Source organism: Symphalangus syndactylus, chromosome 8 (assembly GCF_028878055.3).
Source record: "Symphalangus syndactylus isolate Jambi chromosome 8, NHGRI_mSymSyn1-v2.1_pri, whole genome shotgun sequence".
Lineage (NCBI taxonomy): Eukaryota > Metazoa > Chordata > Mammalia > Primates > Hylobatidae > Symphalangus > Symphalangus syndactylus.
The window spans coordinates 21,284,166-21,356,254 of NC_072430.2; the positions used below are offsets into that span (position 1 = coordinate 21,284,166).

Sequence of the window (72,089 nt, forward strand, 5' to 3'; positions counted from 1 at the left end):
CCAGCTACTCAGGAGACTGAGGCAGGAGAATGGCGTGAACCCGGGAGGCAGAGCTTGCAAGTGAGCCAAGATAGCGCCACTGCACTCCAGCCTGGGCGACAGAGCGAGACTCCATCTCAAAACAAAACAAAACAAAAAACCTTGGGCCTGGAAGTGGTTATTTGTATGTGTATGTTGATTTTAAAAACTTATAAAGGTATATGCAGTTTGATACTATGTATGTGCATTTAAAAATATATAAGACAGTGCTGTAAATTGTTTAGGTATTTATCCTTAAATCACGAAAGTCTGGGCAGGAAGACGGTATGCCAATTTCGATATAGAGGCAACCTCTGGGGAGAGGGAGGCAAAGGTTTTACAATATCTGCAACATTTTTCTACAAAGAGAATATGCTATCGAATTACTTTTCTATGTGTGTTTTAAGTGTTTCATAATTGGGGATTAACATATAAAAATGGAAATCACTGCCAGCAATAATAAAACTAGAGCTCTTTTCTGGAATCCATTCATTCAGGTGCTGGTTCATCAGGGCTCTGCCTTCTGCAGGCCCTACTCTCCAGTCTGCCTCTCCCTGACCCAGACCTGCTCTCTTTCACCCAGACCAGGTGGCACCTTAGAATCGAGTTGCTTTCTCCAGACCCCTGACCCATCACAGCCGTGGGCCTTCCTGAGTCTGATGGGTGCTGCAGAGTTGGGATCTGAGGCCTGCATTGCCACTGGGTTCACTCTGCCACCTCCTACCCCATCCTGGCCCAGACCCTAATGTGGCCTTCTATCTGATTGCTGTTCCAGAAGTGGAGGAGGAGAAGCTGCCCCTCCCTGGTGTAGGATCACCTACCCACCGTGGGCTCAGGTCAGTCCTCCATGCCTCTCAGCCCTGCCTGCTTGGTCACCATCCCCAGTGGAAACCCCTCCAGGCACCCAGTTTTTTCTACCACATCATGTTGCTCCCTGACCCAAATTTCCTCTGCTCTCCTACCTGCCCCCTTCCCCACTGTACATTCCAGAATCCCAGGTGTAGAGCAGGAATGCCCCTTGTATTAGTCTGCTCTCACGCTGCTAATAAAGACATATCTGAAACTGGGTAATTTATAAAGAAAAAGAGGTTTAATGGACTCACAGTTCCACGTGCCTGAGGAGGCCTCACAATCCCGGTGGAAGATGAAAGTCACAGCTTACAAGGTGGCAGACAAGAGAGAGTGAGAGCCAAACAAAAGTGGAAACCCCTTATAAACCCATCGGATCTTGTGAGCCTTATTCACTACCATGAGAACAGTATGGGCGAAACTGTCCCCATGATTCAATGATCTCCCACCAGGTCCCTCCCACAACACATGGGAATTGTGGGAGCTACAATTCAAGATGAGATCTGGGTGGGGACACAGCCAAACCATATCACCTCTCTATCCTGAACCTCTCATTCAGCTCTCTTCATCCTCCCTGCTGAAGCTCGGCTGTACCCCGAGGGTGCCACTTCCTGACAGGCTTCTTCTCACATGAGCGGCAGACACAGGCTGAAATTCTTCTTAATCCCCACTGCTCCTCCTAGACCATTATTTCTTCAACTTCACATACAAAGCCCGTTCTTTCAGGATCACATCCTCAGGCCAGATGGTCCTATGCTGTTCCTTCCTGCTGTTGTCTCCAAAACCCTAGACATTCCTCTTTATTTACAGAGCACTCTGGCACCTGAACGCTGCACCAGGAATGCCTTTGAGTATTACAGGCTGCAAACCTGCCACTGGCTGAATCAGCCCCTCACACATTATTTATTTGTTTGTAAATAGGAATGTGTATTAGCCAGCTTAGGCTGCCATAACAAAATAGTCCAGATTGAGTGGCTTAAGCAAGAGATTTATTTTCTCATAGTCCTGGAGGCTGGAAGTCTGAGGCCAGGCTGATGGTAGGATTGGTTTCTGCTGAGGGTGCTCTCTCTAGCTTGCAGATAGCCATCTTATTGCTGTGTCCTCACATGGCCTTTTCTCTGTGTGCATGCAGGGGATGAAGGAATAGGAGAAGGAGAGGGAGAGGGAGGGAGAGAGAGAGGGAGGGATGGAGGGAGGGAAAGAGAGAGGGAGAGGGAGAGAGGGAGAGGGAGAGGGAGAGAGAGAGAGGGAGAGGGAGAGGGGGAGAGAGGGAGAGGGAGAGGGAGAGGGGAAGAGGGGGGAGAGGGAGAGGGGGAGAGGGGGAGAGGGGGAGGGGGAGGGGGAGGGGGAGGGGGAGGGGGAGGGAGAGGGAGAGGGAGAGGGAGAGGGAGAGGGAGAGGGAGAGGGAGAGGGAGAGGGAGAATAAATGAGCTGTCTCTTCTTATAAAGACACTAATCCTTTTAGATTAGGGCCCCCAACCCATGACTTGTTTAACCTTAATTACTTCCTTAGAGGATCTATTTCCAAATAGGGACACACTGGGGGCCAGGGCTTTGCCCTGTGAATTTTGGGGGGATGCAAGCTGATATGGTTTGGCTCTGCATCCACACCCAAATTTCATCTCGAATTGTAATCCCCACACTTCCCACGTGTCAAGGGAGGGACCTGGTGGGAGGTGATTGGATCACGGGGGCAGTTTCCCCATGATATTCTCACGATAGTGAGTGAGTTCTCATGAGATCTGACAGTTTTACTAGGGGCTCTTCCCCCTTCACTCCTTCTGTCTTTCCTGCTGCCTTGTGAAGGAGATACTTGCTTCTCCTTCGCCTGCCTCTGTGATTGTAAGTTTCCTGAGGCCTCCCCAGTCATGCGGAACTGTGAGTCAATTAAACCTCCTTTCTTTATAAATTACCAGTCTCGGAGAAGTTTTTTATTGCAGTATAAAAACAGACTAATACACAAGCATTCATTCCGTAAAATAAGGTGGATGTTGTTGGGAGCAAGCTCCCCAAAGTCTGGCCATAAACTGGCCCCAAAACTGACCATAAATAAAATCTCTGCAGCAATGTAACATGCCCATAATGGCCATAACGCTCAAGCTGGAAGGTTGTGGGTTTACGGGAATGATGGCAAGGAACACCTGGCCCGCCCAGGGTGGAAAACCACTTAAAGGCATTCTTAAGCCACAAACAAAAGCCTGAGTGATCTGTCTTAAGGACATGTTCCTGCTGCAATTAATTCGGCCCATCCCTTCGTTTCCCTTAAGGGATACTTTTAGTTAATTTAATATCTATAGACACAATGCTAATGACTGGTTTGCTGTTAATAAATATGTGGGTAAATCTCTGTTCACGGCTCTCAGCTCTGAAGGCTGTGAGACCCCTGATTTCCCACTTCCCACCTCTATATTTCTGTGTGTGTGTCTTTAATTCCTCTAGCGCCGCTGGGTTAGGGTCTCTCTGACTAAGCTGGTCTTGGCAGGATGTCTTTGAGCACGCATGCCCTCTTGTTTACTACCATCCCTACCATTCCCTATTTCTTTCTCCCTTCCTACTGCAGTCTCTTGCATGTCTACCACGCTGAATGATCTTCACTCTCCTCTAGCTCAGCAGCCAAGTTCAGCCGCATCCTGAGCCATGTTGTGACCCAGGACCTTTGCATCCCTGAAGCCAGTCCACAACCTTCTGGTTAGAGTTTCCTAACTTTCTATCCTGCTGAACTGCGTCCATTGGATCAGGTACAAAACCAGACTTCTACATCTTGGCACAGTTTTTGAACCAGGAGCCTTGATGTGGCTGTGTTCCCCAGAGGCTCTGCCACACCTGAGGAAGACAACGAATCCAGCTCACACCCCATGAGAGAGCACAGAAAGAACTGGAGTTAGAAAATGGATGCAGTCAGGGGCAAGTAACTTAGCTTTCTGGGCCTCAATGTCCCCATCTGTAAATGTGAGAATACCAGTTCCTTCTTCCTAAGGTTTTTGTGTAACTTAAACTTCATGTCTGGCCGGGCATGGTGGCTCATGCCTGTAATCCTAGCACTTTGGGAGGCCAATGTGGGCGGATCACGAGGTCAGGAGTTCGAGACCAGCCTGACCAACACGGTGAAACCCCATCTCTACTAAAAATACAAAAATTAGCTGGGCGTGGTGGTGTGTGCCTGTAATCTCAGCTACTTGGGAGGCTGAGCTGGGAGCATTGCTTGAACCCAGGAGGCGGAGGTTGTGGTGAGCTGAGATCATGCCATTGCACTCCAGCCTGGACAATAAGAGCGAGACTCCATCTCAAAAAAAAAATAAAAAATAAAAAACTTCATGTCCATGGAAACACTTTGTAAACCTCAATCATGGAGCACAGGGAGTCAGGTGTCACCTGAGAAGCACATGTTCCCCTAATTGATACTGGAGACACCATCTCCTTATATGGATGTATTAGTCAGGGTTCTCCATAGAAACAGAACAGGATATATGTGTGTGTAAATATTATGAGGAATCAGTTCACATGCTTCCAGAGGCTGAGAAGTCCCAAGATCTACAGTTGGTAAGCTGGAGAATCAAGAGAACTGATGGTGTCAATCCAGGCTGAAGACAGGCAGGTGCAAGACCCAGGAAGAGCTGAGTTTCAGTTCAAGTCAGAAAGACAAAAAAGACCAGAGTCCCAGTCCAAGCACTCAGGCAGGAGGAGTTTCCTCCTACTCAGACTTTTTATCTTTTCAGGTCATCAGTTGATTGGATGAGGACCCCCTATCTGCTTTACCAAGTCTACTCATTCAAATGTTATCCAGAAACATCCTCCAGGATGCACCCAGGATAATATTTGACCAAAGGTCTGGGCACCCTGTGGCCCAGTCAAGTTGACACATAAAATTAATTATGTGGACACAGATTTTTCAAGGTCAGGAATTTCCTCTCCTTTTGTACACGCAGTTGCAGTTGCGAATCTAGTGATTTAAACAGCCCTGCAGGGTACTTGGCTGATATCCTTGGGCTTTATCTATGTCCAAGGATGACAGAATGAATGGATCCAAGACAGTAAAAACAAGAATGTTTTGGAAGAGTGGAAAGTTTCATAGACACACTAGTAGGTGTTGGTATCATGGTTCAAATCAGTGCAACTTAATCATTATTTTCTGAGAACCAATCACAGGCAAGACCATGGGCCTGGCCCACTAGAAGCCCAGCAGGAGAGAGATGAGGGTTTTGGGATCCCTGAAGCATCCCAGTTCCATGTGCAGCATGCGTCTGCCTAACAGCATGTTGACAGTGTGACTTTGTGCCTCTCCCTGGGCCTCAATGTCCTCAACTGAACAAGCAGGTTCTGAATAATGTGAGGATGTGCAGAATCATCATAAACTAAAGCCCTGAGAAATGGCAGGCAAGTTCCTTATATCTCTGCGCCTCGGTTTCCTGGTGGGTAAATGCAGTAGTCATCAGTGCCCTCCTAGTCGGTGTGAGTGTTCATGAGACAGTGTCAGATGATGCTTACCATGCATGATGGGTGGCCGGGGGATGTCACAATTGCCACTAATTCATGAGTTTGGACATGGATTAGACATGTATTTACTGAGGGCCTGCTATGAGCAAGGGCTGTGCTAGGGGCTGGAGAAACAATAGCAAATCAACAAGAAGTCAAGGTCCCTTCCCTGAGGGGGACAAAGCAGAATCAGCCAAGTCGATACTAAGTGGCCATCCCATGTGGTTACTCATAGGCAGGTAAGACAGAACGCTGTGGGGCCAAAAGGGCGGGTATCAAACCTAGACTGGGGCTGCATCACAAGAAAGGCTTCCCAGGAGAAATGGCCCTGGATCTGAATTTCAATAATGAGTAAAAGTTTAGGACCTAAAGACAACATAGTTAACTCCTCATCTTGTTTCTTCTTCCACTTGTGCTGAGATGACTAAGACTTCCTTTCCTGGGGCCGTATAATGTTAGACACTTTCAACCAACATACTTGAGAAAAAACCTCAGGATGCACTCAGGCTCACAGCAACATCTAACTGTGTTCAGCTTTAACCTGCACTTGTGTAGAACTCTGTGGTCACGTGGAGAATGAAGAAGTAGGGAACCAAGAGAAAAGCTTCTTACATCACATATCAAAATACATTCCAGGTAGATCACAGAGGTTAGGTAAGTGTGAGAAAATCCATACACTACCAGAAGAACTAGACTTGAATATCTATCAAACATCTGGAGGGAGAAAAGACTTGCTAAGCAAAGCATCACGGGAAACAAGCCCAAGGGAAAACAATGGGCAGAAGGGACGTCAGCAAATTTTAAAGTCTCTGCACTTGGAGGTGGGATGGGGAGAGGAGAAAAACAGTAGGAAAAATATTTGCAGCAAAGAGTTAATATTTTTATTATATAAAAAATTCATGGCCGGGCACAGTGGCTCACACCTGTAATCTCAGGATTTTGGGAGGCTGAGGTGGGAGGATCACCTGAGGTCAGGAGTTCTAGACCAGCATGGCCAGCATGGCGAAACCCTGTGTCTATTAAAAACACAAAAATTACTGGGCATGGTGGCACATGCCTGTAATCCCAGCTACTTGGGAAGCTGAGGCAGGAGAATTGCTTGAACCTGGGAGGTGGAGGTTGCAGTGAGCCGAGATCGTGCTACTGCACTCCAGCCTGGACGACAGAGTGAGACTCTGTCTCAAAAAAAAAAAAAAAATACACATAAATAAGAAAAACTGAGTTTTCTGTAACTAAATGAGTAAAGGATACAATTTCCAAAAAGGAGCGTAATTAGTAGGGAGACATATAGGAAAATGCACCTCCCCTCCTCTGTAGTAACAAACCACATGTAAGCTGAAATAAAGATGAACTACCATTTATCCCTAGCAAAGCTGTGACCACAGGAGAGTCCCAGGGCTGGCAAGGGATGGAGCAGAAAGCTTTCTGCTCTTTGCCTTTGGGTTTGGAGAGGGCACTGTCTAGTGGTACAACTTGTCTCTATTTAAAGGCTTTTGATAAAGATGATATATTGAGGGCTTTATGTTATAGGCAAGAGGGAACAACTAAATATTTTTCTCTAGAGTCCTGAGGGTTAGTTAAGAGGGATGCAGGGACTCCTCAAGGTTATTCACGTATTCTTCGCCCATTCGACATTTAGTTATTGAGTACCTACTATGTGCAGGATGCAGAGCTATCAGCGTTACTGGAACAGCAGTGAAAGGCAGCCAGGGTCTTTTAGTCGGCTGGTCCTCTGGCCAAGTAGAGTGTGGTGCAGAAAACTTCCAGCAGCTTTGCAGTGTGCTAGAGTCATCCCCCTAGCATCTGAAAGACTCAGAGAGGCATCCAATCTTGCGGAGCCAAGAGCCGCAGTCATTAGAGTCTCTCATTAATTTGGGATAACACACGCTCCTTGGGGACATTCGCCTGAGGAGGAGGCAGTGTCGGTGGCAGGATGTGGAGGCCACACACCTGGATGCTGGCCTTGCCTTGGCTCCTTTCCGGCTGTGGTCTCTTGAGCAAGTCACTGGATCTGCAGCTCCCACCGTCAGACCTACACAAGGGGTTAGCAGAGGAGGGTTCAGGTCCTCCTAGGTGCAAAAGCATCTGTCAAACTGTGACATGTTGGACAGACGAGAGGTACATTCATTACGTAGGACACCAGGGCTTCTCTGAAAGCAGCTTATTTATTTCAATTAGCACCTCAGAACCTTCCAACCCCTCCTGTTTGGGCTGCAGCATTCCAGGGGAGGGATGGGTTTCTCCTCGCAGTCTCGTGCTTAGAGAAGGACTGCCCCACGTGGTGATGACTCCACGCTCCTTTCAGCAGTTACAGAAGTCTAATGACCTGATGGCTAATTTTGTTCTGATTCATATATTGCTTAATTAGGATTTTTACCCTGTAACAGATGGCTGTCTTCATTAAATCATGATCCATTCCCTCTGACTGGAAGCAGCTGGTTTAGGGGGTAGATGGCAATTTATTTTCTCCGTGTCAAAATGAGCCAGGAGGAAAGGAATTCAGATGAAAATAATGCAGTTTGTTCCATTTAGTTTTATCCGTAAAATTAGAAGTTTTTTTTGTTTTGGTTTTTGTTTTCCCTTGAGTCTTTTAGAGGTCTGCACTATGATCTTTATACACCTTAAGCAGCAGGGGAGTTAAGCAGGAAACTGAGTCACCCCCTGAGAAACCCCTACAGGCAGCGGACCTTGCAGCTGCCTTTCTGGCTCCCAGGGTGGACCAGTCGTATCACACCAAGAAGCAAATCTATGCTCTTGGAAAATAAATAGTTCTTGTTTTTATTTTGCATCTCTTTGTTTTGTTTTACAGGTGGGAGAGTAAGCCTCAGCGAGGGAAGGTCGCTTGCCCAAGAGCACCACGTGGTTTTGGTCAGCGCGAGCTCCACAGACGAGGTCCTCCCTACTCAGCAGGGGCCCTGGTCCAGCAGTGTCGCTGCGCATCGCTATCGCCCGGAAACCTGTGAGAGATGTGGCATCTACCCCCAACCCCCAACCTGTTGAATCAGACTCGGGTGGATCACGAGGTCAGGAAATCGAAACCATTCTGGCTAACACGGTGAAACCCCGTCTCTACTAAAAATATGAAAAATTAGCCAGGTGTGGGGAAAAGAAAGAGAGATCAGCCTGTTACTGTGTCTATATAGAAGGAAGTAGACATAAGAGACTCCATTTAGTTCTGTATTTGAGATGCTGTTAATCTGTGACCCTACCCCCAACCTTGTCCTTGCAAGAGACATGTGCTGTGATGACTTAAGGTTAAAAGGATTTTGGGCGGTGCAGAATGTGCTTTGTTAAACAAGTGCCTAAAGGCTGCTTATGGTTAAAGGTCATCACCATTCTCTTAAATCTAGAGAAAAAGAAAAACATTTGTCTTCTGCCCGTCCCTGGGCGATAAAACATCTCCAGGTAAAACCCTTTGTGTGCTTTATTTACTGAGTAAGGAGATAACCGCCTTTAGGAATAAGGTGGGGCTTGCTGGAGCAATACTGCTAAAAGATTTATGGAGATGTTCGCATCTACATCTCAAAGCACAGCACCGGTGATGGTAAAGATAATTGTGAATAAATACTAAGGGAACTCAGAGGCCGGTGCCGGTGTGGGTCCTCTGTAAGCACAGCACCGGTCCCCTGGGCCCCGCTTTTCCTTCTCTACACTTTGTCTCTGTGTCTTATTCCTTTTCTCAAGTCTTTCGTCCCACCTAACAAGAAGCACCCACAGGTGTGGAGGGGCAGGCCACCCCTTCATCTGGCGACCAACGTGGAGGCGCTTTTCTCTAAGGTGAAGGTACGCTAGAGCGTGGTCATTGAGGACAAGTCGACGAGAGACTCCCAAGTACGTCTACAGTCAGCCTTGCGGTAAGCTTGTGCGCTCGGAAGAACCTAGGGTAACAATGGGGCAAACTAAAAGTAAATATGCCTCTTATCGCAGCTTTATAAAAATTCTCTTAAAAAGAGGGGGAGTTAAAGTGTCTACCAAAAATCTAAATACACTCTTTCAAACAATAGAACAGTTTTGTCCATGGTTTCCAGAACAGGGAACTTTAGATCTAAAAGATTGGGAAAAAATTGGCAAAGAATTAAAACAAGCAAGTAGGGAAGGTAAAATCATTCCACTTACAGTATGGAATGATTGGGTCATTATTAAAGTAGCTTTAGAACCGCTGCAAACAGAAGAAGATAGCGTTACAGTTTCCGATGTCCCTAAAAGCTGTGCAGTAGATTGTGAAAAAGAGGCAGGGATAGAGTCCCAGAAAAGAAAAGAAAGTTCACACTGTAAATGTGTAGCAGAGCCGGTAATGGCTCGGTCAACGCAAAATGTTGACAATAATCAATTACAGGAGGTAATATATCCTGAAACGTTAAAATTAGAGGAAAAAGATCCAGAATTGACAGAGCCATCAGAGTCTAAACCACGAGGGCCAACTCCTCTTACAACAGCTCAGATGCCTGCAACCTTAGAACCTCAAATGCAGGTTAAACAAGTACAGACTCCAAAAAAAGATCAAGTAGGAAAAGATAGAGTCTCTGTCACGGCAATGCCAATCCAAATACAGTGTCCACAATATCAGCAGGTAGAAAGTAAGATCCAGCCGCCTGTAGCCTATCAATACTGGCCGCCAGCTGAACTGCAGTATCGGCAGCCTCCAGAAAATCTATATGGACAGCCAGGAGCATTTCCAGTGCCACAGGGCAGGGTGCCATATCCTCAGCCGCCCACCATGAGACTTAATCCTACAGCACCGCCTAGTACACAGGGTAGTGCAATACATAAAATTATTGATGAGGCAAGAAAACAGGGAGATATTGAGGCGTGGCAATTCCCAGTAATATTAGAAGCAAGACCACCTGGAGAAGGGGCCCAAGAGGGAGAGCCTCCCGTAGCTGAAGCCAGATATCAGTCCTTTTCTATAAAAATGCTAAAAGAGATGAAAGAAGGAGTAAAACAATATGGACCCAACTCTCCTTACATGAGAACATTGTTAGATTCCATTGCTCATGGACATAGACTCATTCCTTATGATTGGGAGATTCTGGCAAAATCATCACTCTCACCCTCTCAATTTTTACAATTTAAGACTTGGTGGATTGATGGGGCACAAGTACAGGTCCGAAGAAATAGGACTGCCAATCCTCCAATTAACATAGATGCAGATCAACTATTAGGAATAGGTCAAAATTGGAGCACTGTTGACCAACAAGCAATAATGCCAAATGAGGCCATTGAGCAAATCAGGGCTATCTGTCTTAGGGCCTGGGAGAAAATCCAAGACCCAGGAACCGCCTGCCCTTCCTTTAATACAATAAGACAAGGCTCTAAAGAGCCATACCCTGATTTTGTAGCAAGACTTCAAGATGCTGCTCAAAAGTCAATTACCGATGAGAATGCCCGTAAAGTCATAGTGGAGTTGATGGCATATGAAAACGCCAATCCGGATTGTCAATCAGCCATTAAGCCATTAAAAGGAAGGGTTCCCGCAGAATCAGATGTAATCTCAGAGTATGTTAAAGCATGCGATGGAATTGGAGGAGCTATGCATAAAGCTATGCTTATGGCTCAGGCAATCACAGGAGTTGCTTTAGGAGGACAAGTGAAAACATTTGGGGGAAAATGTTATAATTGTGGTCAAATTGGTCATCTAAAAAAGAATTGCCTAGTCACAAATAAGCCAAATGTAACTACTCAAGCTACTACAACAACAGATAAAGGGCCACCTGGCCTATGTCCAAGATGTAAAAAGGGAAAACATTGGGGTAATCAATGTCATTCTAAATTTGATAAAAATGGGCAACCACTGTCGGGAAACGAGAGGAGGGGCCAGCCTCAGGCCCCGCAACAAACTGGGGCGTTCCAAATTCAACCCTTTGTTCCTCAGGGTTTTCAGGAACAACAACCCCCACTGTCGCAAGTGTCTCAGGGATTAAGCCAGTTATCACAATACAGCAATTATCCCCCGCCACAAGTGGCAGTGCAGCAGTAGATTTGTGTACTTTACAAGCAGTCTCTCTGCTTCCAGGGGAGCCTCCACAAAAAATCCCCACAGGGGTATACGGCCCATTGCCTGAGGGGACTGTAGGACTAATCTTAGGAAGATCAAGTTTAAATCTAAAAGGAGTTCAAATTCATACTGGTGTGGTTAATTCAGACTATGAAGGCGAAATTCAATTGGTTATTAGTTCCTCGATTCCTTGGAGTGCCAGTCCAGGAGACAGGATCGCTCAATTATTACTCCTACCTTATATTAAAATTGCAAACAGTGAGATAAAAAGAACAGGAGGGTTCGGAAGCACTGATCTGGCAGGAAAGCCTGCATACTGGGCAAGTCTGGTCTCTGAGAGCAGACCTGTGTGTAAGGTCATTATTCAAGGAAAACAGTTTGAAGGGTTGGTAGACACAGGAGCAGATATCTCTGTAATTGCTTTAAATCAGTGGCCAAAAAATTGGCCTAAACAAAAGGCTGTAACAAGACTTGTCGGCGTAGGCACAGCTTCAGAAGTGTATGAAAGTACAATGATTTTACATTGTTTAGCGCCAGATAATCAAGAAAGTACTGTTCAGCCAATGATTACTTCAATTCCTGTTAATCTATGGGGTCGAGATTTGTTACAACAATGGGGTGCAGAAATCATTATGCCCGCTCCATTATACAGCCCCATGAGTCAAAAAATCATGACTAAGATGGGATATATACCAGGGAAGGGATTAGGAAAAAATGAAAATGGCATTAAAGTCCCAATTGAGACTAAGAAAAATCTACAAAGAAAAGGAATAGGGTATCCTTTTTAGGGGCGGCCACTGTAGAGCCTCCTAAACCCATTCCATTAACTTGGAAAGCAGAAAAACCGGTATGGGTAAATCAGTGGCCGCTACCAAAGCAAAAACTGGAGGCTTTACACTTATTAGCAAAGGAACAATTAGAAAAGGGACACATTGAGCCTTCATTCTCACCCTGGAATTCTCCTGTATTTGTAATTCAGAAAAAGTCAGGCAAATGGCGTATGTTAATGGACTTAAGAGCCATAAACGCTGTAATTCAACCCATGGGGCCTCTCCAACCTGGATTGCCCTCTCCGGCCATGATCCCAAAAGACTGGCCTTTAATTATAATTGATCTTAAGGATTGCTTTTTTACCATTCCTCTGGCAGAGCAAGATTGTGAAAAATTTGCCTTTACTATACCAGCCATAAATAATAAAGAACCAGCCACCAGGTTTCAGTGGAAAGTATTACCTCAGGGAATGCTTAATAGTCCAACTATTTGTCAAACTTTCGTAGGCCAAGTCCTTCAACCAGTTAGAGACAAATTTTCAGATTGTTATATCATTCACTATATTGATGATATTTTATGTGCTGCAGAAACAAGAGACAAATTAATTGACTGTTACACATTTCTGCAAGCAGAGGTTGCCAACGCAGGATTAACAATAGCATCTGATAAGATCCAAACCTCTGATCCTTTTCATTATTTGGGGATGCAAATAGAAAATAGAAAAATTAAGCCACAAAAAATAGAAATAAGAAAAGACACGTTAAAAACACTAAATGATTTTCAAAAATTGTTAGGCGATATTAATTGGATTCGGCCAACTCTAGGCATTCCTACCTATGCCATGTCAAATTTGTTCTCTATCCTAAGAGGAGATCCAGACTTAAATAGTAAAAGAATATTAACCCCAGAGGCAACAAAAGAAATTAAATTAGTGGAAGAAAAAATTCAGTCAGCGCAAATAAATAGAATAGATTCTTTAGCTCCACTCCAACTTTTAATTTTTGCCACTGCACATTCTCCAACAGGCATCATTGTTCAAAATACTGATCTTGTGGAGTGGTCATTCCTTCCTCACAGTACAATTAAGACTTTTACATTGTACTTGGACCAAATAGCTACATTAATTAGTCAGACAAGATTACGAATAATAAAATTGTGTGGTAACGACCCAGACAAAATAGTTGTTCCTTTAACCAAGGAACAAGTTAAACAAGCCTTTATCAATTCTGGTGCATGGCAAATTGGCCTTGCTGATTTTGTGGGAATTATTGATAATCATTACCCAAAAACAAAAATCTTCCAGTTTTTAAAATTGACTACTTGGATCTTAACCTAAAAGTACCAGACATGAACCTTTAGAAAATGCTCTGACAGTATTTACTGACGGTTCCAGCAATGGAAAAGTGGCTTACACAAGGCCAAAGGAGCAAGTAATCAAAACTCAATATCAATCAGCTCAGAGGGCAGAGTTGATTGCAGTCATTACAGTGTTAGAAGATTTTAATCAACCTGTTAATATTATATCAGATTCTGCATATGTAGTACAGGCTACAAAGGATGTTGAGACAGCTCTAATTAAATATAGCATGGATGATCAGTTAAACCAGCTGTTCAATTTGTTACAACAAACTGTAAGAAAAAGGAATTTCCCATTTTATATTACTCATATTCGAGCACATACTAATGTACCAGGACCTTTAACTGAAGCAAATAAAAAAGCTGACTTACTGGTATCCTCTGCATTCATAAAAGCACAAGAACTTCATGCTTTGACTCATGTAAATGCAGCAGGGTTAAAAAACAAATTTGATGTCATGTGGAAACAGGCAAAAAATATTGTACAACATTGTACCCAGTGTCAAGTACTACACCTGCCCACCCAAGAGGCAGGAGTTAATCCCAGAGGTCTGTGTCCTAACGCCTTATGGCAAATGGATGTTACCTATGTACCTTCATTTGGAAAATTATCATATGTTCATGTAACAGTTGATACTTATTCACATTTCATATGGGCAACATGCCAGACAGGAGAAAGTACTTCCCATGTTAAAAAACATTTATTATCTTGTTTTGCTGTGATGGGAGTTCCAGAAAAAATTAAAACTGACAATGGACCAGGTTATTGTAGTAAAGCTTTCCAAAAATTCTTAAATCAGTGGAATATTACACATACAACAGGAATTCCTTATAATTCCCAAGGACAGGCCATAGTTGAAAGAACTAATAGAACACTCAAAACTCAGTTAGTTAAACAAAAAAAAGGGGGAGACAGTAAGGAGTGTACCTCTCCTCAGATGCAGCTTAATCTAGCACTCTATACTTTAAATTTTTTAAACATTTATAGAGATCAGACTACTACTTCTGCAGAACAACATCTTACGGGTAAAAAGAACAGTCCACATGAAGGAAAACTGATTTGGTGGAAAGACAACAAAAATAGGACATGGGAGATAGGGAAGGTGATAACCTGGGGAAGAGGTTTTGCTTGTGTTTCACCAGGAGAAAATCAGCTTCCTGTTTGGATACCCACTAGACATTTGAAGTTCTACAATGAACCCATCGGAGATGCAAAGGAAAGCGCCTCCACGGAGACGGAAACACCGCAATCAGGCACCATTGACTCGCAGGATGAATCAAGTGGTGATATTAGAAAAACAGATGAAGTCACCACGCACCAAGAAGGCGGAGCTGCCAACCTGGGCACAGTTAAAGAAGCTGACACTGTTAGCTAGAAAAAGCCTAGCTAGCACAAAGGTGACACAAACCTCAGAAAAAATGCTGTTTGCAGCTTTAATGGTTGTATCAACGGTGGTAAGTCTCCCCATGCCTGCAGGAGCAGCTGCAGCTAATTATACCTACTGGGCCTATGTGCCTTTCCCGCCCTTAATTCGGGCAGTCACTTGGATGGATAATCCCATTGAAGTATATGTTAATAATAGTGTGTGGGTAGCTGGTCCCACAGATGATCGTTGCCCTGCAAAACCGGAGGAAGAAGGAATGATGATAAATATTTCCATTGGGTATCGTTATCCTCCTATATGTCTCGAGAGAGCACCAGGATGTTTAATGCCTGCTATCCAAAATTGGTTGGTAGAAGTACCTACTCTCAATCCCACCAGTAGATTTACTTATCATATGGTAAGCGGTATGTCACTCAAACCACAGGTAAACTATTTACAAGACTTCTCTTATCAAAGATCATTAATATTTAGGCCAAAAGGAAGACCTTGCCCCAAGGAGATTTCCATAGAAACAAAAGATTTAGTTTGGGAAGAATGTGTGGCCGATAGTGCCGTGATTTTACAAAACAACACATTTGGAACTGTTATAGATTGGGCACCTCAAGGTCAATTCTACCACGATTGCACAGGACAAACTCAATTCTGTCCCAATGCACTAGTGAGTCCAACTGTTGATAGTGACTTAACAAAAAACTTAGACAAACATAGGTACAAGAAATTTCAGTCTTTCTACCCTTGGAAATGGGGAGAAAAGGGAACCTCTACTCCAAGACCAAAAATAATAAGTCCGGTTTTTGGTCCTGAACATCCAGAATTATGGAGGCTTACTGTGGCTACAAACCACCTTAGAATTTGGTCTGGGAACCAAACTATAGAAACAAGAGATTATAAAACATTTTACTCTATCAACCTAAATTCCAGTCTAACAGTTCCTTTACTAAGTTGTGTAAAACCCCCTTATATGTTAGTCATAGGAAATGTAGTCATTAAACCAGACTCCCAAACTATAACATGTGAAAATTGCAGATTGTTTACTTGCATTGATTCGACTTTTGATTGGCAGCACCGTATTCTGCTTGTGAGAGCAAGAGAAGGCGTGTGGATCCCTGTGTCCATGGATCGACCATGGGAGGCCTCGCCATCCATTCATATTTTGACTGAAGTATTAAAAGGCATTTTAAATAGATCCAAAAGATTCATTTTTACTTTAATTGCAGTGATTATGGGATTGATTGCAGTCACAGCTACAGCCGCTGTGGCAGGAGTCGCATTGCACTCTTCTGTTCAGACAGTAAGCTTTGTTGACAATTGGCAAAAGAATTCCACAAGGTTGTGGAATTCACAATCTGGTATCGATCAAAAATTGGCTAATCAAATTAATGACCTTAGACAAACTGTCATTTGGATGGGAGATAGGCTCATGAGCTTGGAATATCGTTTCCAGTTACAGTGTGACTGGAATACGTCAGATTTTTGTATTACACCCCAAGTTTATAATGAGTCTAGACATCACTGGGACATGGTAAGACGCCATTTACAGGGAAGAGAAGATAATCTCACTTTAGACATTTCTAAATTAAAAGAACAAATTTTTGAAGCCTCTCAGAGTCACTTAAATATTGTGCCTGGAGCTGAGGCGTTAGATCAAGTGGCAAAAAATCTTTATGGATTAAACCCCACGACTTGGATTCAGTCTATTGGAAACTCTACTGCAGTAAATTTTGGAATTATGTGTCTCTGTTTGATCGGTTTTAGTGTGCCGGACCAGTCGAAGAATCCTGCGCCAAAATCGAGAGAACGAACAAGCCTTCATCGCCATGGCACATTTATATAGAGGAAAAGGGAGGGAGAATGTTGCGGGAAGTCAGGGACCTTGAACTGAGGGACTGGCTGAAGCCACAGCAGAAAAGCATAAAATATGAAGATTTCATGGACATTTTATTAGTTTTCCAAACTTTATACTTTTGTAATATCTTATGTCTTTACTTTAATCTTTTAATCCCATCATCTTCTTTGTAAGCTGAGGAGGATATATGTCACCTCAGGATCCTGTGATGATTGCCTTAACTACACAAATTGTAGAGGACGTGTGTTTGAACAATACGAAAACTGGGCATCTTGAAAAAAAAGAACGAGATAACAGTGGTGTTCAGGAAACAAGGGAGGTAACCTTAAACTGGCCGCCGGTGAGCCGGACGGAACAGAGCCATATCTTTTCTCCTTTTGCACACAAATAGGAGAGATATCGCTGAATTCTTTTTTTCAGCAAGGAATATCCCTGAGAAAGAGAATGCGCTCTGAGGGTAGGCCTATAAACGACCCCCTTGGAGGCGTGCCGCCTTTTACGGTTGAAGCCGAAGGGATGAAATAAGCCCCGGCCTCCTGTAGTGCTCCCAGGCTTATTAGGATGAGGAAATTCCCACCTAATAAATTTTGGCCAGTCAGGTTGTCTGCTCTCAAACCCTATTTCCTGATAAAATGTTATCAATGACTATGCGTGCCCAAAAATTTCGTTGGCAATTTTAATTTCAATTTTAACACCGACCTGTGAACTCATCCTGCCTCCACTTGCTTTGTGATATTCTATTACCTTGTGAAGTATGTAATCTCTGTATCGTGATGACAATGGTAGTCTTGTTGAAAAGAAAAGGGGGAAATGTGGGGAAAAGAAAGAGAGATCAGCCTGTTACTGTGTCTATATAGAAGGAAGTAGACATAAGAGACTCCATTTAGTTCTGTATTTGAGATGCTGTTAATCTGTGACCCTACCCCCAACCTTGTCCTTGCAAGAGACATGTGCTGTGATGACTTAAGGTTAAAAGGATTTTGGGCGGTGCAGAATGTGCTTTGTTAAACAAGTGCCTAAAGGCTGCTTATGGTTAAAGGTCATCACCATTCTCTTAAATCTAGAGAAAAAGAAAAACATTTGTCTTCTGCCCGTCCCTGGGCGATAAAACATCTCCAGGTAAAACCCTTTGTGTGCTTTATTTACTGAGTAAGGAGATAACCGCCTTTAGGAATAAGGTGGGGCTTGCTGGAGCAATACTGCTAAAAGGTTTATGGAGATGTTCGCATCTACATCTCAAAGCACAGCACCGGTGATGGTAAAGATAATTGTGAATAAATACTAAGGGAACTCAGAGGCCGGTGCCGGTGTGGGTCCTCTGTAAGCACAGCACCGGTCCCCTGGGCCCCGCTTTCCCTTCTCTACACTTTGTCTCTGTGTCTTATTCCTTTTCTCAAGTCTTTCGTCCCACCTAACGAGAAGCACCCACAGGTGTGGAGGGGCAGGCCACCCCTTCACCAGGCGTGGTGCTGAGCACCTGTAGTCCCAGCTACCTGGGAGGCTGAGGCAGGAGAATGGTGTGAACCTGGGAGGCGGAGCTCGCAGTGAACCAAGACCGCACCACTGCACTCTAGCCTGGGCAACAGAGCGAGACTCCGTCTCAAAAAAAATAAAAAATAAAAAAGATAATTTTAAAAAAAGGCTTAGAACAATGCCTGAAATGTAGTAATGATTGGAAATGCTGTGTTATTATTTCTTCCTAAGTGTTCAGATAGGCAATTTTGTTAGCTCTGGTGTCTTACTGACTGAGATTCCATGGTGTAACAGAGCTGGACAATTAGCAAGAGGTATGCATTGCAACCACTTCAAACTGCACCTTGGATCAAATCCCTGAACACTGGACACTGCAGTGAAAGGGCACCTTACAGGCCTCCCAGTGGCTGGGATGTGGAAGATCCTGTTTCTGAAAATGACACGACACCTTAGGAACTCCTGGACATCAAGACTCCTTCAGACCACAGGGGAGTCCGTTCCTCCAAACATGCATAGAGCATTCCTTCCTGCACCCCTCTATTTATGCTGTTCCCTCAGCTGAAACAGCTGCCACACCCATCTCTCCCTTCCATCCTTTCTGGGAACCCCCTTGTGCCTGGCACCTAGTTGGCCACTAGGGATGGGAGATGTGCAATATCAGGGCTTGTTCCTGCCCTTTCAGGGGCACGAACCTACTGCCTGATTCCTCCCCAGCTGGGAGTCCTACTGGCGCATGGAGCTGGATCCCTAAATAAGCCCCTCCCACCACAGTCTCTCTGGCCATTCCTGTCTTATCTACCCTTTATTATACCCCACCTTGTGTATCACTATACTAATAACTTTATTAATAGCAATAATAATGCACAATGCTCAAAATGTTTCTTCAGTCCCACCAAGTGGTTCCCAGACATCATCTCCTCAGAGCCTCATGTCAACCCCTGAGGCTGGTAGAGCTGGGGCTACACATCCTTGTGACAATGCTGGGGCTTACCAGCACCCCTCCAGCACACAATCAGTGCCCAACAAATGCCTGCCAAGTGAATGAGTAAATACACAAACACAAGAAATACTGGCTCGGGGGGCTCACGCTCCCACAGCTGGTAAGCATGTGTCTGGAGCATGACTCCCAGGCTTCTCCTCTAAGCCTGTTCCCCTTTGCAGAGGGATGGGGAGGAAGGGACAAATGGTCAAGCTACATTTCTGGCATTGCCTTGGCAGCCCCTATGGAATACAATGGGGACAATAGAGGGACAATGTCAGTGTCTTGATTCTCTCACTACTTAAATGTTATTATTATTTAATAAGAACTGTCACTCATTAAGGCGCTTCCGCGTGTTAGGTGGTTTTCCTATGCATCTCATCTCATCTTCTCAACAGCCCTGCAAGATAGGTAGCCATATCCCTCCTTGCAGGAATGGACCAGAAGGGAGAAGTAGTGGGGAATGCCCAGCTAGTGAGGATGGAGTATTTGAATCAACATCTGCTTGCTCCAAAGCCTTTGCCATGTATACTGACCTGTCATGTTGAAAACTGGGGCAATCTCTCAGGGTTCTACATTTGAAGCATCCAAGAGGCTCTTAGGGAGGATGAACACACACATACAAACAGAGACAGAGACAGAGTGAGAGGAGAGAGGGGGGTTGATTAGAGTCATCGGGAGGTGAAAAGAAGATTGTGGTACTGAGATTCCTGTACCTACAGTGCACACACAGAAGCTTCCCTCTTCTTCAGCCCACCGTTCAAACCACTCTTCCATATCTCCTCCCTTAGCTCCCCATCCATGGAGCCCTATAATTTCAGTTCTAGAAGACACACAGAAATCAAATCACCAACTTTCCTCCTTTTACAAATAAAATAATTGAAGAGCAGAGAAGGCAAAAGGCTTGTTCAAGGGTGAACAGCAACTTGACACCACAGTGGGCAGTAGGATCTATGCTCTCTGACTCCTAAGTCATTCCCCTGGGTGACCTTGACATACACGGTAACCTGGTTTCCCCTGGTTTTACTTGGGAGTTGCCATGAGGTTTGGCATAATTCATCCCCCGTCTCATCTCTGTGCATGTGCTAGGCTTGCAGAGCATGTCCTCTGAAGATGGGTATCTTCAGCCCTTAGTCACACAAGGACTCTCCCTTATCCCCACAATTAGGCTTTAGAAGAAGAATGTGAAGATTTTTTTCTCAAAACTCACTTTGGATCCTTCTTCTGCATCGCCCTTCGATACTCCCCCAAATCCCAGCCAGGGCAGCAGGGACTTGGCTGCAGAGCCCAGAGCTCCAAATTACAGTTGGATCAGACTCCCTGGTTCATTAGCCCCTGGCACCCAGTGTTTGGTGGGGACAGAACCCAAGAAATGATGAATAGTCTCCGATTCATTTCCAGCCCGATGGCAGTGGAGCCATCCACCTTGCCATTAAGAGAGCCCCATGCCTGGCAAGGGAGATGCAGGCAAACAGAGATGAATATTTTTATGATCCAGCTCTGGGTAAATTCATTTCAGGGCCTGTTTAGATTCAGGGCAAGTAGGAAGAGATTAAATAAGTTAATGGATGTGATAGCACTTTCTAAACTATAAAATGGTTGTGAAAGCACTTTCTAACGGTGAAGTGTTATGTAAATGTGCACAGGGATGAGTGTGTGAGCCATCCTGAGAGGGTGTGGGGGCAGTGTGGGAAGCAGCACTCCTCAATGCCACCAACCTCTGCTCAACTATTTCTAGCTATTTCATTAATTTAGGTTTATAATCTTTGCTATCAAGCCAATGTTTTTTCTCCCCCTTTGAGGAACTTTCCCTTGCAGCAGGCTGGGCTGCCCTACTGCATGGCTTCAATTTAAAAGTGCATCACGCCTGTAATCCCAGCACTTTGGGAGGCCAAGGCGGGCGGATCACAAGGTCAGGAGTTCAAGACCAGCCTGGCCAACACGGTGAAACCCTGTCTCTACTAAAAATACAAAAATTAGCTGGGCATGTTGGCGGGCGCCTGTAATCCCAGCTACTCGAGAGGCTGAGGCAGGAGAATCGTTTGAACCCAGGAGGTGGAGGTTGCAGTGAGCCAAGATCACACCACTGCACTCCAGCCTGGGTGACAGGGCAAGACTCTGTCTCAAAAAAAAAAAAAAATTGCATGCTCATGGCAAGGAAGGTTTTCAATCACTCCTTGATCAAAAGTAGAATTTTCTATAAAATTAGTTAAATCTGGTAAGTCTTAGAGAACACTGAATGACCTCATGAAGCTTTATAAAAGACACAAACACTATAGGAAGAGTTTGCTATTTTTCTAATCAATATTATTAGTGATTACATGACTGCATACGCTTGTCAAAATTTATAAATTATACACTTAAAATTGGTAAATTTTATTGTATGTAAATTATGCCTCCATAAAGCTGATTTTTTTAAAAAAGGGATAAATACCCAGGGACACTTTGGCATTTTCAAACAATTATTATTAAATTTAACCTAATGCATTTCCAGGCACTGTAGGGGAGGAAGAATCTATCACTAAATTCATCTATCACTAAATTCATGGCTAAGGCCTCACAAAGACAGATTAACAAGAGAAAAGCATACAGATTTATTTTATTTAAGTTTCATGTGACATGGGAGGCTTCCTAAGGAAAAGGAAGACCTGAAGAAATGTGTAAGGTTTTACAATTTTTATGCTAAGTTTGATGAAGAGTGGATAGCTTTGGAGAAAGATAATTGGACAAAGACCGTATGAGCAAATGGTGACAAACTGAGAGAACTTAGCAAGTCCTGTTCAGATTCTTCTCTGTGACCCTGTGTCTTTCTTCCGGTACAGGGAGGGGCCTTTCAAAGGAGACCTGCTTCAGGAGGGGGAAAGGGAGGTGGATGGTAAGAATGACCTTCCTGCTTCCGCCATTTTCTCAAACACCAAGGTGCCATATTTTGGGTTAGTATATCCTGAACCCATCAGTATGGACTGTACCTTCCTACATTATTTAAAATCTTATCTTCAAAACACACAGTCTTGAAAGGAGTTCTGAAACTTCAGGCAAGTTTGATGTGAAACTTCACATCAAACCCCCCCAATAATTTTCTATTTTCTAGTTTTGCACTTCAAATTTAAAAGGCATTCTTTTCTATCATAGCTTCCTGCTGATTACAAGAGAGCCCTTGTCTTCATTTTCTAACCCTAATCAGCTAGAAAATTCTTCCTGACTCTCTTCTGCCACAGTCCTCACTGGGCAGATTCTCAGTGAGGAAATGTAAAGGAGCTCATTTTCAACGAGGCTGCAGGGAGAGGGTGTCCGCTTTGCCAGCTGTGTTCTAGTTGGAAGTTCCCAGGCATGTGTGACTTTAAAGTTAGGCAAGATAAACATTTTCTTCGCAACAATACAGCATTGACAGTGGGTCCAGCATTTTCAGTGATTCTTGCTGTCATGTGGGAACTCTTATTTCTGTTTTTTTGTTTGTTTGTTTGTTTGTTTGGAGAGTGTCTCGCTCTGTCACCCAGGCTGGAGTGCAGTGGCACAATCTCGGCTCACTGCAACCTCTGGCTCCCTTGTTCAAGCAATTCTCCTGCCTTAGCCTCCCAAGTAGCTGGGATTACAGGTGCACGGTGCCACGCCTGGCTATTTTTTTGTATTTTAGTAGAGACAAGGTTTCGCCATGTTGCCCAGGCTGGTCTTGAACTCCTGAGCTCCAACAATCCGCCTGCCTTGGCCTTCCAAAGTGCTAGGATTACAGGAGTGAGCCACCACACCCAGCCAGGAACTCTTATTTCTAACTCTTGATATTTGCACTGTTAAGAAATGAGCATGATTAACATAACTCCCAATGTCTCCTTTTCCTTCCATATGGAGGGCATTTTATTAGAAGTCTTTCTCTGCTCCTTTATTAAATCTCTCTGGAGGCTGAAGTGACTTATCTGATTGGCAAATATGAAAAAATAAAGCAGGCAGGCTGAGTTTGGTTCCTTGTCTTTATCTTGAGAGTGAACCTGTTTGTAGGAACATGAGTTCTCTGCTTCTCCACGTCCTAAAGCTAATGTGAGCAGACCCCTCTCCATATAGACCCAGTGTCCTGTCCCACTCCAGCTGCTGGGACTGGGTAGTTAAGTCAGTCCAACTTTAGGGTTTAAGTTTAGTAAGCCTACTTACCCAAGGATATAAGCCATGCCCTCCAACCTAGCCTTTGTGACAGCTTGATGTTCTATTCACCCTTTTTGGACAGAGAAGGGGTTGTCATTATTGAATTACACTCAAATACCCCAAGACTTGTAAAAGAAGGCAGTGGGCATGCGTTGAATTCTCAGTCCTATCAATTAACTAGAGTGTGACTATGGATCTGTCATCTGATCTTTTTGAACCCCATCTGTAAAATGATGGGAGAATCATTGTGGAGAGTAATGATACCAGCATCATTGAACAGGTGAGAGTATCAAAGGAGTAATGAATACCAGATAGCTTGGCCAACTGTGACAACCTTTATAAAGTGAGCCATGCCTAAAAACACTGTAACAAGGTCTTTGGGAAACATATACAATGCACACATGCATGTAGAGATCCAAGCTATTTGCATGACATCTGTTCACTTAGCGCTTCATAGATCATTGTCCACTTCATAGTCTTGGCTCTGGAACTAGCCCTAGCAAGACTTAGTAGCAGGTGAAGGCGCCACTTTGTTGGATGCCACATGAATGTGGTGAGGTGGCTGACAGCATAGATTCTGATGCCAAACAGAACTAGTTTGACTTCCAGGTCTGCCACTCACTAGCTGGGTGTAATGGATGCCTATGATGTGCCCAAACTTGTATTGGATTCATCCCATGCCTTCCTTCATTTGCTTCTTATAATAACCCTACAAAGCAGGTTTCATTATCACCATCAGTTATTATTATTCTTATTTTTCAGACAAAGAATTCAAGACTAAGCTGGGTGTGGAGGCACGCACCTGTAGTCTCAGCTACTTGGGAGGCTGAGGCAGGAGAATCGCATGAACCTGGCAGGCGGAGGTTGCAGTGAGCCGAGATTGTGCCACTGCACTCCAGCCTGGCCACAGAGCGAGACTCCATCTCAAAAAAAAAAAAAGAAAAAAAGAAGTCAAGACTAAGAAGAGTGAAGTATGAAGTAATTCACCCACAGATTGTATGCTAACAGGCATTATGATGTCTACCCACCACCTCCACCATGGCACCTATGACACACAACCCCCAGGCTGGTCCGGATTCTCACCATAGCTCCTTGACTGAGCCCAGCCTCCTTCCCAGCCTTTGTAGCCCACTCTTCTCAGCAACTCATATGTTCTCAATTCCCCTAGTCAACTACCCCACCCCACCCCCCCATGCCCTGTTTACTCCAAGCTCCTGGCAGGTGAACAGGAACTGTGCTCATTTATTTATTTATTCGGAAAGTGCATAATGGGGACCTCCTCCATGCCAAACCCTAGGTGGGAGTTGGGGTCACAGAGGCAAATCAGCCTCATTCTCTCACTCTTGAGGAGCTCACTCATGAGTGGGTAATGAACACAAATGGCTCCACTCCATGGCAAGGTGTGAGGGGGCAACTCCAGAGGAACAGGCATTGCCTTGTGAGAACAAAGTAAGGACACAGCAGAGCTGGGACCAAACACAGATGGAGGTGTCTCCTCACCAGTATTCTTTCAGCTACGTCCCACATCAGACTCACATTGGCCCCCATCCCCGCCCAGCACCTCTCATTCTCCAGGGCTTTTGAGTGGCCCCTGCATATCTCAGGATCCTTAGCATGATGGTTCTCCCCACCTCAATGAGAATGGCAGCAACATATCTGGGGAAGAAATAGCACATGAATGCATCTCGTCCATCACCCACTCCAACAGGAAAAAAAAAATTATTAAACATGCTCTGTGTGCCCTTTCCAATCCTGGTGGAGAACAACAATTAAAACTTCTCATTGCAGGAGTTGCCCTAGAGACAAATGAAAGGAAATTGAATGTGAAAATGAGGGGAGAGCAGGCTCTCCATAGAGGATCTGGGTAACTTCAGGACTGTTCAGAGAGACGATCATTTTAAAGCAGCCTTAGCTGGCAGTCTTCAGATGAAAACTCAAGAGCAAGCCCAAAACATTTCTGGAGTGGTCAGTGAACAAAGGCTTTTCTAATATAAAATAAATATGTGTGTGTGTATGTATACACATATGTGTGTGTGTGTATATGTCTACACACACACATATATACTTATATATAAATGTTATATATAAACACTTATATACATATATAAATATGTGTATACATATATACATACATATAAGTGTTTATAAACTTACAAGTGTTTTACATATATAAATACTTACATGTATGTACTTGTGTGTATACACACATTTATAGAAATGCTTTCTAACTTAAAACAGGTGTTCATTAAAGAAAATCCTGGAAGTAAAAGAGGAGAAATCTTCTTTGGTCCTACCCCCTTGCTTCTTTTCCTTGCCTGGTAAACAGGTTGTATTAGTCTTTTCTTGTATTGCTATAAAAGATACCCAAGACTGGGTAATTTATAAAGAAAAGAGGTTTAATTGGCTCATGGTTCTGCAGGCTGCACAGGAAGCATAGCAGCTTATCGGGAGGCCTCAGGAAATTTTCAATCATGGTGGAAGGTAAAGAGGAAGCAGGCACGTCTCACAGGGCTGTAGCAGAAGGACAAGCCCGGGTGGGGGGTGCCATACGCTTTTAAATCACCAGATCTCCTGAGAACTCTATCACAAGAACAGCACTAGGGGGATGTGTTAAAGCAAGAGAAACTGCCCCCATTACCCAATCACCTAACACTGGGTCCCACCTCCAGCACTGGGGATTGCATTTCAACGTGAGGTCTGGGTGGGCACACAGATCCAAGCCATATCAGAGGTCCTCTCCAAAAGAGAGTCCAAAAGGTAACAACTGATTCCCTTCATTCCATTTATTTTTTCACATACTCAAAACTATGACTTCATAGGGAAAGGAGGTGTTTATTTAGCACCTACAATGTGCCAGGGAAGTGGCATTGCTGTGCCTTTGCTGCCTCATTTAATTCTCACAGCAATGCTGGGAGGTCAGTATCATTATCCCTGTTTTAGGGTTGAGGAAACTAAAACTCAGAGTGGTTCAGAAACGTACTCAAGTCACACAGCTTCCAAGCAGTGAAGCTGAGATTCCCACTTGGCTCTAACTATAGGCGCCCCCATTACCTCAAAGAAAGCAATGGGGTAAAACATGAAGACTTGGCTGCTACTCCCAATTGCTCCCAGCATAACAGGGCAGGTCAGATGTGCATGGCATTGACCAGAAGCCCGACAAAATGCCATAACTGTATGAAGTTTCATTAAAATCCTTTGCAGATTGCCGGGCGCAGTGGCTCACGCCTGTAATCCCAGCACTTTGGGAGGCCAAGGCGGGCGGATCGTGAGGTCAGGAGATCAAGACCATGGTGAGACCCCGTCTCTACTAAAAATACAAAAAATTAGCTGGGCGCAGTGGCGGGCGCCTGTAGTCCCAGCTACTCGGGAGGCTGAGGCGGGAGAATGGCGTGAATCCGGGAGGCGGAGCTTGTAGTGAGCCGAGATTGCGCTACTGCACTCCAGCCTGGGCGACAGAGCGAGACTCTGTCTCAAAAAAAAAAAAAAAAAAAAAAAAAATCCTTTGCAGATTTACAAAAGGAGCACATTACTTTTAGTTGGAGAGAGGCAAAGGGAGATTAGATTAATGAAGAGGTGACATTTGAACTGGTCCTTAAAAAGGGGGTGGGATTTTAAAGGGCATATTGGGGGAGGTAGAAGACTTTCTAGGCAGAAGCAATAGCCCAAAGAAAGAAAAAGAGAACACTCAGAAGCCGTGGACAGGAGATAGACTCCTTCGGCTGGAATTTGATGTGTGAATAGAAGATACAGACAATGAAGCTAGAAATGAGGTTGGAGGCAGATACTGAAGGGCATAGAATGCTTGGCTAAGGGTTCGAACTGCTGTTGTTGAGCAGAAAAATGGCATGCTCTGAGTAACAGTTTAACGGAATCACTGTAGGAGCACCTTGAAGGCAGAATGAAGGGAGTGGGGGCAGCTTTCCATGGTAGGAAAACCAGGCAGGCTGCAGTTACTGTAACCGAGCAGAGGCCCATGAGGGTGAAGTGGTAATAGTTTTGGGGAGATACGAAGAGGAGAGCACTGGAATATGAGATACATCAAAGATAGAAATGATGAGGCTTATATTGGGGAGATTTCTGACTTGAGTTATTGAATAGGTGGTGGGCCATTAACTGGGAGAGGGAGTACAGGAAGGGAAGCAGGCTTCAGGGACAACACAATGAAATCAATTTTTGTCCAGTTGAGTTCACGGTGATTGTGTGACATCTGGGTGAGATGTTCAGTGAGTAGGTGGAGGTATACCTGAAGCGCTGGAGATGCTGGCTGACACCTTCCAGCACATTCTATCGCAAACCCAGTGGAGGCCTTGGAAGTCATCTATTCTAGCCTCATCATCCCTGCAGCAGACCCTGCAACACCTATGCCTCCAACTCATTTACCTTTCAGTATCTATTCTCTGAGCCACTTCCTTTATTTCCTCATCCCTGGGACCTTCCTCCCTCTGAACTCATAATGTCTAGCATTAGATACTCTGATCTAACTATCCCATCTTCTCAAGACTTTATTTCAGATTGGCCTTGTCAGCACTCTTCCCCCTTCGGCCTGTCCTTTTTCTCCCAGTCTTTGGGATCATTTATGCCCATTTTTCATCCCTCTGATGCTTTTACTCCACATGGATTTTCTAAGCCATGCTTTCACCAACATCCTTAATTCCCTTGCGCCTCTCTTGTGCCCTCCAACCAGCTGATGAAACTCCATCACTCCATCAATGCAGGGCCCCACCTTCTCTATTTCCATGCTAGATTGCCAAGCAGGAGGAAAATCATGCAACTACATTGATCAAATGTACTAAAATTAATGGTCTTTCCTCAGTTGGGCTCCCTACTCCATTGTCAAAACCTTCACTTGTCCTTTTTCAACTCTCTAATTCCATCTTTGCTCTTGTTGTTCCATAAATTGTCCCCTCTTTTCCTGCACCTCTAGCCTCCCCTTCTTCACTGGCTCCATACTTAGATCTTTCTCACTTCAGCTGTCATCCTATCTCTCATATTTTTCTCTTCCCAACTTGTCAAAGGACTTGCCTCCCATAACATTCACTGACTTCCATTCACTTCCAAGCCCATTAAAATCAGCCTTCCTTCCCACTGCCCTCCTGGAACCACTCTCAGGAAGGTATCAGGGAGCTTCCAACATCCAATGGCCACATCCTTCCTCCATGCCTCATCTCACTATGCCTGTCTCTTAGATTTGACTGCGAGTCACTGTATTTTTCTTAAATCTCCTACCCCCATGACTTCTATGGAGCAACAGCTTCTGGTTTATCTCATACCACTTTCATTCTTTCTCAAAATTCTTCATGGGTACCTCCTCCTCTTTCTGCCCCTTGAAGTTATTCCTTAACATTATAGTAGCAGACCATGACTCTTTTAACTTTACACATACCCTTTTCTGGGGGCTTTTATTCAAATCACCAACTAAATATAGACAACTCCAAAGACTGTATCATCAACCCGAACTTCTTCCATGAGCCAGACTCAAATCTATCTGCATACCTGATCTATTCCTTGACATACCATTGACTCCTCAAAGTCAACATATCAAAGTGCTCTTTCTCTTAGTTGAGGACATGACCATCCACCTGATTTAACCTGGAAGTCATCCTTGACTCTTCCTTCCCTCACTCATCACGTCCAATAGATTTCCAGGTTCTGACTGTTTTATGTCCTAAATGTCTCTGAAACTGCTTACTTCCTAATATCTCCTAGTGCTGTGTGTATCCTTAGCATCTCTCCCTTGAATTCCTGTAACCCTTGCCTCACTGGTCTCCTATACACAGCCTTGTTTCCTTCAAATCCATTCTCCACACTGTTAAAGATAAATCCTATAGAATCACTCTCTTCTTTAAGACCTTTCAAAGACCCTGGATTGCCCATAAGCAGTGTTTACCAAAGAGGTTTTTAAAAAATGGCTTTTCAGAATGTTAAAAATGGTTACCAAGTTAATAAACTGAATAGTTTTCTTCATTGGAGGACTTCTCAGTGCCCAATGGGCTACTGTTTATTGGGAATCTCTAAGATATTGCCCAAACATACTTGGCCTCAGGACTTTTCCTAAGAGGCATTTCACAGGACTGGCTTTCTAAGAAATGTATTTTAGGACTCATTAGTCTACATCATAAAGTCAGAGCTCCAGAGTTCAGCATCTAAGGATGCCATGATATTGACCAAACTGACCACTCCAGTCTGACTCCTACTACTCCCCACCTCACCTCCTGTGCTGTGGAAACAGCAGACACATGCCTGTCCCTACCTTCGTCATCCCATCTCTCATCCTTACTGCTCATGCCATGCCCTTTGTTTGGATGGCTCTTCCAATGCATCTTCTCTTTGCTGATTCCCAGTAATTTTTCACATCTCAGCATAGCTATCTTCTCCTCTGGGAAGCATAAAGATCATGGAATATACACAATGGGAAAGCCGGGTATGCAGAGCAGACACCTCTCCAAGCAGCTGAAGGAGAACTGAAACTGACCCCTACCTGATTAATCACAGAGGGGCTAAGAAAGGGGCTAATCCTACCTGATTAATCACAGAGGGGCTAAGTCTTGAGTTGCCAAGACTGATTTGGGCTTCGCCGAGGTTTGCTTACCCCATGGAGGACAGGAGCAAAAGGAAAAGCACATTATCTTAGACTGGATATGCCAATAGGGAGAGCCCAGAAGAACTCAAGACATCTATGCTCAGTCCCTTTGCCCATTCCTCCAGACCAATGAAGTCCCTCTTCCTATCTACAGGAGTCATGAATTGATATGAGTGAACTAACAGACACAACCTCTTTCCATCATTTCCAAAAAGATAGAATTTCTCAGTTTAAGGGCCAAAGTAGAAAATGTGATCAAGCAAGAAAATGATTAATCCTCTATAAGAAACATTGCATCCACTTAATTACATAAAAGAAACAGGCCATTTGAGTGCATCAAAAGGGTTAAAGAGAGGCTGTGACCCTGCCAATCTAATTAAGGCAGTTGATTCCTTCAGAAATTCTTCTTATGGCTCTGAGAAGAGAGACACAATGGAGCCTAGAAACAGAAAGGAAATAGGGATTCACATGGTCTCCTTCCTGGCTTTGCAGAGAACTGGATTTCAAACATTCATCTCAATGAGCTTTACCACTGTCTGAGTGCCAGAAGTCACTGTCACTCCCCAGTTCTCGTTTTCTCTGAAGTCTCTCTGGTTATTCTAGTTAGGTGGGCACCTAGACCGACATTCAGCTTCTATTTATCCTTCTTAAAGGGCATCATGGTTGCCCCCCATTTCACGCAGTTGTCTGCTCCCTGAGGATATGTCCTCCTTCCAGTTCTCAGCTTCCTTCCCATCTTGCTGCTACCCACTTCTCTGTTTCCCAGAAATCTAATTAGTCTCTCTCTCTCCCCCACCTTACACTGCCCACAACCAAATGCAAAATGTCAGGAAACTGTTTCTTCATTGAATGCATCAGCAACCTGTCTTCATTGTCTTCACTGAATGCATCAGCAACCACGCAAAATGCATCATCTATCTTTTGGCCCAGACCCCTTTTCTGGTTGTCACACCTCATTATGATCAAGGTTCAGATACAGCATGGTGCCATGGAAGGGGCAGGCCTGGGTTTCCATACAACTCTGCCAGTAAACACTTGCTTTGTTTAAGTTTATGGCCCTTAACTTGTCGGGGCCTCAATTTCCCCACCTGTCAAATAGGGATAACAATAGAGAAGTCTCAGAATTTGTGATAATCAAATAAAAGGACCTCATACACCAAAAAAGCCCAAAAATATGTTGGTTTAATGGAGACGCAGGGGATTTTCAGGCATTCCTGGAGAGCAGCTCCTTATCATTGGGTGTTGAGAGGGTTAAACATGAAAAGTAATGCAATGCCTGCAGTTCAATTCCAGGCTGATAGGAGCTCCCTTCCGTCCCTCACTTTCCCAATAAGCCACATGTCCCATTGTCCTGCTGCCCCTGTACCTCCAGGACCGTTGGAAAGATGTGGGTGACCCTTCCACTTCGTTTTGATCTGGATCCCCCAACTCCATGCCCTCTATTTACTTTGTTATGTTGCCAGCTCACTGAGTTCTAATTGCTTGTCTCATTAAAAATTGCTAATCTAATAAATACTAATTACTCTGAAATAAAACAAGAGCATCCTTTGAAGAACAGCATACTCAAAAGCATCCAAGGTAATAGGCATGGGGATGAGCCACAGAGCGAGGGCCTATCTTTTCTCCAGAACTAGTGAACTCTTTCCAGATTTTAATTACATTACTCAAAAACAAGACCTATTCCCCTGTGAGGGATTCATCCCTGTTTTATGGAGAACAGAACCAGCTGTGTTGAATAGCAGGAAAACAAAAGGAGAGGGGCAATCATGGCTAACATGTCCTGGACAAGAACAATTGCACATGTTGTCCTTACCACATGCATAAGAACAAGCACCCCGTCCCCACCCCCCAACCCCTCCCCTGGCCGCTGGGTTCTTACCCATCCCTCAGGTATCCTGCCTAAGGGAGGATGAGAGGCATACATGTTCTGCAAAACCCTGTGTCCTCACCAGGCTCATCATGGCAAATGGCTGGGAATCTAACAATCCCAAATTTCCACCTAAGTTTGCATTTCAAACAGCAGCCTGCAAACTGGAAACACTTGGGTTGCTTGGACTCATCTGGTCCATGATATAATGATTTGAGTTCTTCTTGGGAAAAGTCATTCAACCTTAGTCTCAGTTTCCTCATCCATGAAATAGGGCCAATTCTTTCCACTCTGTCTACCTTCCAAGGTTGTTGTTGAATTGAAAACAGAAAGGAGACACCAAATATAGAGTCATGCTGCAGAGAACCATTTTTTAAAGTAAGAGAGTTACACTGAGCAATGCTCTTTTCTCTCTGAATTAGGGTCATGGGGCAGAGAAGCCAGGTGATGACCCTCCAACATCTGGTGACCAGGGAGGAATGCTGGCTTTTCTATCTCATGTTATGACCAAGTCCTCTCTACTGACCTAGGCCCACTGGGAGAGACCCCCTTCTGAGATTCCATCAGAAGGGTCCCTTTGTGGATGCCACCCGGTGTGACATGTGGCATGGAACAATCTTGCTGGCCCCCTTTGAGGCAGCCCGAACTGCTCACCTCATCCCTCCAACCTGACCTTTTGCTCAGCGCTGGGGCTGGAAAGTGACCGCTAAGATAGTGTTCATAGCCACGTTTTCCTTAAACATAACTGAGGTGTGTGCAAACGCCTTGTCAGAAACAATAGTGCTTGGTGATCCATGCTGCTCCTTACAGAGGGTGTGAGAGAGAGCTGGGAAATGTGGTCCTTGCCTCTGCATCCTTCATCAGGAACTCTCTAGATTAGTAATTCTCGGCCCAGAGTGATTTTGACCTCCAGGGGGTGTTTGACAATGTCTAGAGAGATTTTAGATTGTCATAACGGTTGTGGAGCAGCTACTGGCATCCTGTGGGTAGAGGCCAGTGACACAGCTAAACACCTTACAATGTACAGGACACCCCCCACAACAGAGATCCTGCCCAAAATGTCAGTAGGGCTGAGGCTGAGGAACCCTGGTCTGCATAATATTTCAGGGCTTTTAAAAACATTTGGCAGCTGTTGTCACCCCCACTAGCCTTTGCCTGTCTTTCCTTAATGGCAAATGACTCTTGAGGGGGCTTCCTGATCAACCACATAATGAACCCAATAACGACGGTCATTGCCAAAGAAAAGGTTCTCTCTTTTGCATAGAATGATGATGTTTGCCATCCTATTTTATTATTGCCAAAATAACACACAGGCTAGTTTACATAGTCTGTCTGCCATCCCATGAATGACGGTGCTAAGACTTGCTCGATCGAAAGAACAAGTTGGTTTCCAACGGAAGAAGGTCCTTCTTTTCCAAATCAGAACCCTTCATGTACACAAGTAAGCATGACATTTGCAAATCACAATGCTAATCCAAAATTATATAAAATTGGATGGAGATCCAACCCAAGTCTTCACTGATGCCTTCATCTGTCAGCCAATAGAAACGTGTCAAGCTCCTTTTATGCCCAAGACCTTGTGTTCCAGCACGGGATTCCAGTGAAAAATGGCCTCTGCCCTTTAAGGGCACACTCCAATGGGAACAGGCATTTGCAGAGAAGCAATTTCAGGAAAATGGGATGGATTGAGTGTGGAGGCCTGTGTCAGAAACTGACCAGTTGCTCTCCAAACCTGATCCCTTTCCTAGTGCACACATAGCCATAACCTATTTCCCAGACTCCTCTGAAGCCAGGGTCTCTGCATTCTGGACATTGGACTATGAGTCAGAAGTGATGGGACTCACTCACAGCCTGGCCCATGGGAGCCTCCTATGGTTGGCTCCTGTCCTTTCCCTGTCTCCTACCCAGATACAGAGGATCCAGCAAAGGACTGTGAGATCCCATGGGATTGCAAAGCCACAAGATGAGAGGGACATGGCTACCTGGATGGCCTTGGGAATGACCACCTCCAAACAAGAGTACCCACAATATTCATCAGAATTCTCCAGAGAAACAAAATCAATATGATACACACACACACACACACACACACACACAAACATTAATTTGATGTTATAGAGGCTCAGAAGTCCCACCATCTTCTGTCTGCAAACTGGAGAACCAGGAAAGCCAGTGATATAATTCAGTCTCAGTCAGAAGGCTTGAGAAGCAAGAGAACCCACAGTATAAGTTGCAATCCAATGCAAAGGTCCAGAACTGGGGAGGCTGAGAGTGTAAGTCCTGGTCTATCCAAAGACCTAAGAGCTTCCAGTGCTGATGTCTGAGGGCAGGAGAAGATGGATGTCCCTGCTCAAATAGAGATAGCAAATTCACCCTTTCTCTACCTTTTTGTTCTGTTTGGGCCCTGGACAGATTGGATGGTGCCCACCCACATTGGTGAGGGCAATTTTCTTTATTGATTCAAATGAGAATCTCTCCAGAAACAACCTTCCAGACACACCTACACCCAGAAATAATGTTTAAGCAGCTATCTGGGCATGGCTTAGCCCAGTCAAGTCAACACATAAAATTAGCCAGCATACCCACAATGGACTGAGACATCAATTTGCATTTGTTAACCTACTGGAACTTGGGACTTCAGCTGCTACAGCAGCTAATGTTACCTCTATGAACTAATGTAAGTTTTGTGCCCAGGCCATCATCTTAAGTGCAGCTGACTCTCCTTTGTGTCTGCCTTATACGTTATAGAGACCTTTATCTCAACACATGGGAGGTTTTGATGCACTAATGCATTTATCTCTCTGTCTCTCTACAGGTGTTGCCACAGACTTACTTGACAGAAGGGACTTAGAGATGGCAGTTAGACTAAGAGGGGTGCTAGGAGATTTGTCTTGAGGCTATAACTGCCCAGAAAGAGTACTGTTGCACTCCTGATATAAAAATAAAAGAGTTTCTAGAGTGGTTTTGACACATTGCATAAGAATGAGAAAATGGCAATTGCTCCATTTCAAAGAAAGAGTAAGGAGTTCCCCTACCAGCTTGCTGAAGAATAACTGGGTTGAATCTAGGGGCTGCCTTTTACCGTTTGTGATGTTAGATAAGTTACGTAATCATGCTCATCCTGCTTCTTCATCTGTAAAATAAGGGTAATGAGAGCACCTGCTTCATAGAGTTAGGATTAAATAAGATGATGCGTGAAGAATGCCTCTTCTAGGTTCCGGCACCCAATGCCAGGCATCCTGATTATTATTATCTCCAAATCCCCAGTGCTTAACCACAGTGCCTAAAAGCATGGTAAGTGTTTGCTGAGAGAATGAATAACTGAATTTTTAAAATCACCTAGGTCAGAGGAAGATAAGAGGAAAGATATTGCTCATCCAATGCTGATTCAGCTATCATAATTAATTTCAGAGATACATTTTGCTGGCATCTTTTCTGCAAGGATTCTCCCCTAGATTTAATTAGGAAGGCAAAGTCAACATCCTACCAAGGTACTTATACTTTTTTATGCTCCTCTTAAAAATAAAAATAAAAAAAATCAAACAAAAAAAAACCTGTGATGCTATTTAGTGCAACGAAAGGTATCATCCAGGGTCCTCACTGTAGCAGTGCACATTGCATTGAAGAGCCAGCCAGCTGTGCTACCTACCTTTGCAGAGAGAAAAGGGAAAGGGCCCTGGGGATCTAAGAGCCAATGTGAGGTCAGAAGACAAAATGATGTGGCTCAGAGGCTACTAAAAACAAGAACTTTAGGAATCATCTCAAGTCATAGATGGGGAAGCTAAGACCCTGGGAGGGGCCGGCCAAATTGCCCAAGAGTACAAGCCAGGAAGCAATAGGTGTGATTCCAATGGCTTCTCTCTTAAGCACCTCCAGAGAGTTTGGGTGGGTACATTTTGATTCTTCTTAAGCGTCCTCTCCATCCTCTGTCCCGAGGATCTGGTGCACAGTAATTTCTTCTGGCTCCTCCAGAGGTAGATATGGGTATCTGAGGGCAGTGGACACAGTCTGGACCCCTTATGTCACACTGGAAGGCAACTGGACAAAGGAGCTGAGTAAGACTCACAGCAAATGCATCCACTCTTCCAGGAAAAATAACCTCCAAGTCCTTGGAAGAGTAGTCAGATGTGTCAGCTCCATCTGCAGAGAGTAGTAAAATCAATAATATCCTTTGGGGTCAAATTGGGGTTACAGTACACTTTAGGGTCTCCTTGGGGTCAAATTGCCTGCAGAATAACTCAGAGGGTGGGGTGGAGGTGGGGGTGGGAGTTAGGACAAAAAAAATCTTGCTTGATGAGCTGCCATGGGCAATATGTCCCATTAATCCAATCTCAATCCAACATCCAGCCCAATGTCCATTCATCCAGAGTGGCCACACATGCTGGAGGCTAAAGCACAACTCTGAGGGCTAGACTGCCTAGGCTAGAATCTCTGTTCTCTTGCTTACCTGTAAGACTGTGGGCAAGTCACTTACCTGTGCATGACTCAGTACCCTTCTCTATAAAATGGAGATATTAATTGTCCCCACCTCATAGGGCTGCTGAGAGGATTACATGCAGCCTAGCTCCTTGTGCCTACCACCCTCTCCAACACACACACACACACACACACACACACAATCGTGATTACTGTTTCTGAACCATCTCTTCTGGGTCTGGCACTGATCTCAGCACTTCAGAGAATACAAAGATGAATGGTTCGGTCTCTGGACTAAGACAAGCATCAGAGGACTCTAATGTTAGAGTCCTGAGTGAGTGGGGCCCCAGGTAGGCTCACACTGTGTGTTTTGGTCAAAGGAGGGTGCCGAGCCTGGTGGTCAAGAGCCAGGGCCAGCAGCTCATGGTTGTGGGTTCCGTGCACAGCTGGCCTGGGCAGAGGGTATCCCAAGGAGAAAGGTGGCAGGTGGCAGGTGCGGAGGCTGGAGGAAGTATGCTGAGAGCTGGATGACAGGGAGCATGGCTCACAAGACTGATTCCAGAGCCTCTTTGGAGGGCAGGTTTTAAAAGGGGACGGCTCCATGTAGAGGAGCATGAGTGTCTCCCACGTGGTAGCTTTGCCTGCCTTGCCTGCCTTGCAGTTTACAGTGTTCATTTGATCTCACAACAGCCTCGGGGCAAGGCTGAGTGATGTCTCGTATTTCAGACATGACTTCTCAATGCCCTGTACACTAGGCCCCTTCCTCAGCACTCAGCCTAAGGTAACACATCCAATTCTCCTGACTGCCCTTATCAACATCTCCTATCTACAGAGGTGAAACCGAGCAGTGAGACGTTAGGTACTTTGTCCAAGGCCCCTCAGCTAGTGGAGGAGTCAGTCCCACATGAAGCTGGATCCACAGTCCACACCTTTAACTAATAAGCCAAACAGGAAAAGTGGGGCTCAGAGCCAAGAAATGAGTCCTCAGGGGGTCTGCTGTGAGCAGGCGGAAAAGACAGGCCTCAAACTCCATCCTCAGAGGTATGGACAGCGTCCTCCCACCACACCCTTGTCCCCCTGGTTCTTGGGGTGATTCTGTGGGCTTGTCTATTTCATGGTCTCACTTCAGGCCTGGCCCACCTGCCCTGGGCCAGGCTCTCTACTCCCACTTTTGACTCACATATTTTCAAATATCCTCAGCTCTCTAGAATGTAGCTTCTGTCACAAGCTTCTGTCACCATCTCCCATGGCCAGCCCAGGAGATGTGGTCTAAAGGAAACAAACCTTTCCCTCGATGTCCAGAATCAGGGTGAAGATCACAGTGGACATTGGTATGGGTGGCAAATGCTTTTAGCGTGAGGAATCCTTTTGCTCCCCTATAGCCTAAAATAAGTCTTTACAGAGGGAGGAAATTGCCGAAGGTAAAATTGAGTCTGTGTAGTGGTGCCTGACTCACTTGAGGACGGTGCTGGAATGCCAAAGGGCCCAGGCCTTGCTGGTCATCTTTCTTCCGAAGCAGAATGCGGAAGGGAGATTTGCTAGCCATCAGCTGCCCAGTGGCCTGCAGTGGCCCCACTGCTGATCCTCTGGATGATCTGGGTAAAGATGCTTCACCTTTCTGTGCTTTTGTTTCCTCTTCCATCAAATAAAGATGACAATGATGACTCCTGCCTTGTATTATTTGTATCAATTAAACCATATTTGTAAATGCCTTTGCGAAAATGGCACTAACTATATACAAATGGGTGTCATTATAACCAACTCATGGCTGATCTGCCCCCTCCAATTCATCAGATCCAGTATCTACTTCCTTTGATCATTCCAAAGGGTTTAAACAGTTAGCATCTTGGCTGTACCACCTACTAGCTTATGACTTTGGCCAATGTATCACCATGTCCTCATCTGTGAACTGGGGATAATATTAACTCCTGATAGGATGGCTGTGAGAATTAAATGAGTGAATTTACAGTAAAGCATATACTTAAAGCAGTGCCCCATAAAAGTAAACAGATATTTATATTCACGTCAATTAGCAGCAGCGGCACTCTCCCCACCTTGCTGTGTAACTTGTGTTTAAATGTCCTCCTTCCAAGGTTGTGGGCTTCTCAAGGTCAGGGGTCATTTTATATTTTAGTACGTTCATCTCTGAACTGGATGTTGGATCACTCTCACACAGCTCTCTGAGATGGAGTCCACTGCTCTTGCCCTCTACGCCATCTATTTCCAGCCACTGCTGTGATGGCCTGTTCCACTGAGCTTCAACTGGCTTTGTGCAGGTGCCATTTGGCAGTGCCTTTTCTCAGGTTAGGGCTGTATGTCTCTTGTGCCCTATCCCTGGGCTTCTCTCAGGGTGTGACACTCCTGGGCCCTCAGATCCATGCAATCAAAAGTGTAGGATGTTAACTCTATGGGCAGCTTTGGGACAACAGGGATAGGAGCTAATGCCTTCCTTCCACTTTCATCATCTGAAGACAGTCCTGAGATGCGTTTCAGTTTCATAAAGTGACTCAGAAGTTCCATAGGATTGAGCAACCAGTCACTCATGGTGGTGGCCAGTTGAATAATGTCTCCTTGCCTTGGGTCTCTCCTTCCCATTTCTCCTCCCGAGGCCCTCATTCCTGATTTCTGGCATTACATTCTCAACTAAACAACCCCACTGTGAACTTTTCTCTCAGGTTCTGTGGCTGGGGGGCCAGGGGTAGGGGATGGTGGGGGCAGGTTAAGAAAACCTGCTTCTCTCGCTATGCTCCCATTATGGTAAATAGCAGCCCCAACGACACTATTTCCAGGAAAGCATCTGGGAAGAAAGTCAACTCCTCCTTTCCCTTCTTCATCCCCCTGCCTAGCCCTCAACCACACACTCACACACACAACAATCAGCTGATTTTCTTCCCATTGGTTCTACTCAACTTCCCGTTGAGTCAACCTTACTTCCTCTTGATTTGACTTTATTTCCTGCAGATTCTTCTTTACTTCCTATTGATTCAACCTTACTTTCTGTTGATTTGACTTTACTTGCTATAGCTTATTCTTTACTTCCTATTGATTCTACTTCCTTAATAGCTTTTTCAGCAGCTCATTTCTTACCTCCCGGCTGCCACTGCCTTTGTTTGAACCACCATCATCCCTCTCTCAGCACACAGCAACCATCCTGATGGTCTCTCTGCCTCCAGCACTCTACAAGGCCAGATCTCAGAGAAACTTGTATAGTCTGCCCTGGAGCTGGCACTTTATCCCCAGGGCAGTGACCTGTTCAGATTCCTGTTGTAGAAGATCTTACTTGGTAGAGGGCATGATAAGAAGAGTCCAGGTACAGGGAGATAATTTAGCCTAAATAATTTAGCGTAATTAAGTCTAATATGAGGCTGCTACCAGGAGACCAGGAAAGAGGTGGTACAATCCCAAGGAGCAGCAAATTTGGCAGTAAAGGTTTTGAGTTCACTCTCCATCTCCTGTATCCTGGGATGCCTGTAACTCATGACATTGCACCTCCAGGATTTCAGCAGGAGGGAGCAACCTTGCAGAGTCTGACAAAGCAAGCATATTTGGCATGGGGGACTAACAAACCCACTGTGAGCCAGCGTCTTGTCCTCAAATAAAAGTGCTGCTTCATCTCTAGGCAGGGCATAGAGCAGCCAAAGGGAGTTAAGTAATAAACTGCATAATGACCATAGACCCACTCCAGTTCTCTCTGTGAATCATCCCAGCACCAATACCCTCAGCTTTGGTGCTGATGAACAACTGTTCCAATCTGGAGACCGGAAGCCTGAGGTCAGCTGTTTATTTATCAATGTCACCCACAGGTTCTTGGAGGTGGGAGATCTAGAAAAGGCTTGCTATGGTTAAACCCAATATACAATACACTTTTATTTAGGGACTTATAAAGGCTGTCTAGGGTTCTCTTTTTTCCACACTAACAGTTTCATGCCAACCATCATATTTAACACTCATAACCCTCTGAAGGGGCATTATTTTTCATTTTACAGATGCAGAAACTGCAGCTCAGAGAAGCGAGTAAGTTTATTAGGCTCAGAGGAAAGTATGCCTCTCTCCATACCTACTACATCACACTGAAATTTCTTTTTAATCCTTTTCTTCAAAATTACATGAGGCTGGTCAGAAATTTCCCTGCATGGAAAGAACTGGTTATAATCATCAACCTATTTTTCAAAGGTTGTATGTATTTTTTTACATACAGCCAAAGGGCTTCTTCCCGTTCATCAAAAGCCCTCAAGGCTGTTTAAATGCTCCTATCCAAGAAGACCCCTGGGACCTGTCCAGGCCACACCAACCACTTCTACTCCAAACTTTCATAGCATCTAAGCTGTGTTCATCCTGTTTTGTGTGTGTGTGTGGCTTTTTTCTTTCTTTCTTTCTTTTTTTTTTTTTTTTTGAGTCAGAGTCTCATTCACTCAGGTAGCCCAGGCTGGAGTGCAGTGGTGAAATCATAGTTCACTGTAGCCTCGAAATCCTGGGCTTAAGTGATCTTCCTGCCTCAGCCTTTCCAGTAGCTAGGACTACAGGCATACACCACTATGCCTGGCTAAGTTCTTTTTTTTTTAGACAGAGTCTCACTTGTCGCCCAGGCTGGTGTGCAATGGCACAATCTCTGCTCACTGCAACCTCCGCCTCCCAGGTTCAAATGATTCTCCTGCCTCAACCTTCCAAGTAGCTGGGATTACAGACATGCACCACCACACCCGACTAATTTTACATTTTTAGTAGAGATGGGGTTTCACCATGTTGGTTAGGCTGGTCTTGAACTCCTGACCTCAAGTGATCCACCCACCTCGGCCTCCCAAAGCACTGGGATTACAGGCATGAGCCATCGTGCCCAGCCTTTTTTTTGTTTTTTTCTTTAATTTTGTAGAGACAGGGTCTCACCCAGACTGTTCTCAAATTTCTGGCCTCAAGCAATCCTCCCTCCTCAGCCTCCTAAAGTGCTAGGATCACAGGTATGAGCCAACACACCTGGCCCCTTTGGTTCTTGATGGTCAGCATTTCAGACAACTTCTCTTTATTATTTAACTGCTCGTCATGACACACCATTAAAAGGATGAAAAGGCAACCCATGAAGTAGTAGAAGATATTTGCAGTACATGTGTCAAAGACTATTATTCAGAATATATAAAGAACTTCTACAAATCAACATGAAAAGACAAACAACCCAATACATAAGTGGGCAAAGTACTCAGAAGCTTCATCAAAGATATTAATTTTAATGTTGATAATAAAAACCCTTTAACTGAAGTATAATAGACATACAGCAAAGTGCAAGTATTTTGAGTATACAGCAGGTGAATGTTCACAAACGCACCTGTGTGACCAGCACCCAGCTCAAGAAAGGAGATCATAACTAACACCTCCATTATCCTTCAACTTATACCCCCTTCCAGCTACCGCCTTTCCCCATTGAGGGTAATCCCTCTTCTAACTTCCAGCACTACAGATGAGCTTGGCTTGTTTTTGTGTGTTCTGTAAATGGAATCACAAAAAGAGTCATACAATGTGTACTCGTTTGAGTCTGCCTGCTTTCGCCCACAGAATGTCTGTGAAGTTCATTCATGGCTGATTTCTTCCCCTCAACCTTATGTTTGTGAGTTTCATCTATCTTTTTGTGCATAGCTGTAGTTTGTTCATTCTCATTGCTGAGAAGGGCTTTCAGGTACTTACCAGATTGAGGCTGTTTTGAACAGCACTACAATGCACCTCCCAATATATGTCTTCTGGTGGACATGTGCACACATTCCTGTTAGGTAAGAAGAAGTGGGTCCCTGAAACCTGGAATAATACTGAACCCAATTGCTGTCAATCTGAACATGATTCCGTTCATGTATTCCACCCACAAATGTCATGCCTTTTCTGCCTTCGTTAAGCATTTATCATGCACCGTGGCTGTAACTTTTGCAGTTTGAGGTGCGACAACAAAAGTAGCATGAATTTCTTTTTCTTCTTTCACAATTTCATGGATAGAAGATTTGTTCTTACTGTAGATCTTAGCAACCTCAACATACTTTTTTTCTTTTTCTTTAAGTCAAGAACTTTCACCTTTTCTATTAAAGAAAGCACTTTAAAGCTTCCTTTTGGCATATCCGAATTGCCAGCATCAGGGTACTCTTGCACTTTGGGGCCATTATGAAATAAAATAAAGGTAACTTGAACATGAGCATTGTGATACCTCGACAGTCAATCTGAAAACCAAGATGGCCACTAAGTGGCAACTGGAAAGGAGTGTAAACAGCATGGATATGCTGGGAAATGGGATGATTTGTGTCCCAGGCAAGACAGAGCAGGACAGTGAGAAATGTCTTCACAATACTTAGAATAGCATGCAGTTTAAAATTTGGTAGTTATTTATTTCTGGAATTTTCCATTTAATATTTTTGCGCTGCAGTTGACCATGGATAACTGAAAATGTGGAAAGCAAAACCACAGCTTTAGTAGAAACTGCCAGTTTTCCAAAGTGGTTGAATAAATGTATACTTAACAAAATATGAAAATCCAGTTGTTCACATTCTTACCAACACTTAGTATCTTCTCTTTTTCGTTTTCGCAATTCTGGTAAGTATGTAATATTGAGTCTAATATTGGTTTTAAACTGCATTTTCCTGATGTCCAGTGAGGTAGAGCTTATTTATGTTTATTGGGTATCTGGATAACACTTTTGGTGAAGCTCTTGTCTGAGTGTTCTGCCCACCTATATATTGGGTTGCTTGTCTTTTTCATGTTGATTTGTAAGAGTTCTTTATATATTCTGAATACGAGTCTTTTTTCTGACACATGTAGTGCAAATATCTTCTACTACTTTGTAGAAGAAGTAGGTTGCCTTTTCATTCTATTAATGGTGTGTCATGACGAGCATCTTTCATTTTATCCAAATTTAGTCCAGATTTATAAGATTTTCTTTTATGGTTAGTGATTTTATGTCCTCCTTAAGAAATCTGCCTACTTCACGATTATGAATAGGTTCGATCACGTTTTCCTTTAAAAGGTAAAAATCTTTCTTGTTTAAATCTGCAATCCATTGTACATTGTGTGAGGTAAGAATTGAGATTCATTTTGGTCCATGCATATATGGCTGGGAAGGCCATCCTTTCCCCCACTGCTTGTGGTGTCTCTTTTCTAGGTCTGTTTTGGGCTCTCTGTGCTGTTCCATTGTGGAGTTTTTCTATCCTTGAGCCTACCAAGCTGTTTTTTTTTTTTTTTTTTTTTTTTTAGACAAGAGTCTCACTCTGTCCTCCAGGCTGGAGTGCAGTGGTGTGATCTCAGCTCACTGTAACCTCTGCCTCACAGGTTCAAGTAATTCTCCTGCCTCATTCTCCCAAGTAGCTGGGATTACAGGCATGTACCACCACGCCCAGCTAATTTTTGTATTTTTAGTACAGACAAGGTTTCAAAATGATGGTCAGACTGGTCTCGAACTCCTGACCTCAGGTGATCCACCCGCCTTGGCCTCCAAAGTGTTGGGATTGTTTGATATGAATTCTAAATTTCTTTTCAAAGAATCAATATGTCAGTATGTTCAATTCTTTGCCTTCTACTTTCAAACTTAACTTTGTCATAAAGCAAGCTTTTTCGATTACCTGCTCCACCCTGACTTATTCCAATTACCTACTCCACCCTGACTCATTCTGATTACCTGCTCTGTCATAACCATTTTTCCTGCCAAACCACTCACCCCTGTCACTCTCTTTAAATTAGCCAATCAGAATTAGTTTAGCCTGTGCAGTCTAACCCTAGCCAACAGGGAAACGACACAGCAGCAGGGGCCACGTGTATCAGGGATAAGAACCCCTTCACCTCCCTTGTCCAAGTGTGCACTCACCATTGCTCCATCTGTGAGGGTGCCCCATCTATAGAAGTACCTTGCCTTGCTGAGAATTAAAAAGAAAATTTTATGGTCAAGTGCTATTTCTTTTGTGGCACCGAAACTTTATTTGTAACAGGATTACAGGTGTGAGCCACTGAGCCCGGCCCATACTGTCTTAATTATTGTAGCTTTTCATCTGGTAATCCTCCAGGTTTGTTCTACTTCAAAATGGCCTTGGCTGTTCTTGGTTCTTGCAGTTCCATATGAATTTTACAACCACCTTGTCAATTTCTGACAAGAACAACAAAAAAAGATTAAACTTGCTGGGATGTTGATTGGGATTGCTTTGAGTGATGGCTTTATAATACTGAGTGATCTGATCCAGGATATATTGAATCATTCCATTTATTTAAGTTTCCTTTCTATAATGTTTTGCAAATTTCAATATAGAATCTTATGCATATTTTGTTATATTTATATATGAATAATATGCTATTTTAATAGTACCTTTAAAATTTTACTTTCTGTTTCTTGCACATAGAAATACTAACGCATTTTTTGTATATTGGTTTTATATCCAGCAAGATGGTTGCTTAAGTTTCAAAGCATGTGTCTTATTTCCCCAACAGGCTATAATTCCTAAAGGAGATCTTGGCACTGGGCTCCCAGTTTGACATACCCTAACTCCCTCACCAGTCCTTGAGATAGGTACAAATAGCCCCAGTTTAAAGATACAGTAACTGAGTATCATCAATGACTCAATTTGCTGAAGGTCACATGGCTTTTTGTGCATGACAGAGCCCAAGGCCAATGCTGGAATGTCTGATTCCAAAGTCTATATTCCTTATGCTACAGCAGACAGGGTGACTGATATTGTACCTGAGTAAATTTCTCTTTCCTCAGCACTGAACTAGGGATGCAGAAGGTGCTTAGTTGTTTTTTGCACAAGGGCAAAAACCTTTCAAACTCGTTGCTTACTTTCTCATTCTCTGTCTTCCGTGAGAGCAACATGTGCATGCCAAGTTGCCAAGTTCCTCCTTTAAAGAGAGTAACTCTGGACAAAGCCCTTGGGGCTTTAATTTTGCTGCTCTCTCATGTTGCAGACTGAATTTTGTCTGAAAACTATCCTTTATGCTCCCAAAGGCTTTCACCTTGTGTTACAGACACAGAGCACTGGGCACTTTGTTGGGAGTGGGGACTGGTCAGGTAACTGGATGCACAGAGGGAGAAAGAGGTTATTCAAGGCAGGGAGGAAAGGGAGTTGGGAGGCAAGAAACAAGGAATGGAATCCTCCTCTGACCACTTTCTGTACCCACTTTCTGTACCAAGAGCTGGTGTGAAATTTTGGGAGGTGGGTGGTTTTTAGGAGCTCAGGGGCACAGAACTGAGTTCCTCATGGTCACTTCCTGGCACATTAGCACATTTTGTCAGAGGCATTTGAACCAGAGAGACTCCATCTTGAATAGGGGCTGGGTAAAATAAAGCTGAGACCTACTGGGCTACATTCTCAGGAGGTTACCCATTCTTAGTCACAGGATGAGACAGGAGGTTGGCATAAGATATAGGTCATAAAGACCTGGCTGATAAAACAGGTTGTGATAAAGAAGCCAGCCCCAACCCACCAAAACCAAGATGGTGATGAAAGTGACCTTTGATTGTCTTATTTGCTCATTATGTACTAATTATAATATATTAGCATGTTAAAAGACACTCCCACCAGTGCCATGACAGTTTGCAAATGGCATGGCAACGTCAGGAAGTCACCCTATATGGTCTAAAAGGGGGAGGAACACTCAGTTCCAAGGATTGCCCACCCCTTGTTTAGCATATAATCAAGCAATATGTATCCTTAGTCCAGCAGCCCAAGCTGCTGCTCTGCCTATGGAGCAGCCATCTTTTATTCTTTTACTTTCTTAATAAAGTTGTTTTCACCTTACAGTATGGACTCACCCTGAATTCTTTCTTGCATGAGATCCAAGAACCCTCTCTTGGGGTCCGGATTGGGACCCCTTTCCGGTAACAGTTTCAGGCAAGATACCCCTTTGGTATCTCATTATTTCTCTCCATTATTCTGTCGATGTTATGGAGTATCCAACCTAGTGCTTATGCATCCTCCGAAATTCCCTTCTAATATTTGCTTGGATGTATAACTTTTTAAAAAATAATTTGAGGGGTGTGGTTTTAAAAATTACATGAATGGGATTTTTTCAACAAATCTGATTACGTTTTTCACTTGCTTCCTGTGACAGGTGCTTTTGCAGTCTATCCAGGTGGCTCCACATAAATACAGTTTGCTCCTTGTAACTACTGTAGTATCCTCTTCCCTCATAGGAATATACCACATTTTACTTATCCATGCCTACAGGTGCAGATTGCTTACTTTCTGCTCTCTTTGTGACATTCATTCATTTCCTGATTCACAAACATCTGTTGAGTGCTTTTATCCTTCAGGCAGTAATCTAGATATTGGGGCTAAATTATACTAAATTGAACACCCTTATAGCAACTATTACTCTGGGGGATTACACCTTTGAGTGGGATTGCTGGGTCAAAGGAGGTACACATACTTAATCTCAGAGTCCTGCCAGATGGATCTCCAGAAAGCCTGTATCCGTTACCCTCCTACCACCTATGCCTGCAGGTTTTTATTCTTTGCCGACTCCCCAGAATTCAGTATTAGATGACTTCCTATTGTTTTTCAATGTGATGGGTGTGACATGGTATTATGTTGCTTTAATTTGCATTTCTTTGACTAGTGTTATAATTAAACACCTCTTTTCAAGCAATGGGGTTTCTCCATCTGAATTTTCTTTATAGACTTTGCGATTTCCTTTAGATTTTTTGTCTTTATATTGCTGATATAGAAAAGCTCTTGGAATGCTCTAGATGTTAATTCCTCACAGGTTTTAGATACTGCAAATACATTTCCCTGTCCTGGTACCTGCCTGTCATTTTTGCTGATAGTTTTCTTCCCATTTTTTTTTTCCTGTACGTTTTCTTTTTTTTTTCTTGTATCTTTCTTTCTTTTTTTTTTTTGAGATGGAGTTTCACACTTGTCCCCCAGGCAGGAGTGCAGTGGCACCATCTCGGCTCACTGCAACCTCCGCTTCCTGGGTTCAAGCGATTCTCCTGCCTCAGCCTCTCGAGTAGCTGGGATTACAGGCACCCGCCACCATGCCCAGCTAATTTTTTTTTTTTTTGTATTTTTAGTAGAGACGGGGTTTCGCCATGTTGAGCAAGCTGGTCTCGAACTCCTGACCTCAGGTGATCTGCCTGGATCAGCCTCCCAAAGTGCTGGGATTACAGGCGTGAGCCACCGCGCCCAGTGTCCTGTATGCTTTCTAATTTGAGGGTTTGTTAAGGAGATTCTTCTGCACTCCTGAGTCACAAACATATATATTGTTTTGCCTCTCATGTGTGCCTCTTTAATCCATTTAGAGTTTTTGTTTTGGGGTTTTGTTTTGTTTTTAAAACATTATGAAGGATAGGAACCTAGCTTTCTCCATATAGTAAGGCAGTTTCCAAAATACTGTTTATTAAAAGGCTCATGCTTTCCTCATTAGATGATACCTTGATCTTATACGTAATCTTCATATATACTGGGTTCACTCCTCTATTCCTTTGATTTATTTGTCTGTTGTTGGAAAAATCATGCCTCATTTTATCATTATAGCTATTAGAATATTTTTAAAATGCATAAGGAACACCCTCTTTGCTCTAACTTTGCTGCTAGAAGAACTCTATTCTTCCATAAAAACTTAGAATATGTCAAGTTTTTATTGTGATGGGAATCACACTGAATTTTTCGACCACTTTGGGGGAAAATTGACATCTTTACAATACTGAGTCATCACATCCAACCAGGTGAAGCAATCTCATTGCCCAAGGCATCACTCGAAGTTCTTTGTTTCACAACCAAGAAAACCAAGGAGCGAGAACACCAAGGGTGAGGTTGGAGTAAAAGTTTAGTAAGTGAAAGAAGAAAGTGTAAGAGTTAAAGAAAGAGGAAAGAAACAGGAAATGTGGCTGGCAGTTAAACACAGGTTTTCTTTAGATAGAACCTGAGAGGGGCTCCTGGCCGATTTTGGTGAGAAGCACTTTCTCTTACAGACTGTAGCGAAAAGAAAGAGAGATCACACTGTTACTGTGTCTATGTAGAAAAGGAAGACGTAAGAAACTCCATTTTTATCTGTACCCTGAACAATTGTTTTGCCCTGAGATGCTGTTAATCTGTAACTTTAGCCCCAACCCTGTGCTCACAGAAAGATGTGTTATATGGAATCAAGGTTTAAGGGATCTAGGGCTGTGCAGGATGTGCCTTGTTAAAAATATGTATACAAGTAGTATGCTTGGTAAAAGTCATTGCCATTCTCCAGTCTCGATTAACCAGGGGCACAATGCACAGCGGAAAGCTGCAGGGACCTCTGCCCAGGAAAGCCGGGTACTGTCCAAGGTTTCTCCCCATTGAGACAGCCTGAGATATGGCCTCGTGGGAAGGGAAAGACCTGACCGTCCCCCAGCCTGACACCCGTAAAGGGTCTGTGCTGAGGAGGGTTAGTAAAAGAGGAAGGCCTCTTGCAGTTGAGATAAGAGGAAGGCCTCCGTATCCTGCATGCCCTGGGAATGGAATGACTCAGTGTAAAACCTGATCGTACATTTGTTCTATCCTGAGAGGAGAAAACCACCCTGTGGCTGGAGGCGGGATATGCTGGTGGCAATGCTACTCTGTTACTCTTTGCTACACTGAGATTTCTGGGTGGAAAGAAGCATAAATCTGGCCTACGTGCACATCCAGGCATAGTACCTTCCCTTGAACTTATTTGTGACACAGATTCCTTTGCTCACATGTTTTCTTGCTGACCTTCTCCCCACTATCACCCTGTTCTCCTACCGGTGCGGGTCTCTGAGTTCCCTCAGTATTTATTGATTACTATTCTACTATCTCAGCAAGGGGAATGCGGCATCTTTTAATAGGTGTTATGGTCTGACTGCTTGTCTTCTCAAAATTCATATTGTTAAAACCTAATCACCAATATAACAATATGAAGAGGTGGGGAATCTGGGAAGTGAGTCTTCTGCTGCTTTGTTAGAATTTTTTTTTTACATATTCTGGATCTGAGCACTTTGTCAGTTCTGTATGTTGCAAATATTTTCTCCTCCTCTGTGGAATTTTACTTTCTTTAATGAAAAGAAGTTCTTAATCTCAGGAAATCCAATTCACAAATGTTATTAGGGAAGAATTTAAGGTAGAGTTTAGTGGCTCCTTGTGCTACCCTCCGCCCCACTCTGGGTGGCCCAATGAGTTTCTGCCATTTCCCAGTATAAAGTTTCTTTCTGGACAGCAGTTCATTCATTCAAGTATTTCTTAAGCATCTCCTGTGTGATAGGCTCTCTCCTGGCTGTGTAGGATTCAATGAAACAAAACAAAAGCTTTGCCCTTATAGAGCTTACATTCCAATAGGGAGTTAGAAAAGCATAAGTCTGAAATCTTCAATGTGAGTAATGAAATAAATCATCAAGACTGCTGAGTGGGCTGAGCTGGGATTAGACATGATGAATGTATAAAATCAGAAAGATGCTATGACCTTCTCCAGCGGCACTCAGAAGCCTGGGAAGAGATAAAGCCGGCAATAGAGGGTTGGAAATTAAAATGAGGAAAAAAAACAGCAACTCTTTGGCTTGATTTTCAAGCAATATATTCTAATCTCCAGAGGTTATTGCCACAACTGTTCTGTTCAATTTTAACACAATATAGCAGTGCCCAGACTAATCCAGTGGTCAGCTTTTTGGCTCAAACAGAAACTAGGAAATGAGAAAGATTTTAGTGAGGTCACTAAGCTTTAGGAAAAATGGGTGTTATCCAGCCTTTGCCATCCCTAGCCTCTCACTCAGATAAGATCACGTAAAATTAGACAACAGATTAGGAGAATGAAGATGCACAGAGACCGTCAGAAAGTGATGCTGACAGGAAGAGAAGAGAAAGTAGATGAGCACCTTGCAAGGCAAATGGAGCTAAGAAATACAGGAGTCGGGGGAGCACAGACTTCAACTCTTAAGGGGTGAGCAGCCTGATCGGGGGATGTATTCGGCCTCCTTGTGAACATTTCCAAATCATTACGTGGTGCAATAACTTGACATGATAGAGACCAGAAAGTAAGATTTATTTACACTTAGTCTGCTACCTTTATGAACTCAAGGACAGACGTGATGTTGTCCTCTAGAGGGAGAATTCTCTGCCCCACCCCCTACCGCCAATGATATTTTTAAGCTGTCATAAATGGAGAAAAACTTCAGTTATCATGAATATAAACCACACGATCAGTAGTTCTTAACTTTTAGAGTCTTAGACCCTCTCCCTAGAAAAAGAAGTCGTTTATTTACATATAAAGGAAATTTTGCACACAATTACAGGACTCTGATGCCTAGCTTTGAACTTCAAGCTGCAATCTTTGACTTATATGTGATACTCTCATTTATTAGTGATAAAAAAATAAATAAATAGTTACTATTTTTGTTCCACTTTGCCAAAGATAGTGAATCTTCCATGATACCCTCTCAGTTATGTTTCTTAATAACAATGAGCTTAAAACCCATGTTTCTAAATACAGTGTAATCCTGGTTAATCTTCCCCAGCTCCACTTCATTGCTGAGTAATTTATGCAGGGCTCTATTTATTCACCTGTTCAGCGCACCACCCTGTGGCCTCATCCACCTGGAGACACCCTGGCCTGATCTCAGCTTCCTCCCATCCTCAGGCCTGTGGATCCAGGCCACAGCATGCCTCCTGCCCAGGTGCACCTGACTGCCGAATCCCTGCTTCCCACCTCTACCCAAATTCCCCGACAGTTTTCCTAATTCCAATTTACTTATTAAATGTAAGAATAATGTCCTCCTTTATGGAGAGGTACTGTGACATCATCTCTGCCCAGAGTGTACTTGAACAGCAGCGCTGATTCTCCAGGAGAGTTTCCAGGACTCGACAGTCACTGAAAAGCTCTCCGTGCAGCTTTTAGGCGATTTAATGTCTACATATTACAGCTCATGTCTCTGCTCTTATGGGGGCCTCTCAGGCTCTGCTCAGAGCCCATTTGCTTGCACAACACACAGAATACTAAGAAATCCATGAATTTTTTGTTGACAAAGATTAAAAGCAAAATGTATAAGCAAAATGAAGAATGCTGGCATATATGGGGATATGAGTAACACTACATTGTGTGTGTTTGTGTGTGTGTGTGCACGCATGTATGTCATCTTTGAAATCCAGGGCACATTTCACACATATAGTATATCTCAATATAGACGGACCACATTTCACATGTTCAATAGCCACATGTGGACAATGGTCACATATTGCATGGCACATCTTTAGAAAGTTAATCACACAAAGCCCTCATATATAAGGGCTCTTAGAGGAATTACTCCATCAAGAAGTGAATCTAGGAAGGAAAAATAGATATAAGAAGTAAATGTAGAGTGATATCACCTAAGATAGTGGAGTAGAAGAAAACAGCCTTCACCCCCAGACAACAAAAAAAAGTATAGACAGTTATCCACAAACCAAAATAGCCTTGGAAGGGCTCAAAAGCCCATTATCCAGCACTTTGGGAGGCCAAGGCGGGCGGATCACAAGGTGAAGAGATCAAGATCATCCTGGTCAACATGGTGAAACCCCGTCTCTACCAAAAATACAAAAATTAGCTGGGCCTGGTGGTGTGTGCCTGTAGTCCCAGCTACTCAGGAAGCTGAGGCAGGAGAATCACTGAACTCAGGAGGCGGAGTTTGCAGTGAGCCGAGGTCACACCACTGCACTACATCCTGGGGGATAAAGCGAGACTCTATCTCAGAAAAACAGAGAATACCTGCACAGAAAAGATTGTTTGTGAGACTGGCAGAACAGAGATGACAGAAAATGGTTAGGAACAAAGAAGAAAGGCAGAGGCTACTGGCATCAGCCGTATAGTAGAAGCCATCCTGTCCCCAACAGCCTGCTTCTCAGGGTGTAACAGCATCTTCTGCCTTGAGGTTGAACAACAGCCATTTTCACTGGTGAATCTGAGAGAGAAAAAACCCTTGGGTAGGGTTTTCCCCGCCCAAGAAACAGCTATTGTGTGGCTTCAAGACCACAGCCACCACCACCCCTTGGGTATGACCCTGACACGTGAGCCACAGCTGCCCCATGGGTGAACACACTCCAGACACCAGGCTCTGTGGCTGCACTGCACCCACCCATGTGTCAGACACCAGAGACATAGCCATAGAACAAGCTTACGCCCTAGAGCCCAGAATCAAGGTCTCTCTGCACATGTACATGCCTATGCTTCAGGCATCAGCTCAGCTGCCACAGAGAACTAGGCCCTGCCCTGACCCCGGAGCCACTGTAACTCTGACCATGTCTGTGCTCCCATTCTTGGCTGACACTTTACAAGCACTCACATCTCATATATTGTTACCAATGCAGCATCAGGGGTGCCTTCTCCCAGGCACCAGCAGACCCCAGAGCCATAGTCCCTCCACACATACCCAAGCTTCAGATCTCAGCTCTATGGCTACTCCAGGGTACCATTCATCAATACTGATGCCACTGCCAATGCAAATCGGCCCACAAGCTGGACCCAGTACCAAAAGGGAACTCCTCTCCACAACTTCCCCAGTTGGAGAAAAAGAATTTGAGAAGATCTTAGCAGCTATTACCAGTGAAACCCAACAATCTTCACCACCACTGCAGACATCCACGCTGTTGGCCACTTGCAATCTTCAGCAACATCAACACCTGAGCTGACAGAGCTGCACAGAGACACTGTCTGACAACAGTGGCACCCTCACTAGTGTCAGAACTGCTACATAGCATCCAGGAAGTGCCTTCACACCTCCAAGTAGAAGAAGGTCTTTCCACATTGAAACTAGCCCATAAAGTCTGGAAGGGATTGATATTAACAAATGTGCAGAATTCAACATAAGGCAACAAGAAACATGAAAAGCCAAGAATACATATCACCATGTATTAGTCCATTTGCATTTCTATAAAGGAATACATGAGGCTGCGTATCTTATATAACAAAAAGAGGCTTATTTTGGCTTATGATTCTTCAGACTGTACAAGAAGCATGGCACCAGCACCTGTTTCTGGTGAGGCCTCAGGAAGTTATTTCACATGGCAGAAAGCAAAAGGGGAGCAGATATATTATTGGCAATAGGGGGAGTAAGGGAAAGAGGGAGGTCTCATACTTTTTTAAATAACCAGGTCTCATATTAACTAATAGAGCAAGAACCCGCTCATTACCATAGGGTGGGCACCAAGTCATTCATGAGGGACCTGCCCCCGTGATCTAAAACCTCTCTCCAGGCCCCACCTCCAACATTGTGAATTACACTGCAAAATAAGATTTGGAGGGGACAAATATCCAAAATATATTATTCCTCATTGGTCCCCCAAATCTCATAATGTCTTTCTCATATTGCAGAATACAATGATCTGTTTCCAGTAGTCTCCCAAAGTCTTAACTTTTTCCAAACATCAACTCAAAAGTCTCATCTGAGATTCAAGGCAAATCCCTTAGAGTTATGAGGCTGTGTGATCAAAAATAAATTATTTACTTCCAAGATACAATGATAATACAAGCACTGGGTAAACATACTCTTTCCAAAAGGGAGAAATCTGCCAAAAGAAAGGAACAACAGGTACCATGCAAGTCCAAAACCCAACAGGGCAGACATTAAACCTTAAAGCTCCAAAATAATCTCCCTTGACTCTATGTTCCACATCCTGAGCACACTGGTGCAAGGGGTAGGACCTCCAAGCCCCGGGCAGCTCCATCCCCATGGCTTTGTTGGGTGCAGGCCATGTGGCTCTGCTTTCATGGGTTGGAGTAGAATGTCTGCAGCTTTTCCAGGCTGAGTGCATATTGCTGGTGGCTCTACCATTCTGGGGTCTGGAGGGTGTTAGCCCAGTTTGCACAGTTCTACTAGGTAGTCCCCTAGTGGAGACTGTATGGGGGCTCCAATCCCACATTTCTCCTCATCATTGCCTTAGTAGAGGCTCTCTGTAGGGGCTCTGCCCTTGTGACAGGTTTCTACCTGGGCACCCAGGATTCCCCACACATCTTCTGAAATCTAGGTAGAAGCTGCCAAGTCTCCATAACTCTTGCATTATGCGCACCTGCAGATCTAATACCATGTGGAAGCCCCAAGGCTTATGGCTTGCACTCTTTGGAGTGGTGACCCAAGCTGTACCTGGGGCTGTTTGAGCCAAGGCTGGAGCCTGTGCTGCAAGTATGTGGGGAGCAGCATTGCAAGGTAAGACAGCACAGGGCAATTGTGCCCTGGGCCTGACCCCTAAAACCCATCTGTCCTTTTAGGTCTCTGGGCTTGTGATGGGAGGGGTGGCCTGGAAGATTACTGAAATGCCTTTTCCCCATTTTACTGAATATTAGCACTTGGCTCCCTTTTAGTCATGCTAATCTCTCTAGAAGAGTTTGTTCCCCAGCCTGCATGGATCCTTCTCCTTTGGATTCCTCTCCTGAAGATGCTCTTTTCTTCTCTACCACATGAGCAGGCTGAGGATTTTTGCTCCCATATCTTACTGTAGGTTGTTAGAAGTAGCCATGCCACTTCTGGAATGCATTGCTGCTTAGAAACTTTTTCCGCCAGATATCCTAGGTCATCACTCTTAAGTTTAGTCGTCCATAAAGTCCTAGGACATGGATAAAATCCAGTCAAGTTCTTTGCTAGGGAGTAACAAGGGTGAAATTTTGCTCCAGCCCCCAGTAAGTTTCTCATTTCCATCTGAGACCTTGTCAGCCTAGCCTTTACTGTCCATATTTCTATCTGCATTTTGGTCACAACCACTTAACCAGTCTCTAATAAGTTCCAAAGTTTCCCTTATTTTCCTATCTTCTTCTGAGCCCTCCAAACTCCTTAAATCTCGGCCTGTTACCCGGTTCCAAAGCCACTTTCACATTTTCAGGTATCTTTATAGCAATACCTCACTATTCAGTACCAATTTTTCTGTATTAGTCCATTTTGCGTTGTTATAAAGGAATGCCTGAGGCTAGGTAATTTATAAAGAAAAGTTTATTTTGGTTTATGGTTCTGTAGACTGTACAAGAAGCATGGCACCAGTATCTGCTTCTGGTGAGGCCTCAGGAAGCTATTACTCATGGTAGAAGGTAAAGGGGCATGTCACATGGTGGGAGGAAGCAAGAGATTGCGGGTAGGTCCCAGACTCTTTAACAAGCATATATCACATGAACTAATAGAGCAAGGACTTACTCATTACTGTGGGAAGGTTGCCAAACCATTCATGAGTGATCTTTCCCTGTGATCCAAATACCTCCAGGTCCCACCTTGAATATTGGAGATTACATTTTAACATAAGATTTAGAGGAGACAAATATCCAAAGTATGCCACACCACAAAACAAACAAAAAACCAATAATCTCCCAGTAGCTGACCCAAAAGAAATGGAGATACATAAACTGACTGACAAAAAATTCAAAATAATTGCTATAAGGAAGCTCAGAGAATTTCAATAAAAATACAGAAAAACAATTCAATTAAATCAGAGAAACATAAATGAACAAAATAGATCGAAATCATATATAAAAATAAACAGAGATTGAAATCATATGCAAAAATAAAAATTCTGGAGCTGAAGAATTTGGTGAATGTAATGTGAAGTGCAACAGAGAGCATCAACAGCAGAATTAATAAAGCAAAAGAAGAATCTGTGAATTCAAAGACAGGTTATATGAAAGTATACAGTCAGAGGAGAAAAAAGAAAAAATTGTTAAAATGAAGAAAGCTTAAAGAATTTATGGGGCAGCATCAGGAGAAGAAATATTTAAATTATGGATGACCAAGAAGCAGAAGAGAAGCACAAAAAAAACCCAGAAAGCTTATCTAAAAAAATAAAAGCTTCCTGGCACATAAGGGGCACCAAAGAAAATAAATAAACAAATAAATAAAAGTTAGAAATTTCCCAAATCTGGGGAAATATATAAATATTGAGGTATAGGGAGGTCAAAAGTCTCCAATCAAATTCAATCCAAATAAGACTGCACCAAGCCATATTATAATCAAACTGTCAAAAATCAGAGACAAAGAGAAGATCCTGAAAGCAGCAAGAAAAAAGAAGCATATCACATAAGAGAGGGCTCTAACAAGGCTGGCAGTGGATTTCTCAGAAGAAACCTTACAGGCCAGGAGAGAGTGGGATGATATAGTCAACATGCTGCAGGGAAAAAAAAACCCCTGCAAAGCAATAATACTTTACCTGACAAAGCTGTCCTTTAGGAAATGATAAAGACTTCCCAGAAAAGAAAAGCTGAGGGAGTTTGTCACCACTGGACATACCTTACAAGAAATGCTAAAGGGAATTCTTTAACCTGAAAGAAAAGGATGCTAACAAGTAACATGAAAACATATAAAAGTATGAAATTCACTGGTAAAAGTAAGTACAGAGTCAAATTCACAATACCCTAATACTGAAATGGTAGTGTGTAAATCACTTACATCTTTAGTATGAAGGTTAAAGCTAGGCATGGAGGCTCACGCCTGTAATCCTGGCACTTTGGGAGGCCAAGGTGGGCGGATCACCTAAGGTCAGGAGTTTGAGATCAGCCTGGCCAACCTGGTGAAACCCCATCTCTACTAAAAACACAAAAATTAGTCGCGTGTGGTGGCACATGCTTGTATTCCCAGCTACTTAGGAGGCTGAGGCAGGAATCGCTTGAACCCAGGAGGTGGAGGTTGCAGTGAGCTGAGATCATGTCATTGCACTCCAGCCTGGGTGACAAGAGTGAAACTCCATCTCAAAAAAAAAGGGGGGGTGGTTAAAAGACCAAACTATTAAAAAGAATAACAACTACAACAATTTGTTAAGGGATACAGAATATAAAAATATGTAAATTATTACACAAACGTATAAAATGTAGTTGGAGGGGCACTGGAGTAAAAGCATAGAGGTTTTTGTGATCAAGGTTAAGTTGTTATTAGCCTAAAATAGCCCATTGTAACTATTTGATGTTTTATGTAAGCCTATGGTAACCACAAAGCAAAAATCTATAGTAGATACACAAAAGATAAAAAGTAAAGAATCGAGTTGGAACCAACCCAAATGTCCAACAACGATAGACTGGATTAAGAAAATGTGGCACATGGAATACTATGCAGCCATAAAAAAGGGTGAGTTCATATCCTTTGTAGGGACATGGATGAAACTGGAAAACATCATTCTCAGTAAACTATCGCAAGGACAAAAAACCAAACACCGCATGTTCTCACTCATAGGTGGGAATTGAACAATGACAACTCATGGACACAGGAAGGGGAACATCACACTCCGGGGACTGTTGTGGGGTTGGGGGAGGGGGGAGGGACAGCATTAGGAGATATAACTAATGCTAAATGACGAGTTAATGGGTGCAGGAAATCAATGTGGCACATGGATACATATGTAACAAACCTGCACATTGTGCACATGTACCCTAAAACCTAAAGTATAATAAAATAAATAAATAAATAAATAAATAAATAAATAAATAAATAAATAAAAAAGAATACTAATTCAACCTGAGAAACTGATTAAAAATGAAACATAAGAATAATTTATTACTTTCTAAAAGTATTAAGACATTGCTTGCTTCTCACTGTTCAACACTTGTAATGATTGCATAAAAGCAAAAGTGGGTAAAACTGCTGGTTTCTCGGTATGAATAAAGGCTGTAGTACCAAATTAAAAAAAAAAAAAAAAAAGTAAAGAATCAAAGCATGCCACTAGAGAAAACCATCTAATCACAAAAGTAAACAGTAAGTGAGCAAGAAAGGAAGAAAGGATCTACAAAATAACCAGTAAACAATGAGCAAAATTACAGTAGTAAGTCCTTACCTATTAATAATTATCTTGAATGTAAATGGATTAAATTCTCTAATAAAAAGAGTGGCTGAATTGATTTAAAAAAAGAAAAAAAAACAGACTCAACTACATGCTACCTACAAGAGACTCACTTTGCCTTTAAGAACACACATAAATTGAAAGTGAAGGGATGGAAAAAGATACTTCATGCAAATGGAAACCAAAAGAGAGCAGAGATAGCTATATTTATATCAGGTAAAATAGAACTTAATTCAGGAGAACATTGACTACATAAAAAAAGAGACTAAGTTAAGAACTATAAAAAGAGATAAAGGTCATTATATAATGATAAATGAGTCAATTCATCAAGAAGATAAAACAATTACAAATGTATATACCCTCAACCTCAGAGCATCTAAATATATAATGCACATATTAATAGACCTGAAGAGAGAGATAGACTGCAATACAATAATAGTAAGGGAACTTAATACCTCCACTTTCAACAATGGACAGATCATCCAGACAGAAAAATCAATATAGAAACATTGAACTTGAGCTACACTTTAGACAAAATGGACCTAACAGACATATACAGAACATTCTACACAACATAAGCAGAATATATTCTCAAGAGCACAGAGAACCTTCTATAAGATGGATTATATGTTAGGCCACAAAACAAGTGTTAACAAATTTAAGAAAATTGAAATAACATCAGGTATCTTTTCCAATCACAATAGCATGAAATTAGAAATCAACAGGAGGAATTTTGAAAATTCACAAGTATGTGGAAATTAAACAACATGCTCCTAAACAACCAGTGGTTGAAGAAGAAATTACAAGGAAAATTTAAAAATATTTTGAAACAAATGAAAGTGGAAACACAACATATGATATATTATACCAAAACATATGGGATGTAGCAAAAGCAGTTCTAAGATGGAAGTTTATAGCAATAAATGCCTACATCAAAAAAGAAGAAGAATCTTAAATAAACAACCTAACATCATACCTCCACAAACTAGAAAAAGAAGAAGAAATTAAGGTTCAGATTAGCACAAGAACAGAAATAATAAAGATCAGAGCACAGATAAATGAAATATACTAGAAAAACAGTAGAAAAGATCAAGGAAACTAGGAGTTGATGTTTTGAAAACAGCAAAATCAACAGAGCTTTAGTTAGACTAAAAAAAGAGAAGACCTAAATAAACAAAATCAGAAATGAAAGATGAAACATTACAACTGATACCACAGAAATATAAAGGTTCATAAGAGCCTGCTATGAATAATGTTGTGCCAACAAACTGGATAAACTAGAAGAAATGGATGAACTCCTAGACATATATAACCTAGTAAGACTGAATCAATGAAGAAATAGAAAATCTGAACAGAGCAATAACAAGTGAGAAGATTGAATCAGTAATAAAAAGTCTCCCGTCAGAGAAAAGCCCCACAACCTGATGCTTCACTGCTGAATTCTACCAAACATTTAAAGAACTAATACCAACACTTCCCAAGTGCTCCAAAAAATTGCAGAGGAAGGAATACTTCCAAATTTATTGTATAAGGCCAGCATTACCCTGATACTAAAGTCAGACAAGGTCACTGCAAGAAAAAAATATATTACAGGCCAATATCCCTGATGAATATAGATGTAAAAATCCTCAACAAAATATTAGCAAACTGAATTCAACAGCACATTAAAAGGATCATTCATCATTATCAAATGATATTTATCCCAGGGATACAAGGATAGTTCAATGTACACAAACCAATAAAAGTAACACATCACACTAACAGAATGAAGGACAAAAACCATATGATCATCTCAATAGATGCAGAAAAGGCATTTGACAAAATTGAATATCCTTTCACGGTAAAAACTCTCGACAAATTAGGCCTAGAAGGAATGTACCTCAATACAATGAAGCATATATGACAAGTCTACAGCTAACGTCATACTGAATAGTAAAAAGTTTAAGGCTTTTTCCCTAAGATCAGGAACAAGAGAAGGATGCTCACTCTCACTGCTTCTAATCAGCACAGAACTGGAAATCCTAATCAGAGCAACAGGTAAAAGAAAGAAAAGGCATCCAAAAGAAAAGGAAGAAGTTAAATTGTCTCTGTAGAGGACATGATCTTTTATGTATAGAAAACTCCTAAAGATTACATCCAAAAGCTGTTAGAACTGATAAATGAATTCAGTAAAATTGCAGGATACAAAAACCAACATACAAAAATCAGTAACATTTCTATACACTAACAACGAGCTATGTGAAAAAGAAATTTTAAAAATCCCATTCACAATAGCTACAAAAAATAATAAAATACTTAGGAATAAATGTAAGCAATGAGGTGAAAGATCTGAATACGCAAAACTACAAAATACCCATGACAGAAACTGAAGAAGACACAAACAAATGGAACAATATCTCATGTTCATAGATTGAAGGAATTAAAATTATTAAAATGTTCATCCTACTCAAAGCAACCTACATATTCAACGCAATCCCTACCAAAATTCCAACAACACTTTCACATTAACAGAAAAAATAATCCTAAAATTCATATGGAACCACAAAAGATCTGAATAGCTAAAGCATTTTTGAACAAAACAGAAAAACAAAAACAAAGCTGTAGGCATCATAGCATCAGTAGGACAGTAACACCCAAGGTGTGGAGTAATCTCAGGATTGAGAAATGTTTCCAATACAAATGTAGGTCAACTTTAACTTGCCTCTGGCAAATGGCAGCCACAGTTGTAGCTCAAAGTGTCCAGTGCAATTCTATCACATCTTGGTCACTCGCTAGCTTGGCAGAATCAACTGTTCGCTGCATTTTGAGTAGGGGTTGTGAGTTGTGTTTTTCATTTGTGTTTTCTGTGGGTATCAAGGGTAGCATGGGGGTTAGTATAGGTCCTTGCTACCCAGAGGTGATTTATAGACCATTAGTACCTGCCTCAACTCCGAGGATATGAATATGTTACAAATTCAGAATCTTGAGAATCGCCTCAACCCTACCAAATTAGAATCTGTATTTAAATAAAATCTCCATATACACCTTAAAGTTGGAGAAGCTTTAAGTTTCTCAGAACTGTTCATTTTAAAGAGAGAGATGATAGCTATGTAGCGGGCAGAGTAGGATCAGTCCCTAATTTCTACTTGAAATATCCTTGTCCCAGATTCTCCATTAATTTAGAGATACCATTTCATCCCTTATGAGTAAAGGCTACAACATCTTTTTTACCCTGAACTCACTTGATCAGCAGCCTTAATTATTTCAACTATGGCCCAGACCTAGGAATTAAAAAAAAAAAAAAAAAAAAAAACAGGCTGGGCACGGTGGCTCATGCCTGTAATCCCAGCACTTTGGAAGGACGAGGTGGGAGGATCACCTGAGGTCGGGAGTTCGAGACCAGCCTGACCAACATGGAGAAACCCCATCTCTACTAAAAATACAAAATTAGACAGGCGTGGTGGCGCATACCTGTAATCCCAGCTACTCAGGAGGCAGAGGCAGGAGAATCGCTTGAACCCAGGAGGTGGAGGTTGCAGTGAGCCAAGATCGCGCCATTGCATTCCAGCCTGGGCAACAAGAGGGAAATTCTGTCTCAAAAAACAAATAAAATACTCCAGGCATGGATGCCTTAATAGCTACATATATATCACAGATTCTGTATTTTACACATTAACAAGATCTCAGAACCTTATGATTCCAATAAACTTAGGGCTATGGATCCCTGACCACAAAGGATTGGAAGCAGCAAAGTAGGGCAAAGGGAAAGAAGTAAAATATGGAGTTGGGGTGAAGTTTACAATAAGAATTGATGGTAGAAAGAATAGCTTTCACATTTTCGTAGTTATTTAGATTCATAAATCTGTGCACACATCAAAAACAGTCACTCAGATCTTAGAGAAACTGTACTTAACCCCGCCTACATGTTAGAATCACCTACTTTTCTCAAGCCTCAATCTCAGAGATTCTGATCTAATTGGTTTAGAGTGGGATCCAGGCGCAGGTGTTTTATTAAAGCTTCCCAGGTGATTCTTAGTGGTTTAGGGTCAGTCATCATAGGGCCCAGAGGCCTAACCACCTGAGTAGCCTCTAAATAGGCTCTTTCCAGCTTGCTATAATCATTGACAATCAAGGACCCCATGGTTGGTTAGGATGACCTTGGTTGCTAGGATTTTCTTTTAAGAGGAAAACACTCTATATATTAGAGGGGATTTTGACAGAAAATAAGATAGCCTGGAAGTAAATGATACATAAACACCAATATAAGTCCTGTGTTATAGTTGGAGAAATCTGGAGGGCACTGGTGTGTTGAATCAGACACCCCCTATCTCTCCCTCTTGACCCTCCCTCCATATAGCCCAACATTTACCATGCCCATGAGTCACCTGGGGGTCTTGTTCCAATACAGATTCTGACTCAGTAGTCTTGGGGGAGGCTCCAGATTCTGTCATTCTTATGAGCTCCAGGTGATGCTACTGTAGCTGGTCCAGGGACCACACTTTGAGTCAAGGTCATCCTGATGGCCTTGACTACTCCTCAATCCCTTCTTTGGAACCCAAACAAGAAGAATGGCTTCCACGAATTCCACTGGGGTCCTTGATTTAGAGCCACTGTACCCAAAACTGTAGGCTTTCCTGAACTAACATCATATATTTTGTCCATCTCTTTTCTTCACTATTCCCTCCTCCCACTAGGCAATGTTATAGGAGGGTTGGGGCCTACTGAGTTAGAAACAAGCTTAGAGAGCAGGTAGTTTGGCCCATTCATTACAAAACTATGGCACCGAGGCCAAGTTGCAAAGGACTGGCCAAGTTCACAGGTGATCGTGGTAAAGGCAAAACTAGATCTAAATCAGGACGTGAACGCATCCATTAAGGATTCTGTCAAAATGATTGCTTCCTGTAGCTTTCTGTGTGAAACATCCATTTGCTTATCCTCAGGGAAATCAGACTAACAAAGACTCGGAAAGGAACGTAAAATTCTAAAGCTAGGCTTATGGCCTTTATAACCCTTAGATGGGGCAGATAACATGCCATGGAGGCTCAGAAACAGCTCTGAGATTATGCAATAGCTACTGTTTCCCCTCTTGTGGAATGTTCACTTAAAAAAGCTCAAGGGCTCTATAAGTTGCCCAGTGAACTCCACAGACATCCTTAATTCATTTTCATTTATTGGAACCCTCTCTCAAATAATTTTCTAAATCTCACACAATAATGATATATATTCTTGCTCAATATTAAGAAGCCCTCATGCAAAACTGAAGAAATAAATTGTTCTTACAAAAGAAGGAAAAAGGAATTATATTCCCAGAACATTCTGCTTACCCAGACACACGGATCTGATTCTTGCTCCATTGTTTGTAGCATTCTGGATCCTAGGGCCATTGATGAGGCTGGGTCAGTGGCCACACTGGCTCCTGGGTACCCCTTCCCTGGCCACAAAAGTCCATCCCAGCAGCACTATTTAAACTGGACTTGTTATTTCTCACCTCAAAGCTCTAGCCTGGGCTGAGACCTCCCCAGCAGAGCTTATTTGCAAGCTTTTCATCTTGCTCTGAAGTCAAGCGAGACTCCCTCTCAAAAAAAAAAGCCATTCACAGGCAAATCAGCATGAAACCTTTAAGTTTGCATATCACATATTAACACCACTAAGGGCTACAGTGGAAAAAGAGGTTTGCTGAGCTCAAGGGCCCTCACTCCACCCCCAACTTCCCTTGGCTTTTCTCTTCTATGTTGTGTTCCTGGTAAATCCCATTATGTCTCGACTACCTTAGGCCCTCTCAGCCCCTTCTTGGGAATTTGGCTCTCTGGATAGGCAAAGAGGCAGATACCCAGCTGCCAGGTGAATCAGATGTCCTCATCAGATCTCTTAATTTCACTTTTGTGATATTTCAAAGGATCACAGATTATTTTCTTAGTGCATGGTCAGAGAACCGGGAAAGAGCTAGAAGATGAGACACCAAACTCCATCCCATGGTGATGTTTGAACCAGGCTGGAGCTGGTTTCACATATTTTTCATTGTGCATGACTTTCTTAATTGCCTTAGTGGGAATGCGTTACTGCAAAGTAAAGTGAAATTGTTTTCCTTATTGCTTGTAATTTACAGAGGGGTGGTTTTGATCATATAAACCAGGCACTTTTCAAATCCATTGATCTTAGGGTGGAAGGAGGGATTTCTTTTTAAGCATTCATTTCGAACTATGCTTTCACTAGTAAATTCAAAGCCCAAGGGGAAAAACCCATGATTCTCCATTTTGTGATAGCTATTAGATGTCCACAGCATCATCAGACCTGTGGAAAACGCATGCTTTGTGTATGGAAGAGGGAGAGGGAGCATCAGGAGTTGTCCTTTGCCAAGAAGTGTACTCTGACACTCAAAGGCACAGGCTGGTGGAGATCATCCAGGGAACCCGGGAAAGCCCAGGCCTAACTCAGGCCCGCGCGGGTCTCTTCTGATCCCAGAAGATGAGGAGTGAGTCCTGGCTCTGGGCATCCTGGTGTAGACTGTGAGTTCCCAGCAGAGGCCCAGAGTCCCGGTCCGGCAGCCGAGGGAAGCGGCGGGGTCTTCCAGAAGAAGAAAGGGCCAAGGTCACCCCAGGTGCCTCTCCAGCAGCAGCGGAGGGCGGCGGTCGGGGTCGCTGCTGGCCGGGGCCTCGAGGAAGCCGCGGGCCAGCCGGGGCCGGGTCTGCGTTCCCAGGCGCTGCCACCGTTCCAGGGAGCAAGTCAGGCCGGGACGCAGCGCCTGCGCGGGACCCTCACTTGCCACCAAGACCCCCGCAAACCCCGCCCCATCCTGCCTTACGCCCCGCCCCAAGGTCGTTCTCCCGACCCCAGGGTCCCGCCCCAAGGCCGTCCTCCCGCCCCGCCGCTTGGTGGCGGCCGCATGCTGCCCGGATATAAAGGGTCGGCCCCACATCCCAGGGACCAGCGAGCGGCCTTGAGAAGCTCTGGCTCTTGCTTCTTAGGCGGCCCGAGGACGCCATGGCCGAGTGCCCTATACTCGGGGAGGAAGTCACCGACCACCCGGACCGCCTGTGGGCCTGGGAGAAGTTCGTGTATTTGGACGAGAGGCAGCGCGCCTGGCTGCCCTTAACCATCGAGGTACAGCCAGCTTTGGAGCAGATGGCGAGGCAGCAGGGGCAGCCCCTGGGAGCTTGGGATGCCCTAGGAAGGGCGAGGACTCGAGGAGCACTCACTATGGGGCAGGGAGGATCCCCACAGATGAAGCCACTTTGAGCCGGGCTCTGGGGGATGAATAGGAGTTCTCCAGGCAGGGAAGAAGGGTGGGAAAACCGCAAAGGAATGTCTGTCAAAGTGGGGGACCCAGTGCCTGTGACGTGTGACTATAATGTTGACTACAGCAGGGATTTTCCGGGCTTCGGGGTTCTAATCCTTAAAAATGGCTGTCTCTAAGTGACTCATCCATATGGCCGATTATCGGAATCATCTCAGGTGGGTCCCAGAAATCTGTATTTTTAAAAAGAACCCTCAACAGTTTAGGGTCAACCAGGCATAGCAACCACTGCCCTAGAGTGTGAAGTATTTTCCGTTACCTCTGTGCTTTATTTAGAAAACAAATTTAACAAGTGATGTCGTAGTGTAAGCGCCGGTATTGAATCAATATTGACTTTTTTTGTGTATGATGCCTTAAGATGGGTCCTTAGTCCATGTTAAGTTTTTGTTAAAGAAATAGATAAGTCTTTTACAAGTATTTGGATTTACTCAATGAAAAAGAGTCAAAAAATGTTCAAACTCTTTCCAAACATACACTGAAGAAAGCATAAAAATTAAAAAATATATTAGAACATGTATGTCCAGTAGCAAACAATCAAAAGTTATTGAGTGTTGACTGTGTCTCTACAGATGGGAAACTGAGGCACAAAAATGTACATTTGTCCGAGGTAGGATTGCTAGTAGGTAATGGGGTTGGAATTCTAGGCTCTTAACCACCACAAAATTTGCATTTTTATTGGCATTTCAATTTTTTAAATACGTTTTTACTTTAAAAATCAAGTTAAATACTTTTTTAAAATCAAAATTTGGAGAAATAATTTGAAGATTCAGTGAATTTCTTTTTTAAGTCTCTGGTTGAGAAATCTCTTCTTCAACGTGACACCAAAACCACGAACCAGACAGTTTTTCATAAAATGATAAATGCTCCACAAAAAATAAACCACTAGCAAACTGTGGGACAGACAGATTTTGCCTCACATCATTGAAAAGGCCAGTATTCTTTTTCTCTCTTTCTTCTTTGTCTTTTTTTTTTTTTTTTCTGTAGATACAGGGTCTCGCTCTGTCACCCAGGCTGGTCTCAAACTCCTGGCCTCAAGCGATCCTCCTGCCTCTGCCTTCCAAAGCACTGGAATTACAAGTGTGAGCCACTGCAACCCGCCAGAAAAAAGTGTGCCTTTCATGGCCCTGTCTGGGTGGCTAGACACATGTGCGTGCTGGTGGTCCTGGCCCAGCCAGAGTCCCTGAGGGGAGCATGCATGGCCTAAGGAAGTGAGCTTCAGGGAACAGTGATGACCATCATTCCACACTCGGACCCCTGCCCAGATGGGTGGGTGGGTGGCTGGCAGGAAGGATTCCGGTTTTCTGTGCCTGGAGGAGCCCTGGCAAGCGGAACCTGAAAGTATGCCCTGTCCTTTTCTCCTCCTCAGATAAAGGATAGGTTACGGTTACGGGTGCTCTTGCGTCGGGAAGACGTCGTCCTGGGGAGTCCTATGACCCCCACCCAGATAGGCCCAAGCCTGCTGCCTGTCATGTGGCAGCTCTACCCTGATGGACGATACCGATCCTCAGACTCCAGTTTCTGGCGCTTAGTGTACCACATCAAGGTGAGAGTGTTTCTCCGAGGGATCTATCGGGTGATCTTGGGTTTCCCCTCCTCCATGTCTGGCCTTAGTGGTTTATCTTCCCTCCATCCCAGTCCCAAAAGCATTAAAAAATGGGAAATGTACAAGTGCAGATTTCTAAAGGACTTTACCAGAGAGAAGATAGATCCTCTGAGGTCTCTAGCAGAACCCTACCTCCACTTTCTCCTAGCCCCCTCCTGGCCGCAGGAAGACATCTCTGGTGGGCAGTCACAGGCTGAAGGCTGGTGGGAGGAGGGGCAGTCTCCGAGAGCCCCTGAAATCCTCACACCTGGGTTCCTACCTGCTGTTTCCAGCTAGGGGAAGGCGCAGGACTGAGGAATGGAGGGAGTGGAGGGCTCTGGCCGATCAATGCCCTCTCTCTCTCTCTGCCTCTCAGATTGACGGCGTGGAGGACCTGCTTCTCGAGCTGCTGCCAGATGACTGATGTATGGTGAGCTCCACTGGAGCCTGACCCCTCTTAGTCCACAGTGGCTGTATCACAAAGAAAGACCACCCCTTCTGCATGAAGGCAGTGCTAACCCCTCCCCGACTGCTGCCATTCTGAGGGTCCCCAGGGATGGGAGAGACTTCCTGGAGGCACTCATGTCTCTCCCTTACCACTTTGGGAGCCAAGGGCTTTGTAGGCAGCCCCCTTTATCGCAGCTGCTCATATCTATAAAGTATTTCACAGGTTTCAGCCTGCACTTTCATTTACCATTGCTTTTTTTTTTTTTTTTTTTTTTTTTGAGATGAGTCTGGCTCTGTGGCCCAGGCTGGAGTGCAGTGGTGCAATCTCAGCTCACTGCAAGCTCTGCCTCCCGGGTTCACACCATTCTCCTGCCTCAGCCCTCAGAATACCTGGGACTACAGGTGCCCACCACCACACCTGGCTAATTTTTTGTTTTTGTTTTTGTTTTTTTAGTAGAGACGGGGTTTCACCATGTTAGCCAGGATGGTCTCGATCTCCTGACCTCGTGATCTGCCTGCCTCGGCCTTCCAAAGTGCTGGGATTACAGGCGTGAGCCACCACGCCCGGCCTTACTATTGCTTTATTAAATAAGCACTGGTGCTTGATTATATCAGCTAAGCCAGATATTATGCTATTGAGTTTTGAGGAAGTAAGACTACAAAACCCAGAAATGAGTTGAGGAAGTACAGCTTCAGATTAGAGCCAGGTGTCAGAACTTGCCTTGGCTCACAAGGCCTCTAGGGGCCAGCCCTGACCACCAGGCTTCCCACTTAGACTTGCACCAGCAGCACCACCCTTCGCCACTGCCGGGTCCTTTCCTTCACCCTTGACTCTGTCTTCTCTTGTCCTTCCCCAGGTCTTGCAGCACCTGTCTCCTTTCACCCCAGGGTCTGAGCCTGGCCAGCCTACAATGGGGATGTTGTGTTTCTGTTCACCTTCGTTTATTATGCCTGTGTCTTCTCCACCACCACGCTGGGGTCTGGGAGGAACGGACAGACAGAGGATGAGCTCTACCCAGGGCCTGCTGGACCTGCCTGTAGCCCACTCTGCTCGCCTTAGCACTACCACTCCCGCCAAGGAGGACTCCATTTGGCAGAGCTTCTTCCAGGTGCCCAGCTATACCTGTGCCTTGGCTTTTCTCATCTGGCTGATGGTCTTCGGCCTCTTTTGTCCCTTCTGTCCCTCACAGCACTAGTGTTTCATGTTGCACACCCACTCAGCTCCGTGAACTTTGAGAACACAGCCGATTCACCTGAGCAGGACCTCTGAAACCCTGGACCAGTGGTCTCACATGGTGCTACACCTGCACATAAACACGCCTGCAAACGATGCCTGCCCACACAGGTTCAGGTGCAGCTCAAGGAAAGGCCTGAAAGGAGCCCTTATCTGTGCTCAGGACTCAGAAGCCTCTGGGTCAGTGGTCCACAGCCCGGGACGCACGCAGCAGGAGGCCAGGCCAGCGAGCCCTGTGGATGAGCCCTCAGAACCCTTGGCTTGCCCACGTGGAAAAGGCATAGAGGTTGGGTTTCCCCCCTTTTATAGATGGTCATGCACCTGGGTGTTACGAAGTTGTATGTGGCATGAATACTTTTTGTAATGATTGATTAAATGCAAGATAGTTTATCTAACTTGGTGCTGAATCAGCTTCTATCCTTGACTTGGATTCTGGCATAGAGAAGTGAGAATAGGCAGCCACCAAATAAAAAATATTCATGGATTTATTTATTTCCCTTTGGAGATGAGGGACTACAATTTTTTTCCCATGTAATCCAATGCTTAAAACCCTAGTGTTCTTGGAGGCATACGTTGAGAACCATTGGAGTAAGCAACCTCAAAAACGTTGTTGGCAATGCCTGGTATTCAAGAGCCCCTCCTGCCTCCATCTGGTCCTGCCCTCCTCACCCTCCTCATTCCCATGTGCCCTCGGCCCCAGCCAGCTCTGCCTCCTCCTCACTGAGGCATTCACCAGGCTCTGTCCTTGCACAGATACTTCTATCCTCTCTGCTCACAATCCCAGCAGAAGCCCCTCCTGCCTGAAACTGTCCCTGACTACTCAGGCCCCAAGCAGACTCCCTTCCCCACCTCCCATGACCTACAGTCACAGCAGATCCCACCCTGTGCCCTGTCCTCATGCTCCCTTCTCAAGACCCTGCTGCCCCTCCTGCACCTCCATAGATGGTAGCTGGACCTCAGATATTAGCAGGCGATGCCTTCCAGAGAAAGGAATCCATCCTGTGTCGAATCCTGGGCTTCCCACTTTCCTGTGTCTCTAGTCCACAGCTTTCTTGTCACAGAGATGAACTTAGAGAGTTGTTCTGAGGATTCAGCGGGATATATAACTGAAGTGCTTTAAGAGAATTGTATAAGAAAAACACTACTTCTCCCGCTTTACAGTCTCTGAATCCAGGTTTCTTAACCAGCACTAGACAGAGAAGAAACACTGACGTCCAACGTGCCAGGGTCTGTGTCTTCTGTTGTCACCCTGCACAGACCATGGCAGCAGGGGAGTTTGGTCTGTGGAAGCAATTACTGTACAGATGCCTCTCAGCACGGCCAAAACATGGAAAGTCAGAGCAGGGGGACCATGGGAGATCAGGCAGCCGCCTCATTTTAGGAATAGGAACGCGGGGACTCAGAAGGAGGAAAGCTTTTGTGCGAGATTCTTTTGTTAACCAAATATTTGACCATCGCCATGAATGGTGTCAGGAACTGGGACTCAGCAGGGACAAGGCGAAGCCCCACTCTCATGCAGCCTTAGTTCTGGAAAAAGATAAAAAGAAGGTGCAAAATCCCAGAAGAAAATAGAACAGGGTAACAGGGTAGGGAGTTTGATTGGCTGGTAAGGAAATTCCTGTCTGTGGGTGTGGCATTTAAGATTGGGCCTTGAAAAAGAGGGACCTAGATTCTTAGGAAGGGGATGGCAAGCGCTTCACAGATTTAATTTGCTGTGGAAATTAAAAACATAGCAAAAGGATTACTTCTTACTAAAAGAAATGCTGTTTTGTAAGAATAAATGGCCCTAATAAATTAACTAAATGCAATGCAGAATCTCAGTTTTCCTCAAGACTGACTCTAGGGTTTTGGCTGGAAACACAAAGCTGTTTTGCCAATGTATTCTAAATACCTCATAATTTTCCCTCTACATATATATATATATATATAAAATTTTTTGGGGGGGTGGGGGATGGAGTTTTGCTGTTGTTGCCCAGGCTGGAGTGCAAAGGCGGTCTTGGCTCACTGCAACCTCCACCTCCCAGTTTCAAGCGATTCTCTCGCCTCTGCCTCCCAAGTAGCTGGGACTACAGGCACCCACCACCACGCCTGGCTAATTTTTTGTATTTTTAGTAGAGACAGGGTTTCACCATGTTGGTCAGGCGGGTCTTGAACTCCTGACCTCAGGTGATCCGCCCGCCTTGGCCTCACAAAGTGCTGGGATTACAGGTGTGAGCCACCGTGCCCAGGCTCCCTCTACATGTTTTATTACATATATATATTTTCTTTAATTTCTTTCAATAACATGTTGCAGTTTTCAGAGTATAGGTTTTGCATTTCTTTGGTTAAATTGATTCCTAAGTTTATTCTTTTTTTATTATGATAAAATCTAATTAGCCTGGCATGGCAGTATGTACCTGTAGTGTCAGCTACTTGTGGGGCTGAGGCAGGAGGATCGCTTGAGCCTGGGAAGTCAAGGATGCAGTGAGCCGTGTTCCTGCCACTGCACTCCAGCCTGGGTGACAAAGCAAGACCCTTCCTCAAACAACAAAAAAAAGCAAACAAAAAAACTAACATGAAATCTGCCCTCAGAACAGACTTTTAAGAGTGCAGTACAGTATTGTTAATTATATGAACATTGTTGTACAGTAGATCTCTAGAACTTTTTCATCCTGCATCACTAAAACTCTGTGCCCTTTAAAGAGCACCTCTTCATCACCTCCTCTTCCCCGGCTCCTGGAAACCACTACCCTTCTTTCTGCTTCTATGAGTTTTACAACTTTGGCTTCCTCATCTAAGTAGGAATCCTGCAGTATTTGTCCTTTTGTGACTGATTTATTTCACCTAGCCTGATGTCCTCAAGGCTCATCCATATGGCAGGACTTCCTTCTTTTCTAGGGCTGCATGAAGTTTCATTGTATGTATGCACCACCATTTCCTCATTCATTCATCCACCAGTGGATAGGAGGTGGCTTCCACCTCTTTGCTATTATGGATGGTGCTGCCATGAATGTGGGCATGCAAATATCAATTCAAGATTCTGTTTCCTAATTCTTTTAGATGAATACCCGCCAGTTGGATTGCTGAGCCATATGGTAGTTCTATTTTTAATTTTTTGAAGAGCCTCCATACTGTTTCCCATAACAGTTACATTTTACATTCCTACCAACTGTGCACAAGGGTTTGCCACAGCCTCACCAGCATTTGTTGTTTTCTGGTTTTTTGATAATGGCCATCCTCACAAGTATGATGTGAGATTTATTTTACTTATTCTGTTCCAATCTGGATGATTTTTCTTTTGTCTTCTTGCCTAATTACCCTGGCTAGAACCTCTAGAACTGTGTTGAATAGAAATAGTGAGAGTGGGCCAGGCACGGTGGCTCATGCCTGTAATCCCAGCACTTTGGAAGGCCGAGATGGGTGGATCACCTGAGGTCAGGAGTTCAAGACCAGCCTGGCCAACATGGTGAAACCCCCATCTGTACTAAAAACACAAAAATTATCCAGGCGTGGTGGCGGGTGCCTATAATCCCAGCTACTTGGGAGGCTGAGGCCGGAGAATCGCTTGAACCTGGGAGACAGAGGTTGCAGTGAGCCAAGATTCTACCGCTGCACTCCAGCCTGGGCAACGGAGCAAGACTCCGTCTCAAAACAAAAAAAAAAAAAAAGAAAGAGTGAGAGTGGACATCCTTGCCTTGGTCCTGATCTTAGAAATCTTCATCTTTCACCAT

The 72,089-nt window shown here is 43.8% G+C and overlaps 1 protein-coding gene and 1 pseudogene across 3 annotated transcripts; both read left to right on the plus strand.

Moving 5' to 3' along the window:
- Positions 1 to 14,638: 14,638 nt before the first annotated feature.
- LOC129488709 (endogenous retrovirus group K member 25 Env polyprotein-like) lies at positions 14,639 to 16,788 on the plus strand (annotated as a pseudogene).
- A 47,876-nt stretch (positions 16,789 to 64,664) lies between these two features.
- On the plus strand, positions 64,665 to 68,774 carry TCL1A (TCL1 family AKT coactivator A). 3 transcript variants are annotated; one of them, XM_055291393.2, is made up of 4 exons: positions 64,665 to 64,923; positions 66,483 to 66,659; positions 67,075 to 67,128; positions 68,003 to 68,774. In XM_055291393.2, exons 1-3 carry the CDS (start codon positions 64,804 to 64,806, stop codon positions 67,120 to 67,122), a joined length of 345 nt encoding a protein of 114 aa, XP_055147368.1. In that variant the 5' UTR covers positions 64,665 to 64,803; the 3' UTR covers positions 67,123 to 67,128; positions 68,003 to 68,774. The 3 variants fall into 3 exon arrangements, with proteins under 3 accessions (XP_055147368.1, XP_063501556.1, XP_055147369.1); XM_055291394.2 differs by having other exon boundaries at positions 64,668 to 64,923; positions 67,075 to 67,123; XM_063645486.1 differs by lacking the exon at positions 67,075 to 67,128.
- The last annotated feature ends 3,315 nt before the right edge of the window (positions 68,775 to 72,089 follow it).

Excerpts from the sequence above, each read along its gene's own strand:
- TCL1A (XM_063645486.1), top strand. The coding sequence starts at position 64,804 with ATGGCCGAGTGCCCTATACTCGGGGAGGAAGTCACCGACCACCCGGAC. Across the intron at positions 64,924-66,482 it reads GGCTGCCCTTAACCATCGAG|ATAAAGGATAGGTTACGGTT; the intron begins GTACAGCCAGCT and ends TCTCCTCCTCAG. Across the intron at positions 66,660-68,002 it reads GCTTAGTGTACCACATCAAG|GTCTTGCAGCACCTGTCTCC; the intron begins GTGAGAGTGTTT and ends GTCCTTCCCCAG.